Raw genomic sequence first — 67700 nt, forward strand, 5'->3', positions numbered from 1 at the left:
TGTAATTTTCAGAGGCCCTCTGGGTCTCTCGGACCCCCGGACTCCCCCCGGAGCCTCGGGGTCGGGGCTTCTCTGACCCCACGAGTCGGACAAACCTCCCCGGAGCCTCGGGGTCGGGGCTTCTCAGACCCCAACCCCCGAGTCGGACAATCAGACCCCAACCCCCGAGTCGGACAAACCGCCCCGGAGCCTCGGGGTCGGGTCGGGGCTTCTCTGACCCCAACCCCCCCCCCCCCCCCCAAGAGAGAGAGAGAGAGAGAGAGAGATAGAGAGAGAGAGAGAGAGAGAGACACACACACACACACACACACACAGAGGAAGAAAGAAAGAAAGAAAGAAACAGCGGCGACCCCTGGACACGGGTGATAGAGGGTGCCCCAACTCCAAAAAAAATTCACAAAAGGGACACAGGCGCTCTCGCGATCAAGGCCTTCGCCTGATCTCTGCCTTGGGCCTATGCACGCAGCCCGGTGGAGATATAAAAACACCCCCCCCCCCGTGGACCGAGTATGCAAAAGGGTATCACAAGGGTTAAAAACAGCATCCTAACTCAACTTTGACATACACCAGTCTTTGATGATCTATTAACTTACGTGACTCTGTTTGTAAACTTTAGTCAGAATAATTAATTATTTTATTTATTTTTACTCAAAAACAAGGTAAAAGTTAATGTTAATGAGGTCTTATTCGCCCTAAATTCCAAATGGAATAAGGAAATTGTGTTAACGTGTTTATATGAAGTTGGAATTATAAGCGCAACACAGGATTGGGTGAAGTTTCCACTTCACCCAAGTTTCCAAACCAGACGGGGTCATTTTTGACCCCAGAGGACAAAGGGTGTATGGCTATCGGGAGGACATTACGAGGGTTAAATACGTCAAGTTTTGACACATTATCACAGTTTTCAACCCTTTTGTGTCAAAACCAGCGTTTTCTCATTGAAACACGTCAGTTTTGATACGGTATCAGATGGTTCAACTCATTTTGGCACCAAACAGCTGTTTTGTCATTGAAATACGTCAGTTTTGATACAGTATCATAGGTTTGAACATGTGTCAAAATCAGCATTTTCTCTTTGAAATACGTCAGTTTTGACACAGTACCACAGCTTTGAACTTATTGTGTAAAAACCAGCGTTTTTTCATTGAAATACGTTGGTTTTGACATCATAGTTTTTAACCTATTGTGTCAAAACAAGCGTTTTCTCACTGAAATACGTCAGTTTTGATACAGTATCAGATGGTTCAAATCATTTTGGCACCAAACAGCTGTTTTCTCATTGAAATACGTCAGTCTTGACACAGCATCATAGTTTTTAACCTATTGTGTCAAAACCAGCGTATTCTCATTGAAATACGTCAGTTTTACACAGTATCACAGCTTTGAACTTATTGTGTAAAAAACAGCATTTTCTCATTGAAATACATCCGTTTTGACACAGTATCAGATGGTTTAACTAATTTTTATGCACCAAACAGCTGTTTTGTCATTGAAATACGTCAGTTTTGACACAGTATTATAGTTTTGAAAGTATTGTGTCAAAATCAGCATTTTCTCATTGAAATACGTCAGTTTTGACACAGTATCAGATGGTTCAACTCATTTTGGCACCAAACAGCTGTTTTCTCATTGAAATACATAAGTTTTGATACAGTATCATAGGTTTGAACCTATTTTGTCAAAACCATCGTTTTCTCATAGAAATACGTTAGTTTTGACACAGTATCATAATTTTGAAAGTATTGTGTAAAAATCTGCATTTTCTCATTGAAATACGTCAGTTTTGACACAGTATCAGATGGTTCAACTCATTTTGGCACCAAACAGCTGTTTTCTCATTGAAATACGTCAGTTTTGACACAGTATCACAGCTTTGAACTTATTGTGTATTTGTCATCGAAATACGCAAGTTTTGACACAGTATCCCTTGTGCTACCCTTTTGCATACTCGGTCCACCAGGGGGGGTGTTTTTAAATCGCCACCGGGCTGCGCGCATAGGCCCAAGGCAGAGATCAGGCGAAGGCCTTGATCGCGAGAGCGCCCGCCTGTGTCCTTTTTGTGAATTTTTTTTGGAGTTGGGGCACCCTCTATCACCCGTGTCCAGGGGTCACCGCTGTTTCTTTCTTTCTTTCTTTCTCTGTGTGTGTGTTTGTGTGTGTGTGTGTGTGTGTCTCTCTCTCTCTCTCTCTCTCTCTCTCTCTCTCTCTCTCTCTTGGGGGAGGGGGGGAGTTGGGGTCAGAGAAGCCCCGACCTGACCCCGAGGCTCCGGGGCGGTTTGTCCGAATCATGGGGTCAGCGTTTTCTCATAGAGATACGTCAGTTTTGACACAGTATCGTAGTTCTTAACCGATTGTATCAAAACCAGCGTTTTCCCATAGAAATACGTCAGTTTTGACAGTATCAAAGTTTTGAACCTGAACCTGTGTGTGTGTGTGTGTGTGTCTCTCTCTCTCTCTCTATCTCTCTCTCTCTCTCTCTCTTGGGGGGGGGGAGTTGGGGTCAGAGAAGCCCCGACCCGACCCCGAGGCTCCGGGGCGGTTTGTCCGACTCGGGGGTTGGGGTCTGATTGTCCGACTCGGGGGATGGGGTCTGAGAAGCCCCGACCCGGAGGCTTCGGGGCGGTTTGTCCAACTCGTGGGGTCAGAGAAGCCCGGACCCCGAGGCTCCGGGGGGAGTTCGGGGGTCCGAGAGACCCAGAGGGCCTCTGAAAATTACACGCTTGGCAAGCGGGAGGGCTAAATGAGTTATACTGATATTCTTTCAAAACGGACGTATTTCGTTGAGAAAACGCTGGTTTGATCAAAAAAAATTAAAATTATGAGACTGTGTCAAAGCTAATGTATTTTGATGAGAGAGCAGCTGTTTTGTCCCTAAATGAGTTGAACACGCTGATATTGTGTCGAAATGGACGTATTTCGTTGAGAAAACGCAGGTTTTAAAAAAAAATTTAAAAAAATTATGATACTGTGTCAAAACTAATGTATTTTGATGAGAGAGCAGCTGTTTTGTCCCTAAATGAGTTGAACACGCTGATATTGTGTCAAAATGGACGTATTTCATTGAGAAAACGCTGGTTTTGACACAATTCGTTAAAAAGTCTGATATACCTTTTTTAAGCTGACATATTTTAACATTGACAACTTCACTGACCAAATTTAAGGTGGATCTGTTGAACATGCAAGGCAGAAGACGTTAAAGAACAAAACTTTGAACTATGTAATTTTGTTAACGAGCAACTTCCTGTTTCATGGCGAATTATCAAAATTCACCACACTGTCACAGCCACGCCCTCTGAAGAAAAGTCAGGATTTTGATAACTTTTCATGTCATAGGTGTTTAGATGACACAAACCAAATTTGAAGTTGCTCATGTGAAATCTGTAGGAGGAGTTTGTTAAATTATGAGACGTGTGAAATGACAAAGGGACTCAGGGCCCTAATTAAAACGGCATGCAGCGTTGGACGGGCCTGAGTACCTATGCACATTGGCGGGTTGTGTGGTCGGAGCAGCGCAAATTTATTTTTTAAAAAGCACAACATTTTTCACACAAAATTCATAATGGCTGACTCCATAGTTAGAGAGGACCATCCAAATTTGCGGTGAGGCCACACCCATGCCGTTCCAGTGAATACAATTATTTTGATAACTTGTCATTATAAAGGTCTGTAGATGACACTGACCAAATATGGAGTCAATGTGATTAATCTTCCAGGAGGAGTTTGTTAAAGAATGATTTCAGAAAATGCGTCAAAAAGCACCAAATTTGCACACTTAATTCAAAATGGCCGACCTCCTGTTGGTCAGAGGTCATGGTCCCCCTGGGCTTTTTGTAGGTCCTGACAGGATACACGTGCCTGATTTTGAATTTCTTTTAGGGGATGCTCTGGAGCCATTTTGACAGTATTAGACTTAAGACCTATTGCACGTTGAAGAATTTGCTACTGTTGATATGGCAGCCAAGTTTCGTTAGATTCAAAGCATCCCAAGTCCCTCAAACACACGTTTTTATGTAAATGTCAGTAAATCATTGTCATGGCGACCGTGTTTCTGAAAAGTTAAAATTTTGCAAACTATATTCAAATTTGCCATCTTCCTGTTGGTCATGGCTTTTTTGTAGGTCCGGACATGATACTCACCAAATGTCGTTTATGTATGTCAAAGTTAAAGGTGGGGGCATTGACTTTGAATAGTTTGAGGGGGGGGGGGGGGGGGGGGGGGGGGGGGGTGCTATGGAGCCATTTTGACACAATTAGATGATTATAGCATTGCCACGGAAACACCGTTTAATACATGCGTGTCTCCTGTCGTGCCTCTGGGTTATGAGGACGAGCGAACCGCATTCTTGATCTCTCTCGCGTCCATGTATGCTACGCGATGCTACGCTACATACTATGCTAGCGGACTTCACGGATGTTTACTCAGACTTCTACGGGACTCGCCTTGGACGTGAAACTAAGGATGTATGCAGATGGCAACAGCGACCGACAACGAAGTTCATGTGAAAAGTAAGTTTTTATAAAATCTCTGAAATCGTTGATTTCATTGTTAATCCGTGTTAAATATTAACCAGTGAAAATGAGTCATTTGATTCTCCACAACAAACCACAACCTGGTAAGAAGAGTTCATTCTGTCTCTGTCATTTTTATTGAGACACTGATGCTGTGTGTGTGTGAGTGCCTGTGTGCGTGTCTGGAAAAGTTATTAATGGGGCTTTATGAATAAGTTATTTACCTGTTTATATTGAACAATGTATTTGTATGACAAGTATGGTGTTAATGCTGATATGTTTCGTGCTTCTCCACAGCTGCCTGCTGCAGTCAGGGCTGAGCTGAGTTCATGAGCTGAGTTCATTCACAATGTACTTATTTATACTTTATATATGATGAAGCATATCAGATGCAATATGTTTATTTGAACCAGTGATACACTGATAAGTCTTTTCAGAGCCATACCACTCTGATCCTCCTCAGGTTTTTGATTTTACATATATTCATGAATATCTTTATTTTCTAGTCACTATCAACCCCAAACTTGTCACATCACATGCATGTTCAATGTGGACTGAAGTACAGCAAATATGATGTTTATAATGGATTCAAAATAAATTAAATCTTTTATCACATGAGATTCATTTGTGTTTTGTAAGTGAAATTCAACTTTATTAATGGTGATAATAATTTGTATTTTGGATGTTTATAGTTAATTTGATATCACAACATCACCAGATATGTAGATGAATTGGAAGCTGCATGGTGACTCTGTTATGAAACAGTTCCACGTTTAGAATATTTCCACATCACTGCAGAACCAGGTGTTTTCATGAAATACATTTATGCCAAACATATTTAATTTGAGACAACCATCCGACCAACATGTATTACAACTTCGTTCCGCCTGACATCAGTCTTCAGTACCAGACTGACTCCACTTACATGAACTACGTTCACCGTAACCGAGCAACAATCCTTGTTCCGGGGACTCGGCGTGACCGCGCCTACCCAGCTCGCATCGCGGCGGTGACGTCACTGACAGAAATAGGACTTTTTGGGCTTTTCTGAAATTTGGAAAAGTTTAACAAAGATTAAAACACCATGATTTAAAAAAAAATTAAAATACAAAAAGTAATAAAGGACCATGTTCACAGCTGGGGGTGTCCTGTTATCAGTTTGAGAGGCGAATCTTTTACCATTGCGGTCTATGGGAAAAATCCTTTTGGGTCCACAGGAGATTTCTTTCGCTGTACTACCACGAGTGGCCAGCATGTCGTTTTTGCTTCAAGGCTGAGCGGGGCAGCCGGGGCTTGAGATACTTGGCGGCTGCAAATAGACCCTTCTCGCGGTCGCTGGTGAAGTGTGACGTAAATCTCCTGCGACTCGAGCGTGCTGGCTGTGGTCTATGAGCGGTGCCGTGTAGTGAGTCGCACGGAAACATTGTGGAGAGTGGGAGATACATGGGAGCTCAGAGGGGGTAAAACGCAGCATTTGACACAGCCAACGCGGACTGAAAATGACGGTTTGCAGCTTTTTTCTTCAGGGCCGTTGTCGTTATGGTGACAAATGTTGGAATGAGCACCCGAGAGGAGGAAGCAGAGGTGGTAGTGGAGGAGGAGGAGGATACAACAACTACAGCCGCTCCTCTGGTCAGCAGCAATCCAGAGGAGGTGGAGGTAACGCTGACACTAAAACTTTTCTAAACGTTATCTTCTCGCAGTGAAGTCTTTCTGTAAGCAGGTCTGTTGTGTGGGAACAGTTACCAGGTCGAAGTTAACTTTGTTACTGGTTCATTATGTGTCGCTGGTTTGTTAACTTTCTTTTCTGCGCCATTGTGGTGTTTTTTTTCGTAACGTTAGTGATTTGGTCGACTCAAGTATTTACCTCACCAAATAACAATACGGTGCTACAGAATATTAGAAACACTTCTCACCTCCTGCACAAGCAACTGAAGGTTTAAACAGTGTTAACAGACAAAACAAACACAACAGCCATGAGTTAAAGTTGGGATTTTTCTACCAAGTAGTTTTACTAGACAACTAGATATGACTTTTTAAAATATATTGAAAATTTGTGAAACGATTATTATATTATTATTACAAGCACTTGGTATGTAAGAAGTGCATACAAAACATAAATCTAACAAGTTAAATGCACACAACTGTAGCTAGCAGAACACTGTATAATAACACAGAAATACTATTGCAGTCAGCTTTGAAAAAACAGAACATAAACACTACCAGAGTGTGCATAGAGGCATGGACTTTTTTACAACATGATTGTATTGTTCTTATAGTAGAAATATTAAAGAAATAAGGAAGTGGTCTCGGGAGAATAGAGGGTCGTCCACCAGAAGGTCAGAGTCTATCCCTTGCTCCTCCAGTCATCTGTCGTTAGGCAAGACACTTAAACCCAAATCGCCCATGATGGCTGTTTATCAGTGTGTGAATGATATGTGATAGAAAAAGCACTGAGTATAGAGGCTCAGGCATTTGTAACTTAAATAAAGTTTATTAAAACAAAAAACAAAAATACTGGATATGCCCCTTAATCCGAATCCGCACCTAAATTTAATCAGATTTTCCCAGGCCCCATCCCTCCATCAAACTCACAGAGTGCAAACATAACCAGGCTGCTAAATGCAGTGATAACAAAGAAATTATAAAACATTGTTTAATATGTAACAGTGTTTGCTGTTAATCTACTGACAAATATAATGTAGCTCAAGTTAATTTTATTTCTGTATGCCAAAATCACCAACATAACTGGGGGGGGGGGGGGGGGCTTACAGTTACTACAACATATGGCATTCTCAATCCTTTGACTTTCAATCCTCTTCAATGGGCTACTTGCATAACCATTTCCGGGTTCTACTTATTACTGCTCAACTGTTTCCAGTCCGGTTCAACAATGGCGCTGTTTTGTTAGCTGACCGGTTACGAAGTGTCTGCTGCAGACCTTCGTGTGAGAGGTGACAGCGAAATGATCCCGAATTATGTTTACCAGCCATCGTTTTCTCAGGTCAGGATGGAAACCCATGAAAACTTGCTACACAATTAAACTTAAATGACGCCAAAAGAGCAGTGCACCCAGTACTTCTTCATCTGTTTTGAAAATGTCCCATTTTCGACATTTTCCTTTGTACACTCGTGACAAAACTCCGAATGAAGTAGTGAGTAAACACAGTAACGGACAGACCGGAAAAAGACAAGCAGCATTATTCTGAAACGGAAGTACGTCAAGAAGCCTAGTGCATGTAGTCCATTCAGAACGTGCTGTTAAAAAGAAGAAACAGTAGGAATTCCTTGAATAAGGTGGACAGCCATGTTAGCATTATCATACTCTACATACAGAGACGATAGAAGAAACTCCCACCCTCGTGGATAACTATGACCTGGATGAATGAGCATCTCCACAGACATGACTGCAATGTTAAAACTGTTTTCCCCCAAAATTGGCTGATCTGGGTTTGCATGTGTTTCAGGGTTTGGAAACAGAGTTTGGGTGAATCCTGACCACCAAAAAGGAAGCTACATCCAACCTTTATCCTTATCATCTCATGGAAGTGATGATTGGGGCCGAGGAGGACGCGGAGGAACTGACTGGGGAAGAGAAGGTGGGGGGGTAGGGGGGGATGACTGGGGCCGTGGAGGAGGAGGGAATGACTGGGGCAGTGGAGTTGGAGGCAGAAGAGATAATGTGAAGAGCTCCGAATTCAGCTTCTCTGCTCAAAACAGATTTTCAGCGCTTGATACTCCCAGCTTCTTTGACAGGGGAGGAAGAGGAGGAGGAGGAACAGCTGGTGATGAGGATGATGTCAAGAAATTGTGAGTCTGCATGTGTATAGAAAATAATTCATCTTAATGTTCATCTGTCATGAGAAGTAAAGTCATGTGACGTGTGTTTCACCCAGGGAGATCATTCAGATGGACATGGAGATTTGGGAGAGTTCACAGCAGTGGTGCCTCTCGTGTTATTCTAGCACCAAGACCCCTTTATCTGGTCTGTATGAAATAGATATGTAATTATATGGGAGATGTTCCGATACCATTTTTCTCTTCCGGATTCTGATTACTTTGTATTGGTGTGTCTGCCATAGCGAGTACTGATCTGATACCAGTGCATTTAGAAAAATAAAGGGTATTTGGACCAATCAAGGCATTTTTAACTGATAGTGATCTGCTTTAATGACCACATACGTAGGCCCGATCCTAAGTTTCACGTCAGCTGCAAGATGGTCTGGTTGTAGACCGCTGCAGCCGTTGAGCTTCACAGGTGAGAATTTCTGCTCCGCGTGCACATGGCTAACTTCCGTTGATAGGTTGAATTGTGATGAGAGCCTTAAAAATATTTTTTGGATTTTCTTTCTTGGTAAAGAACAAACACAAATTAAATATATATATATAATACATGCTAATACAGCTTGGATGCAGATTTTTTTTTCTAAATGCATTGCTGGGCTATATAACTGTGAAGCATATACATTGGATTAATTTCAAAACTTTAGTGTGCACTGTGCAACTGTATTACTTAGGAAAATACAAGTATCGTATCGGGACTCGGTATGGCAGATACTCGATATTAAATGGTCGAATCGGGGGCAAAAAAAACTTGATCGGGATCCCTAGAAAAATAACATCACGATGGATAGTCCCACAAGTAAAACAGCGATGTGTTTTGTACTGTACTGTTACTGTGAAAGAAAAAGACTAAACCCAAAAATAAAAACACTTTATTGGCAAATTGCTGACATTTTCCCTTGCTCTGGCTAATGTACACACCTGGAAACCCCTTCTTCGTTGCTCCAAAGCAGCACTTGCTATGTGCTGATCACAGCAAGTACTGTTTATAGAGTGGCGAAGAAGTGACTTCTGGTAGTGTAGCGTTAGCCAAAGCTAGTGAAAATGTTAGCAATTTCCATTTTATGTGGGTGGAACTACTTTAAAGATGTGGTATCGTATCGGTATATTGATTCGCGCATTCATCGATGCCCGATCCAGCGTTTTTCGCAGTATCGGGGCAATTTTCGATACTGGTATCGCGATCGGAACATCTCTAATTTATATGATATCTGTTGTCATTTGAAGCCACAACTCAAGTTGTAAATGACAAGTTTATTAAATCAATTACCCCCCAAAAATGTTTTGGTTTTCTTCAGGTTTCACCGATCTCTCTCCAGAAGAGCTCAGGCTGGAGTATTACTCAACAAGAGCCTCGGGGGATCTACAGGGCTATGTAAGTAAAGTGTTGCTCTTTTTGAAGTTTCTCCATTAACACCCAATGGTTTGCAATAAATGTCGCAGGCAGATTATGAGCTTTTTTGTGTCATTCTCTGACATTTTCAATGCTTCCACACTGCTGACATGTTGTTCCACCACATTCCACATTGGCAGCTTTTCGATCGTGTTCAAATCGGTAAAAATTATTCAGTCTTTTCACTTTTCACTTTTTTTGCTATTTTCAGCCGAACATTCGGTGCATCCCTAATGGCAAGGATGATAGTGGACCAATATAAGCATGGATGGTGTCGGTTTTCTATCGCCATTACACAGTGCAATCAGTTTTAACATCATAATGACAAGTTAAACAGAAACGTTTCTATTTCCTCAGATATTCTAAGATGTTTTGAGTCTAAGAAATACACATTTCATGTGTTTAGGTGAATGGTGTTAATCAGTTGCTCAACCAGTGGAAAACCAGAGTGCAGGACCTGAAGATTATGAATCCAGCCACCCGCACAGCTTTGGTGAGACACACACACACAGACACACACAGTGAACATGTTTTGATATTTAGTATATCTACTTTCCTTGCAGCTCGCAGAGTTAAACAACCCAGCACCTCAGGCGTCTTCAACTGGCTTTGGTTCAATGACAACGACTGGATTTGGATCCTCTACATCTGAAGTTGGAAACAAAGGTAAAGAATTGCCTTATTATAGGACATACTCTAATTTGATTTCTTGCAAAGTATCAAATAAAAAGGCCGCTCGCCCAGTTGAAGCCCCTTGTAAAACTACAAATTAAAAAAAATGAATAATATATATTATTTATTACTTTAGGGGTGCTGGTATGTGGGTTGTCTTACCTTTCACCCCAGTTTCCAGTCTTTTTTGCTATGCTTAGATAGCCAGGTGCTGGCTGTAGCTATTCAACAGACACATGAGAGTGTTATCATCTTAACTCCCTGGAAGAAAGAACTACTGCTTTAAATTAGCCGTCACCTCTCATGAAACGTTGTATAGTGTTTTGAGTCTTGTCAAGTGGCTGATTTGTGTGAAGCCAAGCACATTAATGCATCTGTATTTGAAATGTACATTTGTTGAATAAAATGCATTTAAGTGGGTAATTATTTTCCTATCCTATCCTGAATATGCTGATCAGGTAATCAAATGTTTATTAACCTCTGCTCTTGTGTTATTTGAAGGCATTGGAGCCCCAGCTCCAGTGCAGAGCAGCGGTTTCAGCTTTTCTGCTGCAAGTGGTGGATTTGGTTCCTCGGCTGCACCATCATCTTCAGCAGGTTTCGGTAATGCCATAGCAGCTCCGACACAACCTCCCTCTGGATTTGGTTCCTCCTCTGCTCCCTCAGCTTCATCCTTCTCCTTCGCTGTGCCGACCACCAACAAACCAGCTGCCAATTCGGGATTTGGGTCTGCCTCTGGGTTCAGCTTCTCGTCTACGGCGAACACCGCAGGAGGATTTGGAAGTGGTTTTGGTGTTGAAGCACCTTCTGCACCAGGAAGCGGCAGCGTTTTTAGAAAGATGACTGGAGGATTTGGGACAACTGCTGCTCCACATGCAGGTGGAGCCGGGTCTGCCGGCGGCTCGTCGGACAGTCTGTTTTCACCTGAGAGCAATCTGACTCCAGAGGAACTGAATCAGTTCAAGGCAAAAAGGTTCATTCTTGGTCAGATTCCTTTAAAACCTCCTCCAGCTGACATGCTGGTAGTATAATGTGTGGAAAGTTTTCAAAAAAATTTAAATCAAAAGATACAGTATAATTTATAAAAAAAAATTTGCATAGAGCTTTTGTTCAACCTAATTCATACGATGTTTTTTTTAAAACGGCAGGTGTTAAAATACTTACAACTTTTAAACATGTTTAGGTTCCATTTAAGATTTTTGTGTATGTCCAAAGTATACATCGTGTACAACTGCACAGTAGACCATATATGGATTTTTGGATTGTGTTTCGTTATAAAGGACTTCTGGGTTATGGAATGTCTTGAAATATGTAGTTTGAATGCTGTGAAGCAATTTTGGCTTTTACCATCTGTTGAGATGAAAAGTTGATGAGGAAGAATTCTGAGTGTGAGTAAAGGTATACTGAACTCAAGCTCAACAAAACTTGCATTGAACTGGGTTGGAAACTTTAATTTGCACAATACTAACCTCAGACATAATGCCCATGAGAAAATATCAGTAATTTTTACTGACATTCATCAGGGGAGTTGCTTTTGTAAAGCTTGTAATTGCACATCTCCGCCAGGCGAGCGTGTCGAAATACAAGCCCCAAAACACCTCAACATTTTTTAACAGTTAAGCGATTCACAAAGAGATACTAGACAAGTGTAAATAACTACTTAAGGGCTAATTTGAAAAGGAAAGGAAGTATGTTTTCTGCCTCTGTTTATGTTTTTACTCAGATTGTAATGTGACAAACTATTGAAATAACTGATCCAACGCTTATGAGTCCAGAACCATTAAATCACAATAGCTTATAGGTCGTCATCCAGTAAAAGAGAGGAATTTGTGGTGGTTTCCAGATCATAATGAACGAATAAGCTATCCAATGCATATATTCATTAGGTGTTCACAAGGAGAGGAATACAGCGACAAAGAGATACCAATAAGCTTTTCTGCTGCCTTAGAGGCCACAGCCCTGCTGACTGGGGCATATTTTCAAATGAAAGGGAGTTTGTGATATCAGCAAGAGATGCAATTGAGCTGTGTGTGTTTTCGTGAGTCAAATCTCAAGTTCATATTTCATGTCCTGGTTAAAAGCACAGTGCACATTACTAATAAAATGTTGTACAAACCTATAATTGGTAACAACATTGACTGCCATCCTCGGTGTGCATGTAAATTTCTCTCCCAGTCCTTGTGCAGTTACCTACCAGCTTACTAGCAGATATACATAAATAATGCTTTACATTAATAAACAATTAAAATAGAGACAATCTAAACATTAAGGGCTGAATCAATCGATTATTTTCGTTATAAAGTATTCTACCGATGATTCCATTGATTAATCGAGTAATCGGATAAGAAATAAATTAGCTTTATTGAGGGGAGTGTTGATATTTTATCCTGCCCTCATCCGGACCGTAGTCGGGGAGGAGGGAGATATATTTTCTCAAGGGCCAAAGCTGTCTGCTCCGGTGTGATACCAAAAAGTGATCGTCTGCCAGAAACTGATTTTCCTAAATCTTCACTGCATGTGTCCACAGCAGAAGCCCGTTGTGCGATGGTAATAATCATCCGGGTAGAAACAGTGAGAGTTACAACGTTAGTAACATTGATTAAACATTGATTAAGCATTTATTATTTTTAGTAGTCAAATTACTCAAGGAATCGTTTCAGCCCTTCTAAACAAAAGTGAAACTTATTATAATTGCTATGTTGTAACTCTTGTACATATCTGAGAATATGGACATTTGTGAATTATATCCACAACCGTGAATAAGCAGATCTAATCACTGACTGCTGGGGCATCAACTTGCCAGACCCCCTGTGTTTATGCAACGTGTGCTTGAGCTGTACTGATCAGAACAATATGAGGGACAAGTCTTTGGAGACTTGCATGCACACACTCAGCCAAACACAAAATATTTGACTCACTCCCGAGTACATTAAGACCTCCGGTTGTGCAATTAAATTAGATTACGGAAATAATTAAATTTTACTGATCTGTCCTGTTTTGCTAAATATTGAGAATTATACTTTGTGAATGCAGTCATTTCCTCCCGATTTGGAGACATGATATATGCACACACACACCTGTCATACTGTACACACTCCTCCTTTAATCCCCAATCAGCCCCACCTTCCTGTGAAATCATAACTTACACAAACCCAGTCACAATACCACAGAATATACTATAATTCAATTGACTGACATGACTCCTGCTACACTGACCAGACATATTGTATATGGGGCTCTAATACATTAAACACACTTTTCCAAAGGGGAAATGGGGTCTGGCTGTCTTGTTGATTCCCTATTTAGACCATGTACTGTATGTTGAGCTCTGAACGGATCAATCCTTTGAATTATAACTTCAGCCTGCATGCAGCTATTGAAATTTCCTCCTCCCTTGCAGGCTTCTCCAGATCAGCATTTTTTTTAATGACAAGGCGTGGAAACATGCACATTGTGTTCATTGCTATAACACAGCCATTGTGTTCACTACATCAGCTGATGACAGCAACTGATGCTTCTTTCACCGCTTCAATCCCCTTGCTCCACAGACTGCCAATGAGCTGATTCGGATTCAGTGCTGATATAAATGTTTGATGGGGGCTGATTCCAGTCGACCCTCCTTACTGTGGAAACAGAGAACGAAGCTTAGTAATTGGAAAAATGAATCCTGAGGTAGAATTGATTGTGTTGCGCCACAGCGGTTCGCCTATGGGAAACGGCATTGAACCAAGGCATCTGATTTGTGCCTATTTGAGTGGCTGGCTGCATGGGTGACTGAGTGCCACATATTTCACCTGCAAGGGTAAGGACCTGGGTTTCAGTGTTGTGTGTTTATGGCATAAAGTCAGTGGGGGTCCTGGGTATTGCCATTGGACACTGGGGACCCGACCTGTCCCCTAGCTGGACTTTTTGTCCGCTTTGTGGAACTTGTCATATTATGTGTCCACTTGATGGAACTTTTGTCCATTTTATGGAAATGATCATATTTTACAGTAAATATGTCTATTTGAAGGAATTTTGGTCCATTCCGGGTAATTTGCTTTTTTTGCCCAAAATTCACAGGCCGACACCGCCGACCGCTGGAGGCTTCGGGGAGGGTCCCAGGGGCCCCCGGGCCCCCGGGCCCGACACGTCCACTTGATGGACTTTTTGTCCACTTCATTCACTTTGTCATTTTTGTTTGTCCATTTCGTGAAACTTGGACAAACACCGCCGAGGGCTTCTGTCCACTTGGTGGGCTGGGCGGATGAGCCACTTCCACCAAATGGACACGAGCTGCCCAGTCAGCACAGACGTCCTGAGGGGGGAAACACGTCCACTGCCAATGACTTGTGACTGACCAGTCCTGAACTTTGACCAAGTGTTGGCACCCAGTATCCAATGGCAATATCCGAGGTCTTGGAAAGGGGGGTAAACGGCTGCAACCTTGCAGACTTTGCCACGGTGTCCAATGGACAAAAGTCGTTCACTTCAAATACCTTTGCATTGGAGCTGGGGTATCCCAAGTGGACAGTGCGTCCAATGGCAATACCTATGCTTGTGTCCAATGGCAATACCTTGTGGACCAGGGTTACATTAGTAACCACGGCGTCCAATGGCAATACCTTCGACCGCCAGTCGGGCCCGGGGCCCTCTGCGCGGACACCAAGTTTCAGTCCGATCGGACGTCTGCAACTCGAACCGGCTCCAGTGACCCCCCGAAGCCCCCCGCCATCATCGGTGTCACCCCGGTGATTGCATTTTGGGCCAAAAAAGGCCCAAAGTGGACAAACATTCCTTCAAATGGACATATTTAGTGTAATTGGGGACAAGTTCCATGATATGGACAAAGGTTCAGTGAAATGGACACACAAAATGGCAAAGCGCATTGGACCCGGGGCTTCCCGAGCGGAAAGCGCGTCCAATGGCAATACCTTCAATGGGGGGGCCCCAGGGCCGTCCCGCGGCAATGACGCTCCATGGGGGGGTCCGATGGCAACACCCCCACTGGGAGGGAGCCTCCCTGTGGACCGGCGCGCAGCTGCGGCGAACCGCAGGAGGGCGCGCCATCGATACCAGGTTTTTTTTAAATGGGGGTGAAAGCGGCAGTTTTAAAGGCAGAGGGGACAGTTCCATGGGACAGTGAGGAGTTGAAGAGGTTAGTGAGGTAGGGGCAGAGGACAGGGAGGCTGTCCAGGAGTGAAGCCCTTGGGATCAGCCAGCCGATGCCCAGAGGTTGAGACAGCCGGTGTACGAGGGCAGCAGGAGCAGGTGACAAGGCAGCAGCAGACGGAGAAGCAGCGAACAGACAGCGTTTGTCTTCAAGCAGCGAAGACAAACTGACACTCTTATGTGACTCTATCATGTGTCACGGGGTGGCTTGAAACCCCCGGCCTCTGCATGGGAGACAGGCACTCTACCAAGGGAGCTAAATTTCACAAGTACTAGCACTATGCGCTAGTACTTGTGAGGTGTATGCATACTGCACTGCACGCACACGACTGGCTGGGCCACCGTTACATGTGAACAACAAAACAAAACATGCAAGGATTAAATACCCCTTCCAAGTATTTGTACTTGGTGACTTTCTGGAAAGCAGTGCACAGTGATCAAGACTGATGGAACCAGGATCATTTGGTATATCATCTATTGTCTCAAACACGAGCGCTGACAGTGGGTGGTTCATTTTGATTTTACCATTCTATCGCACTATAGACAGATGTTCACGTTACAGCACTTTACTTAGTTTAAACATTTCTATTATCACTTTGAGGAGGCGATACATTTTGACCGATTGTCGAGTGTTGGTGGACTCATTATTCATGCTAAATAAAGCTAATTACCTCAGCTAAGCTAATAAGCTTTTGTTATTTAGTTCTCAGCTAATTAGCTTTGAGCTTTAAAGGATAACAATGTGAGTCATATCAAATGGCTATAAGACTTTTGGAAAGGAAGGCTTTCGGTTCGGTAAACGTTGCCAACCGAATGATTCGTTGTAATCCTAAATAAAGCTTAAATTGTGTGAAATATAATGTTCTCAGAGCCACTGTGCTCAACCAAACAGTCCACATGACGAAACATGCAGCGTCAGCGGGCTGTCTCCTCCTCCCCTCCCCAAAGCAAAACACTGTAACAACAACATAATTGCATCTATAAGTGTGATTACTATTTTTGTAATTATATTTATCAGTCTGGTAGAGATTAAAGTGGCGGTTGTACAGCTTTTTCTCTCTCTCTCTCTCCTCTCCCACCCTTTCTGCCCACCTCCCCCCTCTCCCCCATTTTCTCCTCACCCCAACCGGTCGAGACAGATGGCCGCCCACAACTGAGTCCAGTTCTGCCAGAGATCTCTTCCTGGTAAAAGTGCATGCTCATTGTGGGATTTGTTTTTTGGGTTTTCTCTGTAATATTGTAATATTGACCTTACTATGTGAAGTACCTTGAGACAATGTATGTTGTGATTTGGCACTATACAAATAAAATTTTATTGAATTGCACTCTGGAGCCGGGAGGCACGCTAAGCTAAGCTAGCTCGTGGTAATATGGCTAGTAATGCTATTAAAACAACGGTAAGTCGCATCTGCTACACGAGAGGTTACATCAGCAGGACTACTTCAGACATGTCAACTCATTTACGCCGACATCAACCAGCGTGTCAACAGGTGGAACTAGAAAGAAATACGGAGCAACACGCTACAAACTATCCCCATAGATGGGAACCTTTAACTGATGCGGATTCCTGCTTTGTAAGTTAAAATAAAAGTCCAAACAGAACCAACTGTCTGAAGCACCGTGCACACCAAGGGCTACACAAAGCTACAGAGCTAATGGCACAGTACCTCATTGCACAGCGTTACTTGGCTGTGAAAGCCTGTCCCTAGCACATTGTCTCATCACCCAGATCTGTAAAAATCAAGGACATTTCTCTGGCATTTCTACTTTATTGCTGTATTGTAAACGTACCGAGCTGTGACACCACTGTATTGTATTGAACTGAACTGTGCTTTTTGTGAACCATTACACCCCTGTTATTTACTGTGGGTCCTAATTACAGCGGTGACATTACAGACCTTCGGGCAGGTCATGTTCTTTTGCTGTTTGGTCTTTTTCTACCAAGAGTCAAAACCGGAGTCGGGAATCGGGAAGCAGGGGAGAGGTTTTCTTTCTCCAGCACGGAAGTGATCTCTCACTCGGGACCAACCCCTTACGTTCCCCAACAGCGTGGCGAAAGACACACCGATACTTCTCGTTCAACTTGGATGTGGATTTATGCTTGACGCATCGGTCCGCACGGCAGCGGTTACGTCATTTAGAGGTCACTTCCTGTTGTGCGCAGTGCAGATCTAGATCATTTTGCGAGGTCGTGAAATCTGCCCCCGACGTGTCTGTCGTCGTTCAAAGGATGAACAGACCACCTTCTTCTTTTACGTTGCTTTTCTGAAACCAGGTTTAAAAGCACAATTTCTTCTTCATCTACACAGTAAAATTGTCAGAGTAAATTTTACTGAAATTGAATAAAATTTGACTCTAAAAAATATAACATTTGGTGCCAGTCTAAATAGAGTAAAATTTACTCTTGTTGCTATTATTACTCTATTCAGTGTTTATATTTAAACTCACTCTACATGATGATAATTTACTCTATGTTGAATAAAGTGAAAAGAAAAGATCTCCATCGCACCAGTCATTAAGAAGATTTCCCTTGAACTGAAATCAGTCCGCATAATCTCTTTTATATTAGGGTGTTTGTAAATAAACTGTAATGTTTTCACAATTGGGATGTAAACAAATTTATCAGTAACAACAACCTGATCATAGGCTCCAGTAGTCCGATTGCACAGGGTATCAAATCTTGTACCAAGAACGTATTCAACTGGGTCTACCCTTCCCCACTTCCCTGTAAAATACTGCCTTCTCTTTGTTTCAGAATTTAATACACCAAAAGGATTTTCCATTTTTTCAAAACACTGATCAATTTTAAACTCAATGTCACTTTGGATAGGCTCCTGTAAAGACAGACACTTCTTCGCAGATTCTTTTCTTGATTATGGATATCATTAACAATCTCTTCCATGGAAATCACAAAAGAGTTAATGGTTGTTTCACCTACACCTGCCACTTTAAGTTTGGCTACTGTTGCAGCGCTGCTGTCTACAAGACTCTTATTGAGAAGGACCTAGTCAGAAGGGGAACTTCTTGATGGCAAGTCATCAAAATTATTTTCTGCTAAATCTTCAGTTGTAGAAGGGCCTTCACCAGGATCAGAACATGGTTCATGTGGTTTATAGAGATGCTTTCTAAACCCAGAAAAGGTGCCATAAACTTGTGAACAACCAAACTGATCACATTTGTGATCACAAGTCACAAGTGACTTTTCTGAACAAAGTCCGTGAACCAACTTTAAGTGCGTTGTCAGGGAATTAACATTTGCCTGGTGGCTTTTGCAAATAAAATACAACATCTCGGTATCAACTCACTGCAGCATCATAGCCCTCAAAATACAACATTTCAGTATCAACTCAATGCAGCATCCGAGCCCTCAACTCTGCAACCCTAGGATTCACCTTAGTGGTATCAACATCTATTTCATAAATGGTGGTTTGCAAGAAGTTGTACACATTTGCCAGATCCTGGTTGTACGAGGTACCGAAGACAAAATGAGCTTTGAGAAGCTTATTAAAACAGGCAAGAGAGTCTGGTGACTTACAGGGTATTGCATGTTCGTCAATCACAATGAAGTACTTGTGAATCCCACTCCTCTGGGTCCCCACAGCAAGCAGATAGGGTTGAAGGCTTTCCGTGATGCTGTCCAGATGCCCCTGGACGCTGGTCCCAGTCTGTGACACAAGAACTACATTAGTCTGGTAATGAAATTAGTCACGGTTGGCAAACAGTTTGAGAAAAGGTCTTTAAATAACAGATAAACATTTGACCATAATTTTGAAAAAAGAAACAGGTTAATGGGATTAGGAATAAGTACAGAAGAGTTCTTCTAATTTTATTGAAGTGTAACCTCACCTTGTTGAACTTCACAAGATAGTCACTGGCTTGTTTGGCTGAGAGCTTTCCTGGTCTCTTGCGGCCATGAGGTTACGGTGGCAGAAGGTGGACAAGAATCAAAATGGATGACATGTCACTGCCCTATCCTGAAAACACAAGTTTTTTCATTCACTTCAGTCATTCCATTTTCGTTTCACAAACAATCCTCCGTTCCATTAGTATAATCCTTTAATTCCAACATACCATTTTTCACTTCTGTTGTGGAGTCAGCATTTTGAACCAGGTCTTGAACATCAGACTAAAATCCTGCTCAATCTGCAGACAAGATGGAATAATTCAAGACAAAACAGTAAACACTATGTGGTGTGGCACTATCGTCATGAGAGATATTACAGCCTTAACCAGGTTGTTGTAAAACAGGAAAAAATTGTCCTGACAGTTTCAAGGCAAAGCAAGGCAGTTGAAGAACCACATACCATTCCTTCTATGTCGAGGAATCTTGAAAATGCTGTGAATATTTCAGAGGACTTTACTGGGTCATGAACCATCTTTTGGCGGTAGGCGAAGGTCTGCTTCATCTTCTCCTTGAAAATTGCTTCATCAGCTGTATGCTTCATCAGTGCAATGGCCTCACAACACAGTCTTTCTGTGGTTAGCCAGTTTTCCTCTCTGAAGGGGGGTCTATCAGCCTTTGGACCACCTGTAACAGTGGTGGAATGTTTACCAGGTATGTCTGCTCTATACAAGTATGACATTATGTCCTATTGTATAAGAAACAAGGCTCAGAAACTCTACAAAGACGGCCATACATTTAGTTATGAGAGAATTACCTTTGCTTCAGTTGCACTATGAAAGTAGAGGGACTGTAGCATAAAAAACCAATTATACGGCATCTTCTAACATGCTGAATGATTTGCTATGGAGAGTTTAATCACGGGTCGGAACAGGTGCGGGTTTGCAAAACTGGACCCGTGCAGGACTCTGACTTAAAGTAGGGTTCCCACTGGGGCTGAACCGATTCCATGAGTCACTCGATTACTAAAATCATTGGTATTCTCTGCATCAAAGCTTTTTGTGTTTTGCATGGCTAATTATTACTGTCCCGCAAAACAACAAAGGTATTTCTCATCCGATTACGCGATGGAATAATCATTGGAGAATACTTAATACGGTAATTAATCAGAGTCAATTACTGTGACAATTCTGAGAATTTTTATAATGACAACTAGCAGGCTTAACAGAAGCTCACAGACAACAATTAAAGAGTGTGGTGGCCCCTGCCATTAGTGTATGAATGTGTGTGTGAAAGGGTGAATGTTGCCATGAATTGTAAAGCGTTTTGAGTTCTGTTGCTTCCTTTTGAACAAATACCAGTCTCCATGCCAGATACCCACTCCCATCTTCTGCATTGTATTAATGCACCTAAAGTAGAGAGTTAAAAGAGTGTTATTCAGTTTGAATGAGCAGGTTATAAGATTGTTTAATCAAGGCCAACAGAGATTGATGGCAGAGATTGTGGGCATACAAAAAAGTTAGCAGATCTTAAGTTGAACTGAAAACATCACCCAACAGAAAATCAATAATTAAGATATTTACATTCTTAGCTAAAACATTAAGGTTTAAGAGTCCCAGAGAAGTGAAGAGTAAAAAGGCCAGACTTAGTTTTAATGTACTTACATAGCCAAACTTGCTCCTAGGATCGGCCAGGTTTGGAAACAAGGAAGGTGATGCCCTTTGCATAGTCCTCTTTAACATGCCTTGAAGGACTGGTCCTACACACACAGACACACATACACACAGAGAGTTTACTGTATTGTGTAAATGACACCTTATGCAAAAAGAGGGGTGTTTTACTGCAGTCAAGCCAAAATTAAATTGTATCAGATGTGTATATATACACAATGATTATATGACAACATACCCATGTTCACTTGTCATATGTGCAACCAATATCTTGACCATATCACGTCTTCTGCTATCTGTTAAACTTTTTGTCCGAGCATTCTCATTCATGATCCTCTCTCCAGGTTTTTTCTCCAAGTGAGAATGAAAAAACGAGAACACTGAAATGTTTAAAACGGTACTACAATATCAAGTATTATAAAAACACACCATGGTCACCAACTTTCATTCATCTGTCATTTATCACTCAATCTTTAAGTTTGGCATTTGCTTAAAAAGACAAGGAAATATGCAGAGCTTACTTGACCTAGACGAGTATCCTCCACTCTCTTTATGTAGCAGGACTTTGCTGCAATAAAATGGTGTCTTCAGAGTCCCTCTCATGGTCTCCACTCAAGCTTGCAAAGGAGCTGCTTGCAGGGGAGCTCAACAAATCTAGCAATCATATTGAGATTTAACTGGTGTGATTAACACTGCAACCATAACACAATTTAACTGTAAACATGCATTACTAGAGGACTTTTGTTTAATGACAATGAGTAATGTTGTGAGGTCTTGACCTTACTATGTAAAGTGCCTTGAGACAATGAATGTTGTGATTTGGAGCTAAACACATAAAATTTCACATTCGATTTGATTAGGCCCACTACTGTTACAGAAGGGGTGGAACAGATGAGCAAAGAAAACAAAGATAACTTAAAAATGAGAAACAATTCAGCAGATATATCTGCTTGTCTTACATATTGAGAACATGTTAGGCTAGCCAGGACTGTATGGATGAATATGAGGCTCCAAGCTAAAAAGAATCTCATCATCAGGATTTGGGCTTTGGGGTTAACAAATCTCCAGCACACCAAGGTCTTGTTTCATTACAAGAAACTCAAACACATCCTCGTCAACTTCAGTCTGTGAATCATCATAAACTTTTAAGTCCAAGTATGGAATGTCAAATTTCTTGGCAACTGTGAAGAAAAAATAAGATTGCACAAGCTAATTGATGAATCTGTTGTGTATTTGTAGAGAAAATTTAGAACAAGACAGAAATCAGAGGTCATCTTTACTTGTACATCATAACCCCAAAACTGACTTGGTGCTGCTTTCCAGGTGCATTCTAATTATATACAGTCTACAGCCTGTCTACTTCTGCCATGTACTGAATTATTTTAACAGCAGTCTGAGTATTATAGCAATACACCACAGGTTTCTATCAACAAGGTGATTGTAGCAGCATACATACAATGCTTTCTTTAAAACCCAGAATGTAATAAGGCACTTAAATGCACTAGATGGGTTTTGTGATGACAGATTGAATGCAATTCAAGCAATAAAATTGCCATTCTTCTAAAAAGGGCAACTAATTAGTTGTTCTTTTTAAGAGACCAGTCTTTATTTTACTATCACTCTTTAATAAAGCAAAAATATTTCTTATTAGATTACTCGATGGAATAATTGGTACAATACTCAATTACTAAAATAATTGATATTGCAGCCTTCATTCTGACAGTCAATACAAGCTGTTGCTTGTATGGTACCTTAAAAACATTTTATTGGCTAATAGAGCTGAAGACATTGATATATCTATATGGACCTTACCCAAAAAAAGATAAATAGTATTACTGTACAGCTTCTGATCAACATGCATAAAGGGAAAAGCCTCTTTCAGTTGTGCAAAGAATAAACTGACATCCCAAGTATGTTGTTTATAGGTTATTGTGCGAAATTAACAATAATCCAAAAAGGATTTGAGGGCCAGTTGCCCCTCAAAACAAATGTACTTCTGACGATCTCTGAATTTCACCTGCATCCTTTATGAAAAGAAAAAAAAGTCAATTTAAATTGCATTATCACACATTTACATAGCAATTATAGTAATTAACAGTTACAAGTTAAGATATACAGTATAACAATTCCAATTAAATGTAGATTGCCATGGTAACTGCCAACATTAATAATACCATAGTATGCGAACATTAAACAGATATGTTATACCTGTACTGTTGTAAAACTATTTTGATTATAAAAATAAGGAACATTTCAAACACTTGCCCAAAAGGTGTTTAACAGGTCAAAATACCCTATCAAAAACTGCAAAGCATCAGTTATGCTATGAAATTGAAAATTATAATAGAACAAAAAAAAACAACTTGTGCATTAGGAGGACTGTTACAATTATTTATACTGTAGCTGTATGTCAATGTGAATATCGACTGTTTCTAGGGCTGGGCGATGTAGCCTCAAAACTATATCACAATATTTCAAGGAAATAGGAAGAAGAAAAAGCAAGTGTGGCAGATCAGCAGGCAGCAGACACACACACACACAGACCACAAGACATCAACCCGTATATTGCTCCCAATCAGTGTCGTGCTGCCTTGAATGTTTGTCCAGTTTCGAGGTGCGACCCAATATGCAATTAATAAACGACCCGTGACTGAAATTTGCCTTGTCATTGCTTTCTCTGTTAAAAGTTCAGCCACATTCTTTGACTGTTCATCGCGGTCTATGTTCCCCTCTGTGGCCATGACGTTAGCATGCATGCTAGTGGGTAGCTCGTATCAAGGGGGGGTTGTGGGGTGATTTGGTGCTGAGGTAGATCTGGGTGGCATAGCAGTGGAAGTCCAAGTTGAAGTGGCGGAGTATCTGACCGAGGGGGAGGATGTAGGAGATGAAGAGGAGGAGACTGAGTACGGAGCCTTGGGGAATGCCTATTCATCATTCAAGTAGTCGGTTTGTGTGGTTTTTATTTGTGTTCGGGCGGCGCATGCGCACTAGGGAGCGTAAACGCGCCTTGTGACATTGCGTTGCTATATCATTGATATCGCGAGATTAAACATTTTTCATCACGTAAAAATGTATATTTGTATTATCATGGACCGTATGATATGGCACAGCCCTAACCGCTTCAGTAATTGTTTTATCCCGTTCTGCTTTTGTGTCTTGAAAGCAGCGGATGCTAATTAGTTTTAGCAGTCAGCCCAGTGCAGTGCTCTGGTCAGTAAAACACACGTGTTGCATCAACCAAACTTTACCTCGCCTAACAGTAAACTAACGCTCTCTATTCAGAATAGAACACATGTTGCATCAACCAAACTTCACCAAAAAACCGTCCGCCTAACAGTAAACTATGGCTCTGTTCAGAGTAAAACACACGTGTTGCATTGCCCAAACTTCAAGGAAAAACTGTCCGACTAACATTAACAGTAAACTAAGACTCTCTGTTCAGAGTCAGAGAGTAAAGTTAACCAATTGAAGTTAGAGGTCGTCTGTGATTCCTCTGCAAATGTCCGCTCTTTCTAAGTACATGCACCTGTGAGTGTGATGGCGGCAGAATTGAAATTGAAGGGCCACTAGTGGGTGTGGTCATGTTGTATTACTCCAATAGAATCTGTATCTTTGCTCCCACTCTAGCGGTCGCAGGTAATGATTACACTCCAAAATTATGAAATAGGACTCCTTGTGTCACAACTGAACAGGAAGCAGGACCCAAATGCAAAGGTGATGAAAAGATATTTAATAATAAAAGAAAACCAACTAAAGGTGTCCACAAAATGCAGCAAACAAAGGCAATCCAAACACTGGAGCCAGGGGGAAAAATGCAGAAACAGACCGGGGGAAAAATGCAGAAACAGACAGGAACAGACCGGGCCAGACAACATGAAAAAAACAGACGATCCAACAACAGACAAAGGGAAGCACAGAGACTAAATACACACAAGGAGGGCAGGGCAATTAGAACACAGGTGAGACACATTAGGAACAGGTGCAGACAATCAAAGGGGCAGGAGACACAGGAAAAAACAAGACACCAGAAACTAGACACAGGACAGGAAGTGAAACAACACAATGAACTAATTCAAAATAAAACAGGAAATGAGAACACAAGATCATGACACCTTGAGAGGAAAATAATATTTACTCTGGAAAAAACACTCTCCAGTTTTTCCTGTGTACCGACCAAACACCAGCTCTGTCACCGTTGCCATGGTGTGTCCCAGGGGTGTAGATTGTGTTTTGTCAGCAGCAACACCTTTTGTCAGACTGCACTTCAGACGTGCCTGAAGCGCGAGTATAAACAAACTGTGAACCTCTGTGACGTCACATCCGCCGTGCGCACAGACCGATGCGTCGAGCACAAATCCAGCTTCAGACGCTGCATGCAGCAGAGCGCCTCACACACGCACAGTGGCCATGATGCAGGCAGTTTTACCTAGCGAAGGACAATAGAGAGCTCCTACGTCTTCTGACGGCGGAGATCAAGTGTATGGTGTGGGAGGAGGAAGTAGTACTTTTCTACTACTTTGTTGCCGTGTTATGACATATGCGGAGGGTCGGCGCGGGCCAGACACTTGGCTCTTGCTGGCCGGACCTGGCCCGCGGGCCGCCATTTGGGGTTCGCACGGCATTCACTCATTTTTGCTTCACATGGCCACAGGTTGTCGCTGTTTGTCACGCCGCTGATAACACCCCGGCCAACCAGTAATCGCATCTCTCCTCTCCTCTCCCCTTGCCCTCCCCGTTTTCTTCCTCTCCCGACAGTAGCACGCCTCAGATTAGATGCAGTGTGACCAGCAGCACCGAGCGCAGACACCGTCCAGCCACCCACCGTCCGCACACCAGCGCAGCAAAAATACAACCCAAACGATGACATTCATACAGAAACGACAGAAGCCATCAGTTATTTGACAACTTCCGACCCCTGCACACCTTGGCGTCGCCCCTTTGCTGTAAGTGGTGAGTGCACTGATTCCCTTTTCTTGATTGCAGGGCTCAGAGGGTTGCAGTAGCGTCAGTTGACGGATATTTTCTAAATAGTGCAATTAATAGTTCGGTATATGATCAATGGTAAAGAGGAGCGTGGTTCAAACTGGGTGCAGTTTGTCTTCATTCATTCATTCATTGTGACAACGCACCGGCCGATCTCAGAGGTGGTCAGATTAGATTACTACAACCAGCTTGGACTGAAATGGGTTCCTTATGTTATACTCATATTATTTGTAACATCATAAGCTTGCCAAGACCAAAAATGGCATGAAGCTTACAGGTTAATATCCTCACCCACTTCAGTCAATTTCGTTAACTGTTCATAGGGACTTATCTGGTTATATGAGATGATATGCACAAGATAATATGCATCAAGAGTTTATGATTATACTTTGACCCTATGTACTTCTAGATATAATTATTTCTTGTTTTTGTGTATTTTTCCAATTTGGACATTTAAATACATTCCATAGGGAATTTTACCAAAGCTTAGAAATAGATAACAAATTGTCCTATGATTTGGCCATGTGGTGCAAAAGTTCAGTAAAGGGAGGGAGGGACTGTGTGGGTAGAGAATAAGGATGTTTCGTAATGCCTCCTGCCAGCACTCAGGTCAGGCCAAGTGCATGCTGAGGTGTGAGATTGTATCATATGGCTGCATGCACATGTATGCACACAGACACAAGCACAACAATGTTGTCTCTGCTCAGAACTGTTTATGTTGGGCAGAAACCAGTGACAGAGCTTCTGTATGTTAGGGCTCCTTTGGACTGTGGTTTAGGAAATCTGACAATCTAAAAGCTGTTTGATATTTCTGACATGCATGTCATTTTTTGTGTACAGGGTGGGAAGTAGAGTGAGCATTAACCGGCACTGAAGGAGTGGACCCTCTTTGGCCCTTTTTTAAGAAGAGAGGGAATAATTATCAATGTGCTCAACTCTTAAAATCATGGTCTGACTCACACTTGATCCTCTAAATAATCAGAATTGAGACAGTAAAAGCTGGAAATAGACAAAACACTGTGGTTCGGAAAGCCATGTTTCTACATCTCTATTTACACAAAACTCCAGAAGCCATTTTCGATGAATTGCACCGAAGTTCAGAAAGCAGACAGATTCCTGCTTTTCGGAAATATTAATCTGGTGGAAATATGTATTTGTGTGTGAGTGTGAGTGTGTGTGTATGTATGTATGTATGTGTTTGGGTCTGAGTAGTAGAGAGAGATGCGTCAGATTATATCATATGAACTGGCTACTCCAAAGGCCAGACCGTTATTCCCTATATCATGTTCCATCAAAGAGCAACAACTCACACGCACATACGTGCACACACTCACAAACACTACACAAAATTGGTAGCCGTAAAGGGCAAAGGCGAAGTCCAGTGCAACACGCACGCACGCACGCACGCACGCACGCACACTAATGCATCTAACCACATTCAGAGCTGTAGCTGGTCCTGGTTCTTCTTTGAAATGAAAAATTAAATGAAAACAACCAAGGTGCAGAGCAGACAATTATCATAGTTAAGAGCAGGCTTCAGGCTGTGTGTGGGTGCATCTTTATACAGTATAAATGTGTACTTGCGGACAACCATTTATAACGCACAATTCACTGGACAGCTGGTATGTGATTGGTTTTCAATGAATGGCAGGTATGGATTGCGCCTCACTTCCCACTTGAAAATGGACTTGCTAATAAGACACAAAGGTTTTTTGCACACACACACAGACACTCAGAGAGTATTGCCTCATAAGGTTGTGAACCTATATTTTTGAAGTTGGTATTTTTTAGTCAGCTGATCAACCAGTGAAATCTCAGTGGTGTACTTTTTCCAAGAAATACTGATCTCTGCAACCACAGTCCTAAAAAATAAATTCCATCCACACCTGATACGTGTGTGAGGCTGCTGCAGGAGCAAAGGTGACCTGTGTTATATGCTTTTTGGAGGCCACTTTTTTTCCACCAAGCGGTTGCTTCCCATAGGTTTTTATGTAAAAAGGTGGATAGTGTGTACACACTTTGACCCTCAATGCCTTCTAAATAAGCAAAGTTATGATATTTAAGTAGCACCCCACACATCTCTGCTGTTCTGTAATGTCTCCGCGAGCGCACGGACATCAGGTCCGCAAGCCCTCGGAACAGGTGGCTGAGGTGCGACGCTTGGAGTGGAGGGGAGGGGAAGTGAGGAGAGGGGAGGTGCGACACTGAGACGTTTAAAACTCACCAAGATAATTATTGAGATCTTGAAATAGCAATATGCAATGTGGTTCCAATATGGGAAGAAACTTGAGCAGTCAGTCAATCTGACTGCTCAAGTTTTAAACCAATCTTCGGGTTAACCAAACCCATTTACAAAAAACTGTTGGTTACATTATTGTCTGTTGTAAACATCCATCAGTTTAAACACAACATGTTGAACTTCAGTTTTCACATGTCATACTTGCTGTGTCTACGCCTGCACACAGTTTTCATGAGAAGTGGATAAGCACATTAGTAGCGGGCTCACTTTTGGTTTGACCTCCAAATAAAGTGGTTTAGATAAACCACCTCAAACTTAAATTAGCCTGTCTGTGGTTGTTTAAAGTGTAAAATTGCTTAGATGAACCACTTTATTAGATGAACAAGTTAATTATTCCTTTTTATACCTGCTAAAAACACAAAATTATGAAAATAAGACCCAAGTTCGAATAAAACATAATTATCCTTTTAATGACTAATGTGCTAGAATGATAACAATTGTACCTTAAAGGTCCTCTATTTAAGGATGTGCAGTTGTTGACTTACAGTACCATTGTAGAAAAACCGTTGCACCTTTAGGGTCAAACTTCATTCTTTCAATATTAGGTCATGTTTTGCTTCTCTTACAATCATTTCTTTTCATTACGGTAAGACGTTTTGTCTTGCCCTCTGGGCGGCACTACTTTACCATTCTCTCTCGGCATGGCCGGTATGAGATTTTGATGGTAGGATAACCTTGGGGAAAAGTACTGCGGTTGCACGGTATCCCTGTAATGCGCATCTCTAAGATGTGCTATGTAAAATATGTAAAAATTGCGCATTTTTTTGCCATTGACCAAAATATATTTTCACTTTAAATAACATATAGAACCTTTGGAACATTAGTAAATGTTGTATGTTAACATATAGACCATAATTGAATTATTTTCTTTAAAAAAACATCCAGATAAAATAAATGCAATCTCTTAAGTGTTGTTGATGGTGATCTTTGTTGTTCCTCTGCACATTACACGACCTGTGAGATTCCACTGCTGGTTTTGGTTCCTTAGCCTTAATTAGGATATCTGTAAACATTTGTGGAGGTGAGTATGGTTCTGGCACTCAGTTTGTATTTTACATATAATGCCAAACAGAAATCATTAAAGGTCCCTTTCCCTATACACCCTATTCCTCATTCCTGCGGGCTCCTGTATAAATGATTGTTGATGAAGACCCCCTCCAGTCACGTTTTAAAGTATATAAAAATAATCTGTTATACCTAATATTTTGTTTAACATTGTTTACCCCAAAAAAGTTAAAAAAAAACCAACCCTCTGCAATGGGGCTGGAAACCATTCAATCTCTCTCATTCAGCCATAAAATTTTCACGAACTGCTAATGCTAACGCTAACTATATGCTGACACCTGCCGTCCTCTCATGGATGCGCTGCATCTGCTGGACTGTTAGTTTCCAGTTTCATTTTCTACATTTGCATATTTGACAGCATATTGTGCACAGAAATCTCCTTCATCTGGAGAGGAATGTGAAAATACCTCTATAGTGACAAAATTTGCTCAGATACAAGTCCCTATAGTCAATGTCAGACATTTTAGAGGACAGAAACAGAAGAGAAACACATTTTTGAGTGGAGGGGGACTTTAACGTGATTTGTGAAACCCAACCCCCAAAAAATGTCGGCAAGATATGACAGGTAATATTAGTGGTTCCGGTACCGTGACTTTTCATACTGTGGAATACCTTGAAACCGGAAACTGATACACGCCTAATTCTCTCATATAGGACTGAGGACAGACCGGATGCTACAGTGAGGTTCAAAATGGTTTTACTCAATGGGCTAGCTGGTTAGTATGCTAAAATTCAGCACAGTATCGGTCTACGCTATACCAGAAATGTTACAAAAGATGAGACGCACCACTCAAAGAATTCTGAATAATAGTCTCTAATGCCAAGCTGCAGAAAACATAATTTTTTTGTCATTGACAGTTTTTCTGTCTCAGTCTGTTTTCTCTGTTTAGTCTGTTTATATGGTTTGATACCATATTTCATTTTATACTACCTTGTTGAAAATGATTCAGTAGCAGTGTGCATAACACAGTGTAACTGATCAGATTTATGTCTGCTGTCACAGGATGATGTAGAAGGAGTGACTCGATGACTCACCTCATTAAAGATTTTATTGGATAAAAAGGTGATTGGAGCTGATGGGAGAGACAAAGTGAAAGCTCCTCACTCTGCTTTTCTGTCCATTTCACAGCTGTTAGCATTTGATTCAGATTTGTGTGCGCGTTCGCCAGGCGTATTATTGCTTTGCAAAGTGTGGAATAGGAAATTTGTGAATATTTAAAACTGTGACTGTATTTGGTCAGATTGTTTCTGATGCACTTTCTGTCACTGAGTGTTTTTACAGAAGATTTGGATGCTGATTCAAGGCCTTCAGCCAAGACAAATGTCAGTGCCCTCTGTCATTCAATATTTTGTCTCTTCTTCCTGCCGCACTCTTGCACAAACATTTAGTACAGCATCTGCGAGTTTGCACTATAGTGGGTTTTATTGTGGGGATTTTCTGTGAGTGATGCATTTGGCTCTCAGTCATCCCACAACCTGGCACTTATACTGTCCTGTTTGTGTTTGTGTGTGTGTGTGTGCGTGTGTGTGTGCGGTGGCAAACCCAACCTTCTGTTTTCTCGTTTTCAGAGGCCCTTTATGATCTGAGGGGTACATCAGAGACACACACACACATACAACACCAGGCCAAACACAATGGAAGCAGGCGCAAACACACAGTCACACACAGTATCATAACCTGAGAATTTTACATGGTAGCCTGAGCAGGAAGTACATTGCAGCTCCAGTCTGTCCATGCATACTGCAAGTGATTGCTCATCAGGAATTTCTCCAATATGGAATGTAAAAACTAAATCTCTTATTAAAATATGTTGTTTCATTAATGTTGTAGATGGATGTAAACGTATTTTGATACCCTCACCAACCATCCATCCATTATCTATACCGCTTTATCCAGTAAGGGTCGCGGGGGGCTGGAGCCAATCCCAGCTGACATTGGGCGAAAAGGCATACCACCATACGCGCAAAACATGCAAGAATTAAAACGTCCTTCCAAATACCAGCCGAGCCGACTGTTGTGAAATCGACAGACAGAAGGAAAGCCTGTCATCTCCAAGTGGCTTCATACTGTCTGAAGCATATATTTTGAAACGATACACACTGTGGTCTCTCTATCACCCAAGAAACAATTCCTTGAGTATTTGAATAATTCGATTAGTAAAAATCATTGATGCAAAATCATTTGCCTCAAAGCTTTGTGTAATCAATGTAACTAACCTTTTACCACTCATTGTGTTCGCACAGATGATAATTACCGTCTCACAATGGGCTTCTGCTGACTAATGCTCTGACTATTCCCCGTGTATGCCGTAGTCAATACGGCATACACGGGGAGAACATGCAAACTCCACGCCTAACCCTAAGGCCCTGATTGGTTCAAACCAGAATGTGAACCCAGTTTAATCTTTATAAAGATTTTTTTGAAGAGGCAGAAAAGAGGTTACAGCTCGCTCGCTCACTCATTGGTTAGGACTTCATGATCGGGACAGAAGTCTTGTGTGTTCTTTTAGTAAGTTCTATCTAACGCGTGTATACTCACTCAATTTTACAATTTTGGGATTTTAGAGGAGTTTGAGGCAACGCGCACCCACGCTGTCGGTATTATCACGGTATTGTTGAAATACGATGAACATTTTCCCAAAAAATACATAAACCTTTCAAGAGAACACTCATCGTTCCTTTTTTCTTTAAAAAACAAAACATGAGGAAGAGACTACTACTGCTGCATTGCAAACACAGAAATCATATCTTAAGCAGAGATGTGCCTGTGTTTAATTTTGCTTTAAAACATAACCACGCTGTGTCACTGTGTATTGGAGCTGTGTGTCGGAGCTTGTTGTGCAGCGTGTTAGAGCTGTTCACATCTTTAAAAAAAAAACCTCAAAACATTCTGACTTTGCGACGTTGAAGGCCCAGTGCCAGACCCCACGGTTCGCTACTGTAACTAGAGAGCAACTTCAAAGAGACCATTAATGGATTGCTTAGCCATTATCTAAAGACAGCGTTGTGGTATATGTGATATGGTAGAGACTGAAAGGAGAAAAATTATAAAATCAAATTCATTCAGATACTATACTGAAAACCGCACACACATTCTCTGGATGTCAAACTCACAACTATAATGAAACTTAATATAACTGCTGTTATGAAACCAGTACACTTATCAATGTCACTTAAAACATATATCCACTATACTATATACATTGCCATTCAGTTTACTCTGCTTCACACACACACACACACACACACACACACACACACACACACACACACACACACACACACAGGACAGTATGAGTGCTAGATTATGGGATGACGGAGCCAAATGGATCACTCACACAAAATCCCACACAGTGAAACCCACCGTAGTGCAAACACACATATGCTGTACTAAATGTAAGAGATAGGGGATTTTATCATTAAGAGGAGAAGTGGAATGGTTGCATGTATCAGTGTTATATTCACACACAGATCATGCCCAAGCTTCCTGCAGTGTTTTTCCGTGTCCATTATGAATCATCCTCTCCTCCCACGTTTCTCTCAATGACCTCCTTACTCACTCGTTTTTCTCTGTCCGCAAACAATTTATTCTGTTTATAGTAACAGAGAGCTGTGGAGGAGTGCACATGGGCTAGAATAGAAGAGAGGGAGAAGCGAGAAAGGGGAAGAAAATAAAGACAATTTCCGGTTTCTAGCCCTAACATCCCCTCTCTCCTGATTTTTTAACCTCACTACCCCCTTTCCAGTCATTAAAAATGTCACTGCAGAACCTCTGCACAAAGTAAGCCCCCCCCCCCCCCCCCCCCCCCGCTCCTTGGCAATTATCACAACTGTCATTTCAAAATGCCAAAATTCCTTTGCCTCATCAATTCATAGTTCCTCAGAAGCACTTTGGTTATTGTAGTAGTACTAAATGCATTGCTGTATAAACTGCTGGTCAGGAAAGGTTTTTCTGCAGTATACACATAAAAATGGTTGTGTTGTGTGACAAAGCAGGGCACGGATGTGATGTACTAAGTATTTGAAGCATAGTACATTTACATTTGAGTCTTCAAAGATATATTAAGGGCAACTTTACTGTTCTTCTATTATTTATGATTTCCAGCTATGACAGTGAGTGTTTTAGTAGCATAAAGAATTTGTGCACCATTCCATGTGATATCTGGCTAAAATGCAGTATGTACTGTTTTATCAAAGCCGTATCTACAGTATATGTACAGCTCACAGAGTCTGGAGCATGGCTGTAGACTTTTAGTCCAGTTAAATGATCATGCACATGATGTGGTCATGGCAGGGCCGGAGTGTAGTTTTTATTTATAGTATGTTCGAACAAATGTATTCAATTCAGTTCAATTCAGTTTAATTTGTATAGCGCCAAATCACAACATACATTGTCTCAAGGCAGAGAGAAATGCAGAGAACCCTTTGTACTGTCCCTGTATATTTGCTGCACCTTCAGTGGAGTTGCCCACACGTGCCAATGTCAATGCTGAGTTTGTCTAATGTGTGTTTCAGCAGCTCTGTGAAATACTTGCCTGTGGACCTGCTCATGATTTAGCGACATTTGTTTGCCAGCCAGCAGGCTTTTTACATCTGCCCTTTTAGCCAGCATAAAGTAAGCATCAGCACTATCTCTACGGATCTTACTTTTCTCATGCTCCTCTATCCGCTGATGAACATGTTTCCATGTTTTCATACCTCCCTTTATGAAAGGACTATTACTTGCTGCAGGTACAAATGCCAAACACACAGAAAAATTAAGTGATTATGTTTTTTCACTGTGTCAGCCACTTGCAGTTGGTGCCATGCTGGCTGTGAAAAACTTATGCTAGCAGGGGGTGTTTTGTGGGTTGCTGAGGATGGTAATGGAAAAACAGGTCTAAATCCTGTGGTTGAGGATGAGCAAAATAATCAAAATGATCGGTCTGCTCGTCTACACTAGCATTTGTCTGTACCTCTGGGATCTTCTGTTGGGCTGCTGTTGTCTCACTGGATACTGTCTCTTTATCTCCTCTCTCAGCATCTGACTCCCATATATTGCATGGCATTAAAAACGCAGAAGGGCATAGACACTGTGATGTACTGACCGCAGATAGGAACCTTTGATTAAACAGCTTTAACCTATTATTTATTCAATAATTTTATATTAATGCATTTATGCGGGCACAATGAATTCTGTCTAGCGTAACTCTAAATCTATAGCCTAATGTTAACACCATTCTGAATATCTCGATATTATATATAATATATCACCACTCCTGCTCTATTTGTATGTTATCTAATCTTACATGAAATAACTTTAATTTATATTGTGTACTCTGTTATCGTCTCTACCTGTCCCTTCTGCAGTCATTGCCTCTTGCTCCTCTTCCTCATTTTCAGCAGGGGACTGGCTTATCTGTTGCTCAGAGGCTACAAGAAAAACCATTAAGAGGTCATTTTACTGTATACAAAGTTTGTTTTTTTATCAATATTTGCATAATATTGGAAAATTCTGTGATTCACTATAGACGTATCGTTAATAGGCTAATATTTAAGCCTAAAATGTTAACTGAATAATTACACTGCTAATCATTAGGCCTATATCTCTCTTTACCAGCTGCCACTTGGGTCTGTCCTCTCGAAAACATTTCTGTGAGTTTAGCACATTTGGCAGAGCCCTCCTCCAATGCCCTTTTTCTCTTGAACCTGGCCTTTTCAGCCCCTCCTGGCCTCTTTCTACCATCCATCCTCGCTGACGCTCGTCGAGACGGTGAAGCTGTCGGTACCTGAGAAAGCTATATGGATCGAACCAACTCTATCTGAACTCCCTCAGATGGTACAACCCATCTGCTCCAATGTCATGCAGAGGCTGCTGCGCTTTCAGGCAGAGGCTGCGCTCTGAACTTTAAGAGGAGTGAACTAACGGGACAATTGTCGGTTGTTTTTTTCCGACGGCCCAAAAGTTAAGTGAAAGCGAAGCGACCCACTGGGATTCCGACCGAATCTCCCGATTACCTGGGTCAGGGTGATGATGGGGTGATGATGATTGTGATGGGTGATGATGACTGTGTAGCACATGGGTAGGACTTATAGGACAGACACCTATAAAGTGGGTTCTTAAGCAGAGGTGGTGAGTCCTAAACACTGATTATGAGTCATAATAAGTCATAATGCAGTCTTTACCAAATAAAGTCCAATAGTAACGGTATGTGAAATTAACCAAATCATTACCACTTTTTTAAAAATTTGTATGTCTTTGTTAAAACCAATTTGTTGGTGTTTGCTTCTTTATCCATTGATTTAATAATTTGAATGTATTTTTAATAATGTATTTGTATGTATAATTGCAAATTGCTTATAAAGTGTTTTGCAAAAGATCCTTCCTCCATTCTTTCATTGTCTGCAGTCCTACATTAATCAATTTCATGACTCAAAACAACTCTAAACTCAGGGGAGATGTTTGCCTATCTGCCGATCATCTCAATTACAGTTTGGTTTGAAATGCCATACCATCTCATAGTTTAATTGTGGAACCTGCACAATTTAAGAAAGCTGTTTTCATCTTTGCAATGTCTCCTTATTGATTGCCTTTTTAATCTGTACTAATAAACATTCATCCTATTTTGATTTATATATTTTATGTACTTGTATGTCTGTATGTCAGTGTGTAGACTAGCTTTTTTTGATATAATGGTTTAGCTAGCAGTTGCTTTGAAGAGTGCCAAGATCAAGTCCCCTCTGAGTTTTTATTTTTCAGCTTTCCATCACATTCATATACACATTTTACGTGTTTAGAATGGTGTATGTCATGTGTATGTGTAAATCCATAAAATCCAATATCTTAATATGTTCAACTCAGTTCCACATATCCACACCAAACCTCTTTGTACTAAAAAAACTGATAAAAAAGATGGAAAAAAAGATAACGGGATGTAATGACAAACCATGTGAGAAAGCAGGTGAAAAGAAAAGTTAAATAGAAGAGTGGTGAAGAAAGACAAATATTAAAAAGGAGCATGGAAGCACGATGTTGGCTGCAGTTTCAAACCTGTAAAAAGTCATTGTCATTGCTTTTCTCTCTAGGTCTGCTGTGAGAAAGACCCTTAGTAACAGTAGCAGTGCTGTGTGTATCTGTTTGATTTTACAGAGTTCATAAAGTTTATCAAAGTTGAGTGTGCACACACACACACGCTGGTATTCTACAATGATTCAGCCAACCCACTCATGATTTCAGCTTTAGAGTTTCTCATCTGTCAATGGTTAAGGTCAGACAGAAAAAGTTCCTAAAGTGTGTGTGTGTGTGTGTGTGTGTGTGTGTGTGTGTGTGTGTGTGTGTGTGTGTGTGTGTGTGTGTGTGTGTGTGTGTGTGTGTGTGTGTGTGTGTGTGTGTGTGTGTGTGTGTGTGTGTGTGTGTGTGTGTGTGTGTGTGTGTGTGTGTGTGTCTGTGTGTGTGTGTGTGTGTGTGTGTGTGTGTGTGTGTGTGTGTGTGTGTGTGTGTGTGTGTGTCTGTCTGTCTGTCTGTCTGTCTGTCTGTCTGTCTGTCTGTCTGTCTGTCTGTCTGTCTGTCTGTCTGTCTGTCTGTCTGTCTGTCTGTCTGTCTGTCTGTCTGTCTGTCTGTCTGTCTGTCTGTCTTAACTCACTTAAACACTCTTCTGCCATCTGGACTGTCCTCCCTTGCTGACCTTTATGCTCTTTGTTTTCTCAGATTGCAAAACTATTGGGGATCTGAATGACTCCTAACTTCCTTTTATGAGAACTGTTCAACTCCTCTCAACTTCAACCTCCAGTCTGTCACCACCCTCACCTCAAGGTCTTTTCTTGTCCTCTCTCATCCTCTTTCCCCAGCCCTGGTCCAACTGTCCGGCCTTCCAGTCCAGCAGGACCATGATGCTCAGCAGCTCTTTGGAGGTACCCAGCCCGGGCGGGATGAGCGGCCTCAGTGGGTTTACCGCTGCAGCCCGGAATGTGGTGCGCTCCTCCAGCATCTCGGGGACCATGTACAGCCTGGAGAAGAGTCCCGGCAGCGTAGGCCTGGACTCCGCATCTTTGAGTGGCAACAAGAAGCGGCGCTCCAGTCTCGGCGCAAAGATGGTGGCCATTGTGGGGTTGTCACAGTGGAGCAAGAGCACGCAGCAGCTCAACCAGCAAGGTTCTATATGCCATATTCTTATATTACAATCTCTCCAGTCCCTCTCAATGTCCCCCATTATCACCATTCAGCTTGGTCAATTAGACTTCAAACTTCATTTGTTTACTTTATCCTTCCTTTTACCCCCGTGTACCATTCATCTCATTCTCAGCTTCAGAAGTTTTTCTCAAGAGACTGACTCAAAAGACGTCGTTGTATTTATACAACTGCATTATACAGCAGCAGTTGTAAAATGTTCTTCAGTACATTTGTCATGTTCAACTTCTGACAGAAAATAAATAATATTTAAACTTAGTTTTTAATATTATGATATCCTCACAGCTCACAACCTTTAAACTTGACAGAAATAGTGATTTGATTCATATCGTGATATATATCTATATTGATCAATATGAAAAAATTATTGTGATAAGATTATTTTCTAGAACACCTGGGCCTAGGATTAAATTTCATTTTATCTCCAAATGAAGATTGAATTTTGAACAGGTAAGGAATTACCCTCCTTGGTTTTAACATTACAAAATATTCCCTGTGCCTTTTAAAACTATTAAATACTCAAACTGCAGTTAAATTGTTAAAATAATACTAAAACTGGTGTAACAGAAGAGTGATTGTTTTAGTGTATGAACAATAACATTTGCATAATCCACTCCAAAGGGTTTTTGATAGTGTGCTGTCTCAGTTATAATATCTATAATATATATTATTCAACAAACTCTCAGTGGCTTTACCTTGTAATAGGGCTGGGCGATAAAACGATAACGATAATTATTGTGAAATAACTTTTCCTTGATAAAAATATAAGACACGGTAGATAGAACTTCGATAGAACTAATTTCATCCATGTTGCCAGACAACACGAACAGCCAATGATAGTGAGAATAGAGCCGTGCCGAACCAATCATGTGGCTGGAATAGAGTAACAGCCACGTCAAGTTAGGTTGACGCACACATCACGGAGCGTAGGAGAAGCAGACGGCAGCAGCTCACATGTTAATGTGTAGGCAACTGCGGTCGTGCACATCAGAAACCGTTAACTCGAGCGACAGCGTTACGGAAGAAGCCGTCCTGACGGACACAGACCAAGGCTCAAAGGACGAGGACATTTTTTAAAGATTTTTTGGCTTTTTAAAGTCCGACAAGAAACAAAGTAGTAGCAACACATGCACTGCAAACTGTCCCGAAAGCATTGTAGTAGTTGCACTAGTTTTGTTTATACAACTGCATTATAGAGCAGCAGTTGTATAATGCTCTACAGTACATTTGTCATGTTTAACTTCTTTTTTTTTTATCGTGATAAGATTTTTTTCCATATCGCCCAGGCCTACATTGTAATGAGAATTTGTTAAACTGTTGCAACACTGTTTTGAGCATCATTGTGTGTTGAACTCTGCAGGGGGATGCTGCAGCAGAAGCTAGTTTGCATGGTGGATATATGGCAATGATTGTGGCACTGTGTTCCAATGTCTACTGCGCAGCTGTAACAAAGTGTTAGTCCCTTTGCACCTCAGTGGCAAACACAAACCAAACCACCCCAATTCTAGTGGGAAAAAAAATGCCACACACTGAGGCTTTGGCAAAAGGCTGAGAGGCAGGGGCAGGAGGGGAAGGGGCAGCAACTCAATTCGATGTAGTTAGATATCTTCTGCATTATTCTTTTTATTGATTACAAACTTGGCGTTCATGTCTCCACATACTTTTAGCACATTCTGTTTCCCCTTCCAGTACATTGGACTGTAACTTAAGTGACTTGGCAACATTATCCTTTATCAAACAAACCAGCACAATAAATATATGTATCATTGTCAAAACACTCACTTTAATATTGAATATTTAAAAGTTGATGTCCCCCAAAAATTATAAAGGAAAAACACATTCAAAATAATTATTGTAAATTAGCACACAAGCCATATTTTTTTAACCTTTTATTTAATAAAAAATAAGCAAAAAATAATGCATCATCATTTAATGGTGTCTTATAAAAATCTGCAGCAAAAGAACTATGCCTGATTAAAAAAGTTTAGAAATGGGTAACCAAGTAACCAAGACTTAAAATCCAACAAATCATCCAACGCTAGCAATCAAGGTTTGACAGTTTCTTATGCTTGAAGCTATGGACATATAGTTTTTAACCCTCAAAAAATATTAAACAAACCCCAGAGCTAGTTCTGGGATGTTAAGATTTTCAGGTTGTTCATCCTCTCACTATCGTGTAGCAAATAGGCAGTGTACACAGTAACACGCATGGTCCTTCGCATGCAGCCACTCTCCTAAATCCAGAAATTTTATCCTGACCTGTATCATTACTTGTTTTTGGCATCCATCAGATTGAGATAGCCTTTGCTCCAGTACTTGCCGCGCACACACTATCACACACAAAGAGAGAGAGAGAGAGTGAGTGAAAGTGCTCAGTGCACTCAGGCACAGCTGACACTTGTCTGACGCTAGCTGAGCTCCCGATATTTTCACCACAGGGCTTTCATGTCTCTGTGTTTGTGGTGATGAGGAGAGCACAATAGAGGGGAAAGTGTGGACGAGGAGGCTCGGTGGTGCTGAGGATGAAGAGTAGAAGAAGGGGAGACGTAGGGTGTGTCTAAATTTAGACATTCACAGCTGTCAAAGGAACACCGTGCCTGGAACAAAATTGCAGTATGCACCACTCCTCCCATTTACACTGCATCTCTCCTTACTATAGCAGTTTCATCTTTATGTCCTCCTGCAGGATTGTTTCACAACGCAATTTGTGATGCAAACCTACCTTTGATGAACTTGAGCTTGAAAATTAAATATAGTTGAAATGCTCTGTATCAACATCGTCCCTGATACTGACTTTGTCAACCAGTTGTGACCAATAAAGTTTATTAAATCTGCTCTGTAGGGTAGTCCTGATCAAGTTTTTTTTACCCCCGATCAGAGTCATTTAATATTGAGTATCTGCTGATACAGAGTCCTGATCTGATACCTGAGATCTGAAGCCTCCCACTGTCCCATCACGTGTTTAATTCCCCAGCACTTTCTCTGGGAGATCAAATAGTGATAATGGTAATAATGGCATGTAGCCCAGTCGGAAGCCTTGTCTCATCTCATCTCATCTTCAACCGCTTATCCGTGGTCGGGTCGCGGGGGCAGCAGCTTCAGTAGGGGGCCCCAAACTTCCCTTTCCCGGGCCACATTAACCAGGTCTGACTGGGGGATCCCGAGGCGTTCCCAGGCCAGTGTGGAGATATAATCTCTCCACCTAGTCCTGGGTCTACCCCGAGGTCTCTTCCCAGCTGGACGTGCCTGGAACACCTCCCAGGGGAGGCCCCCAGGGGGCATCCTTACCAGATGCCCGAACCACCTCAACTGGCTCCTTTCTACGCAAAGGAGCAGCGGCTCTACTCCGAGCTCCTCACGGATGACTGAGCTTCTCACCCTATCTCTAAGGGAGACACCAGCCACCTTTCTAAGGAAACCCATTTCGGCCGCTTGTACTCACGATCTCGTTTTTTCGGTCACGACCCATCCTTCATGACCATAGGTGAGGGTAGGAACAAAGATTGACCGGTAGATCGAGAGCTTTGCCTTCCGGCTCAGCTCCCTTTTTGTCACAACGGTGCGGCAAAGCGAGTGCAATACCGCCCCCGCTGCTCCAATTCTACGGCCAATCTCACGCTCCATTGTCCCCTCACTCGCAAACAAGACCCCGAGGTACTTAAACTCCTTCACTTGAGGTAAGGGCTCATTCCCTACCCGGAGTAGACAATCCACCGGTTTCCTGCTGAGAACCATGGCCTCAGATTTTGAGGTGCTGATTCTCATCCCAACCGCTCCACACTCGGCTGCGAACTGATCCAGTGAGTGCTGAAGATCACAGACCGATGGTGCAATCAGGACCACATCATCTGCAAAAAGCAGTGATAAGATCCCCAGGCCACCGAGCTGCAACCCCACCCCACCATGACTACCCCTCGATATCCTGTCCATGAATATCAGAAACAGGATTGGTGACAAAGTGCACCCCTGGCGGAGACCAACCCCCACCGGGAACGAATCCGACTTACTGCCGAGAACCCGGACACAGCTATTGCTTTGAGTATACAGGGATTTGATGGCCCCAAGAAGTGACCCCCTCACCCCATACTCCCTCAGCACCTCCCACAGTATCTCCCGGGGGACCCGGTCATACGCCTTCTCCAAATCCACAAAGCACATGTAGACTGGATGGGCATACTCCCAGGCCCCCTCCAGGATCCTTGCAAGGGTAAAGAGCTGGTCCGTTGTTCCACGTCCAGGACGGAATCCACATTGTTCCTGAGGTTTGACTATTGGCCGAACCCTCCTTTCTAGCACCTTGGAGTAGACTTTACCCGGGAGGCTGAGAAGTGTAATACCCCTGTAATTGGCACACACTCTCTGGTCCCCCTTTTTGAACAGGGGAACCACCACCCCGGTCTGCCACTCGTTTGGCACTGTACCCGACCTCCACGCAATGTTGCAGAGACGTGTCAACCGAGACAGCCCCTCCACACCCAAAGCTTTCAACATTTCTGGGCGGATCTCATCAACCCCCGGGGCTTTGCCACTGTGAAGTTGATTGACTACCACAGTGACCTCCGCCAGGGAAATTGACGATGATCCTCCATCAGCCTCCAGCTCTTCCTCTACCATAGAGGGCGTGTTAGTCGGATTCAGGAGTTCCTCAAAATGCTCCTTCCACCGCCCGATTACCTCCTCAGTTGAGGTCAACAGTGTCCCATCCTTACTGTACACAGCGTGGATGGTTCCCCGTTTCCCCCTCCTGAGATGTCGAATGGTTTTCCAGAAGCATCTTGGTGCCGACCTAAAGTCCTTCTCCATGACTTCTCCGAACTTCTCCCACATCCGCTGTTTTGCCTCTGACACGGCAGAGGCTGCAGCCCTTCCGGCCCGTCGGTACCTTGCTACTGCTTCCGGAGTCCTCTGGGATAACATATCCCTAAAGGACTCCTTCTTCAGTTGGACAGCTTCCCTGACCACCGGTGTCCACCACGGAGTTCGAGGGTTACCGCCCCTTGAGGCCTTGTAGTTATTATTATTATTATTAGCGCCCAAGCTGACAAAGTCAGAGCGAGGACCTATTGCAATTGAGTGAATTATTATTATCTTTCCCCCAAATGAATAGCTAATTTGAGGCACTTAACGTGCTCTGACCTGCCCAGGCATGGGCGTGTCAAAATAACTCACTAAAGCCCCTTACCACATCCCCCCTTGCTTTACAGTTGATGTAGATAAATGAAAATTGGTAGGCACATCAATCACATCAAGACCTACAAAAAAATAAGAGGTCACCATTACCTCCGACCAACAGGAAGTCGACCATTTTGATTTTAGTGTGCAAATTTGGACATTTTCCCATGTAATACTCTAACAAACTCCTCTGACAGACTTCACACTAGAAACTTCAAATTTGGTGTGTGTCATCTCAAGACATAAGGGATCAATTGATACTCTTGTTATTATTATTATTATTATTATTATTAAATTTGATGTGTGAGGTTACTGCTGCAAAGCATGGACGAAGCAATGTTGCATTTCATTACATATCTAACAGTTTAAAAAAAGGCTAATAAAAAAAAGTCTGAAAGACTGGTACTTTCTGGTACTATTATTGGCAGATACAGTCATGACAGTCATTAAAGGCCCAATCTGGCCAGCCATCAGGGCTCCATGTTCAGAGTGACACATGCATTGATTGGCTGATGGGGCACTCAGTTGGTCCCCTAATTCATCACAGGTTGAGTTGGTCCCCAGAGAAGAGGGAAAGTGAGAGGGAAGTCATTTGAATGCAGGAATGGGGAAAAGGGAATGGAAGTCATTTTTTCAAAAACACGGCAAACTGATCATCTACTGGTTGACAGTGATTGAAAGCTTGTCAGTAGCTGTCGGTAGGATTTGCAAAAATTACTTTTTTTCATATTTGCTGAAACTGTCACTATATCCTGGTGTGAGACAGATCCTCTGTGACAGACTCTAGGTCATTTAGGTCCCCCTACTGCTTTTAATGCCATTTGCCAGAATCCATTGCGCCCGAAGAAAAATCTCCAATGACAGCCAGGGGGCGTCTCTCCGCTCTGTCAATCATCCAGGTACGAGCTGGGCAACGCTGCAGAACCTGTGCACTCACTCACTCGCTCGGTCACAACCAAGCTCACATCTTCGCAACGAGGAGCTAGCAGCAGAAGCGGAGTTAGTTTGAAAACACAGTGGCAGAGAAACGCTAAGCATCGAAAAAACTGCCCACCTCCTTTGCCAGAAACTGCATATAAGACAAAGACCACAAGCAAAAACAAGCTAAAAAGAAGGAAGCAGATTGAGCAGAGATAAACATCGGAGCGACTCCACAGAAGCAGTGAGAGCTAACGGAATCACAAACGATGCGATCTGCTTGACCGGTAATTATCCCAGTTTCATTTATCTTTTATTTTCCATGTTTTTGTCGCACTCTATGACCGTATGCTCCTGTGCTGTTGTAATGAGACTGCTAGTTGCTAGGTTCACAGTGCTATGGCTAGTGGTTAGCAGTGTTTATAGCATAATGGCTGAAAATATGTTTGTGTCCATTGAGTCTAATCTGTTTTGAGAGTTTTCCAGACTAGTGTCTGTCGTTGCCTGTGCTCTTGCGCCTAAATGCGCCCCCATCACTGTCGTACTGTTTAGTTAGCATCACTATTAATCACCAAACGTAGCATCCCATCCTATGCTAAATGCTAAGTATGTGTCGATATTCCCAGCTGTGGCTACTCTAGACGCATTTGTAAATTCACGTACTGAATTTGCAAATGCACTCATCATTTACGTAGTTATTTATCATTGTAGAGCAGACTGTCAAATTATTTATTTTTAGTGTAATCTGTGTCTGTCAATAACGCAGTAGCATCTCAAGACAAAAGTAAAATGCACATCGCCCCTGCGTTTAATCCAAGCAGTAAAACAGCTTCATTACACATTTCTTCCGACAATGATAATCATGACTACAGATTATGTACTGAAATGATTTATTCCCCTCATAGTATTTCGACTTCGACTGAATTTGTAAGGAGGAATAATTTTTCCTGGATCATAGTTTCACATACTCATGTTGCTTTTCTCGACAGATGATGACTTTGTTTGGGGAACAGCTGAGGAAGGAATATTCAACACACCTACTTTATTTTATTTAATTTGTTATGCTTTTCTTTGAGATATTGCATCGGAAGTACGGAACCAGTGAATCTGATTACCCCAACTTAACATATTTGTAATGCCTTGAATTGATTCAAAAAATATATTGATAAAAAAATTAAGTAATCTTCACAATGTTGTTTATTTATGCAATGAGAAACCAATCACTAAAATACACTAAATTGCAATGTAAAAAAATGAGGTTGCATATATATTGAAATATAACTTTGAAATAAATAAATTAAATGAACAGCACACTATTTACATCTAGCAAAGGCAACTGAAACTACACCCTCCTTGGGATGAAACCAGTGCAAGCAGCAGGAACCAACTGGCTCATCACATGAAGACCAGCTGTGTCTTCGGCTCCCAGGTCTTCGGGTGTTGGGCAGACACGCCGACCTCTGCCCCGCCTCCCACGGCCGCTGCCCGGTGCGGCTCGTAGGTGACTCCCTCTTTTCCTCGCTCGACTGCTTGTCGAAGCAGACGTGTTTACTTCCTCATCAGAGTCCAGTGTACCCGTCTCAAATTTCTAATAATGTTATAAAAAATGGATAACAAAGCGTCAGTCATCCTGCAAAGCAGCAAATGATGTTTGTGAAAATAAAGCTGTTCATTTACAGGCCTACCATGTAACACTCTTTAGTAGCTAACGTGCTAGCTAATGCTAGGTACATAAACAAGCCTATATAAACTGATTTATTGTAGCCTAGTCCGTGTTAGCTTCAGTTTGGCTTCAGTTACCATGGTAGCGTGCGCGGGCACGGCGGGCTGGGAGGAGCTGTGGAGGAGGAACTGAGGTGCAGCGGAGGGAGCAGGAGTCGTTGGATTATGAATTTCTCTCAGTCCTACCTACAGCAGCTTTAACGTAGACTTCTAGTTAGTAAAGAGTTTCTACAGGTTTCTTTTTTTCTCTCTAAATAATACAATTTATGGGCAAGGACAAAACCCAAAAATTGGAGGGTAATAGAGAAGTGAATGAGCACTAAGTTGGTTGATAGAGACACAGATTTAAAAAAGATAGTGAGTTGGGACAGTGAAAAATATGTCTCCATCCCATCTTTAAAGTGCTGTTAGGAACTAATTTGGATACGTTGTTGTTATTGTGTCGAGTTTCTGCAGGGTATGTTCTAGCCATGCCCCATTTTGTGAATTGGATCTAGTCAATTTACAGCTATCAACAGAATTGGTTTCGGTGGGCTCTTTTGCAAGTGAGGTTTTTGTTTTTGTTTTGTAGACATATCAAAGCACACAAATAAAAGCATTTCTCATCTAAGACTCTTGGTGGGCTCACAACTTCGGAGAACTTCAGCTTCACTTTTACAGTAATCATCATCATTGGGGGTCTAACAACACAATGAGCTCACAGTTTGGTACGATGAACTTCACAAGGTTCAGGGTTGGATACCATGTTTGTAACAAAGATAGAAACAAAGTTTTGCTTAATTAATCATCTCTGTGCCTTTTGAAATAAAAGATACAAGGAGATCCCTCCCATTCCTTGGAAATTAGTTGACTTTCTCAAGTTAAGTTCATTTCAGCTAGCTCATTCATCACAGTTCTGCTCCAGGTCATCTCTGGTCTTCCAGGTTTTCTTTTGCCTGGAAGAGTCTATCTCCAATAGGGCTGCAGCTATCGATTATTTTTAGGATTCTAGTATTGTACCGTTTATTCAATCGATTAATCGAGTAATCTGATAAGAAATACTTTTGCTTTATTGAGAGGAGCAATCGTAAATATACAAGACAGTGGTTTCCTTTTCAGAAAAGCAGCATTATTATTGCTTAAAATGCATAAAATAATATCTGTGAAAAAACCAAACATTCTTAGTGCATTTAGGTGACATATAGTGTAGATAGATAGATAGATAGTTTTAGATAAATTTTTCTGAAATGCAAAACAACCATGTCCTCTCCTCCAGGCCTGCTCCGAGTGCAACGATGGACCTGACGGCGGGGATGTGCTCGCAGGGGTGAGCTGTATTGGACTGGCCTGGCCCTGTCCTCTCTGGAACAATTAACCCAGCGTGGTTACGGTTCAGCCTAGACCCCTCTCTGCGCACCTGCTGCGTACCCAACTACGACGGCGTATTAGGGCCATTGTAGGAAAAAAAATACGGAGCCGGGGGAGGGGGTAATATTTTGAGAAAAAAACACATTGTTTATACAACTTAACTGCAATCTATAAAATGGAAGTCATTGCATAATAATCAGACGTGGATTTATCTTCGATAGAGACAGACTTGGCCAAATTCCAAGATTTGTGGCACACAGAGTTGCATACAAACAGCTTTCGTTTAGCTATTTGCAGAGTAGCACACTGTGTTTGTGTATGAAAGTGGAGGTGAATGAGAGAATGCATGTAGACAGAGCAGATTGAAATATCACTTTAATACAAAAAAAGCGATGTAGTTCCTTGATAAACAAAACACAATTTTTCCGAGTTATTTCTTGTAGATTAGCAACTTTAAATCTCATAGATTTGTGAGTTTGTACTTGGGAAATTTACGACTTTGATCGTTTCTTTCTGTTTTTTTCACTCAAAATATTACTATATTATTGATTTTTAGTAATCGTAATAGTAATCGAATTACTTGAGTAATCGTTTCAGCCCTAATTTCCAAGTAACATCTGGGATGCAGTCTTAATCTATTTCAAGAACATGGCAGAGCCATTGCTATCTTTTCTGATCATTGTTTCACCCATTGGTTCCAATTCCAGGATGGTCTTGGTCGCTAGGATTGGTCATCAAGTCACTTGAAAATTCTCCAGCATGGCAAGGAATAATGGCAGCTCTTGGTATTTTCTGAAATAGTATATATTAGAATAGAATAAAATTACTGCTCTAACACACAAGCTTCTCCACCATGACAATGTAACAGTACAAGAATGAAAATATATAGTAAAGTATGGAAGTATAGAAAATAAAGTAAATGTCTGAATGCAGTGACCACTTCTATGTCTAAAATAGGACAACGTCATTTAAAGACTGAAGACTTATTAAAATTTCAGACAGCAGCTGAGACCTTTGGCAGTGTTAATGGATGCCACTTTATAGTGCCCTCTGGTCTCAAGACTAAAGTTTGTGACTTAAGGGTGTCATAACTCATTATTGTTTAACATTAACAATCTATTTTACAGTTCATCTTTGGCCCTGATTAATATTCAGCTGACCTGTCTCTGCACTCACAGCATCTGCAAAAGATACCCATGTGATAAAGGCATCAATGTAAGAGACGTAGATTAAAGCAAAAGAAAAAAATATATACATATGTGTGTGTTGTTATATAAGGTGTTCTTCCATGTTTAGACTCTAGATGCATTCCTATAGACATAATGTATGTTTTTCTTCCATAACGCATCTCACTTTTCCTCATGTTCTTCCATTCATAGCCCTGACTCCCACTGTCATTGTCTCATTATTCTAGGTTTCATAACAGGCTAGTGTTGGGGATGGCATTTTGGCTCTGTCTGTGTTCTATTTATTACCTGCTATTATTAGTACCGGTGAGGGGAAAACTCACACACACACACACACAAGCAATTTCCCAGGTTTAATGGGTGAGTCACTCCTCTGCTGAACACGGTTTTCTATCTCCTGAGCAGGTGACAGTGTAAACAGAGCTAGCAGTGCAGCTCCCTGTACACTGTCAGTTTGCTCACAGGGATGTGACTTGTATAGAAACAAGCACCACTGATGAGATGCAGTGCATGGATTAAAGAAAACCGAATCAACACAAATGAAGTATTTAAATTCAAATACAATTGTTTAATAGCATCTTTTTAACTTTGAGCACAGACAATAAAACCATCAAGGCCAAAGTGGCTCACCGAGGCCTCGCCGACGTGTCCAGATATCTATCAGCTAAACATCTGGACAAGTTGGGGAACCATCTCCTGTGTGAGCTGTGATGTGACAGGCAGTGAGTGGGTCAACCTGGAAACCACAATAACACCTTTCACCCATATTCTCTGCCTTTTCCATGTTTCTGAAAAAAATCATCGCGCAAACTATATGCGGGGCATTTTTCTGTCATGTTGAGCGTTTTCACTGCAACAGATGACGAGCGTAACCTCAAGCTGACTTTAATGCGGAACCACATATTAACGCTTCAAGTTATTTCTTTCCCTCCACATAACACAGAGAGCGCCCTCTCAATCTCAAAGAGTATTTTGCGACATATTGATCGCTTTACTTCTTGACATCCCTCGTGAAAGTGACAAACAATTCCTGTTTTGCACGTGTATCGCAATATTTCCCCATGTCACGTTTCGTGTGTGTTTTCGTGACAAAACGTACTTTTAACTTCTTCCGTGTCCGTAGCCATCTTTAGACAGGATGACTAATAGCTAACGATTATGCGGCACACGTCTTCAGTGGCCACAGGAAGTAAACAAAATGCGTCAATGGCGTTACATTTTTTTAACGCATTAAATAGTTCACAATTAACCCAAAGATGAATGCGTTATGATCACAGCACAAATATATATATACTGTGTGTGTTTGACCTGAACTCAATCACCTCTTTTCTGCTCCATTTAACACTCTAAACCCACTCAACACCCCTCCTCATCATTTATCAACTTCGCTGTTCATTTCCTTGAAATACTCTTTGTTTAAATCATCTTACAGTTTGTTTATTTCTGTGGTGCTGTAGTTCTGTGTAGAAACTGCTGGAAGTGCACCAGAGACACAGAAAAGAAACAGAGATGGAAAAGGAAAAAATATCTGACACAAGATGACCATCCTTGTTAGTTTGCTTATTAAATTGATTCCAGCTTTGTTCTGAGACCAATAGCTACGAAGTTTCTGTGGTTTACTTTAGTCAAACAAATTACTTTTAATTGGCTGAGAGTAACTCTAGTTCCTGCCTGGGAGTAAAGATACATGGAGGGGCTCTAACCATTGTGAGTAATGTTAAGAAAACTATTTTCCGTACTTCTGACTCAGTTTGTCTTTCAATAAAATCAACCAGGTTTTACGGTTTCATTTGACTTGCTAAGCTATGAAAACTGTGATTATGTGGCACAAACTAGAGTACTGTGCCATGAATTGTGTGTTGTTATGCCAAGATGAGCAATAATTTGTATTACTTTTTTCTCTGTGAATCACAAATTTACTGAACCTATGTGGCTTTTACAAATACATAGCCTCAAACTAGGGCTTTTACAAATTTTAAAATGAAGATTTTATTTATTTTTTTCCAAAAATATCCATTGCATATTTTTTTTTAAATCCTGGGTGCGATCTTTGCATTTGCACTTTTTTTCACTAAACATGTATATCTGTGATTTAGTTTATATACCGTGTTTTTTTGTTGGAAGTGGTTCAGTTATAACTGCATGATGTGTAGTGTCAACTTGTGAAAGCTAGCAGTAAGTTAGAAGTTAGCATGCGAGAAAAAGTCAAAAACGAATGTACATGATAGCTGCTATAATAGCAACATTGATTCATAGCAGTCTTGTAATTTGATACATAACTACTCAAAGTTTATGGGGCTGTGCAGGTAACCTGACTTTCTTAGAGCAAATCAAGAAATTGTGGCTATCCACACTACTATGTCATAAAGGTAGGGTAGGCAATTTTTTTCGGAAGCACTTCACTTTAAACTCTTGTGACATACCGATAGCAATGAATACATTGAATGATCTGACACAGCTAACAGACTAGTTGAACACTGAACTAAAGAGGAAAAGAGTTGCAGAACGTCAGAGAAAGTGCCTACAACAGCTACCGGTCCCAACAGAAACACAGCATCTGAGACGGCTACGGACAAAAAGAGGTTGGATACTACAAGGAGTAAACAGAGTAAACATCAACTCAGGGAGGAGAAGAGGGTGAAAGGTAATTATCTGCTTTGTTTTGGGTGAAAGTGGTTAATTTTCTTGAACTGTGTAACCAACATAACATAGCTGGTGTGTGTATAAGCCAGCGCCAAGTTAGCTTCGCTGTAGGACACTAGGTAAGTTAGCTAATGGAGCGGGGGTAGTGAGAATGGCGGTGTGCGTGGCTAGAGGCTTGTAGTAGCAGTTGATGTGCATGTTGTAGTCTGTGTGCAATAATAAATGCCGCAACGCCTCATGTTCCATCAAGAGGTCTCCGTGTGGTTTTCATAACGCTGTCGGATAAGTCCCGAGGGGTAGGTCCCGGAGCGATGCAGAGCTTCGGCCCTAGAGAAACTGTCTCCCTGCTCCCCATCTACAGTCCGGACGACGGGGCAGGAAATGAAATGTAATGTACTGTTCAATGTAAGGTAATATGAACATTTCACCAAGGTGACATCCTGTCTCTTATACCAGGTACGGCAACTTGTACATGAAGAAGTCCAGGACCTGGAGGTTATACACACTTAAGGGTGTCTGCCAAGGAACAGAGCACTGAGACCAGACGATCCCTGTCAACATGGGGTTCTGTCAGGTGACCCAGGAGCTAGAGAAGCAAGTCAGCAGAGGACTAGGTTAGTCGGCTTATGAAATGTAGGTTGAGCATGAAGTGGTCACATACTTATGTACAAAAGCTACTTTAAAATCCATATGGAAATGTTGTAAAAAAAATCCAAAGTGTAAAAATTTATGCCAGGTGGGGGTTTTTTTAATAATTGTTTTTACAAAGTCATAACACATCCATATGAAAGTGTGGCTGGTCCACCAACAAATCACTAAAACAATTATACTTGGCACCCATAAAAGGAGATACAGGAGACTGTTTGTCACTGCAGACAATGCTCCTGTAGTGTTGTCAGTCTTTGACAGTAATGTTAATATATTGTGATATTCGTTCTACAGGACCACTGCCTAACAGTTGACGACGGCACAGCCTGACCCGTCAGCCGAAAGACCTGCTTTGACACTAAAGAGCTAGGCTACCCTGTGCAGACACCGTTTCTTCCTTTTTTGTACATATGTTGTTTATGTTAATATTATAATGTATATTTGTTATATTGTATGATGTTCCAAAAAATAAACAGGTGTCATGAGACATTGCGTTCTCATTATTTGTGCTGCTTATAAAGAGGTAAATGTAAAGTTTGAATTGTTTATGCTGTGAGTATAAGGAAAAGGCCTTGAACATTTTAAAGATTTTATTCAAACAATTTAGAGCAGGTTGATATTGCACAAAATACTGTATGTGCAAAATGTAAACCTCCATATGTGGCAGCCTGGACACAGAAATCATGAAGTTGCCTACAGCACTCTCTTCCCATGTCTGTGGGCAGTTCTGACAGACGGACGGCCCGGTGGAGAAGCATCTGCTGATGTCAGGTGTTGTAAAACAGCAGGCTTGTGTCACGTCACTGCCCCAAACTTAGTCCTTGAATTCTGCCCTGTACAGTAACACATGATTAGATTATATAGATGATAAATGATTAGATCTTTGATTAGATATATTGAACAGAGTCTGGATTTAACTCATAGTCTGAGCCAACAACACTCATCGTGGAAGCTCTGACATGCTAAACAACATGTTATGACTCCCATACAAAATTCACCTTCATTTTGGCATACATACTAACAGAAAAAAAGGGCAGGAAGCTACAAATGTGCTGCACCGGTTTGGTCGTCACACAATATGGCTGAAATGCGCTGAAGTTTATAGATAGGAACTCAAAACAATCGTTGGCTGTGTAGTACTGCTAACCTTGTTTATGTTTTAGCTTTGCGTGCAGCAGCCTGTTGCTAAATAGCCAGCAACAACTTACTGCATCAGAACTCTATTTTAAATGAGATTTCCTAACACTGACATGTTAGCTTGACAAATGTGCCCACCAACAATAGCCATGTTCATTGTTTATGATTATTATGATAATGTGAGGTGTTTTCTAACTTGTGAATTAGCCACGAAAAGTCATTTAGCGATGTTGTGCTCCGCTCGTGGCTTCCTCCCCCGATGCAGTCAGGCAGCAGTGTGCGTTCATGTGTTGTGGGGGGAGTGACTTTGGACAGAGTTCGAGGGAAGCGGTTGGGACTTTGCGAGTGATTTTCAAAATCGCCTACCCTGCCTTTAATTTTAATATGCATCGCTACTGCTACATTTACACCTGCCATCCACTACAGGTTTTAAGTCCCTAAAATGAATAAGTTTAGAAATGCTGCTGCCTGTTTTAGATTGGAAATTGCTTGGCTGTGATTTAGTTTTGGTCTTGCAGTCACCCACATTCACCCCTCTCTGTGTCTTATCTCTTCCCTTGACACACTTCCTCATAGCCATCTTTGTGTTCCTCCCACCTCACTGACATCTTCATTTTCCCTCTCTATCTCTCCTCCCTTAATCTCCATTTCTTTTACTTTCATTTTCACTCAGAGTATCATCATGTTTTTTCAATCTCATCCACCAACTTCTGCTCTATTCTTAGCCAGGCAGATTGGTAACCCATTCAGTTGTAAATCTGTCTTTTTTGTGTGCCTGTACTCTGGATGTACGTATGTGTGTGAGTGTAGCTTTTGCATGTAAAACAATTCCTCAAACAGATGTAAACTAATCTGAGTTTTGAAGCTATGCTCCTACAATCTAATGTGACCTTTCCAAGACAATGTTGGAATTAGGTTTATTTGCTTTCTTGCCAAGAGTTAGACAAGAAGATGCCAGTCTTATGTCTGTACGGTAAAAAATAAGCTACAGCGAGTAACTTGTTAGTTTGGCTTAGCACAAAGACTGGAAGCAGAGGGAAACAGCTAGGCTGGACCTCTCGAAAGGTAACAAAATCCACCAGCACAAGTATTTCTTTTCTGACATGATTTTCTGTCTTGCTATCATAGTAAGGTTGCTTGTTAAGGCCTGGTCACATCAGCATTTGATTATTAATTGATTGATTATTTTTTTCCAACTTTGGTGAATTTATATTGCATAAGTGAGCCTCGTCAGTGCAGAGTGACCAGACAGCTGGAGTGTCAAAAATGGAGGAGGCTTGTAGCTAGTTAGCACCATTCACTTGCTAATGGTGCAAAAAACATCTTTTGACTTAATTTGAATTTGAACTTTTTTTTCCTGTTAGCGACTGAGCTAACAAGCAAAAATTCTAATTATTGTTATAATAATTTGAATACTGATAATAGTAATGATGATAATGTTAACAATTATTATTTTTATGACTAATGCCGATGGCGTGGTATAAATTATCTCATCTTAATTTAAGATGGAAAGTGAATTAATGTATTTCCCAGATTGTAAAACATTTCAATGTATAACCATTGTTGATGAAAAATAGTGGAATTCCTATTTTTCCCTATACAGTTTCAGAAATTACTCATTACACATTTTGTTGTGTTGTTGATTTTATTGTTAATTGATCAAATCTTAATTTTTGCCCATCAGTCTTCACTAAATAACTCACAATGACAATGGGAAAACATTTGGAAAAGAAAGAATTTGAACCTGTATGTTGAAATTTTCACTCAGAAAAAAATGGTTAAATTTTTTTCTACAAGTTCTCACATTGTATTCTACAGGTTCACAAATCCAGTCTACAAGCGCTTGCATTTTGCAACATATTTACCTTCATATCAGAATGGGCAACCGCACATCCTCCACTCTGATCCTCAACACAGGAGCACCGCAGGGCTGCGTGTTCAGTCCAGCCCTCTTCACCCTCTTCACTCACAACTGCACACCCATCCACTCCTCTAACACTATAGTGAAGTTAGCAGACGACACCACTATAGTGGGACTGATCTCGGAGACCTGTTGCACATCTTGTTTATATATTTTAAAGGTGTAAAGCATTAATGTGTTCTTATTTTATGCATATATTTTTCTTTTAGTTTTGTATATATTCTGATTTCTCTTCCTTGTCTTGTTTTTTTTATATTACTGCTGGTGTCTCCAAGAGCTACCACTCTAAATTTCTTTGTTCACTAACAATGACAATAAAGCCTCTACTGTCTTATTTCTTATGTTTTGTGCAGATTTAGCCAGCTGTGAAGATACCACAGCAGATCTTTCATCTCCAACACCAATGCTTGGTTACTGTTGCTATGCATGGTGGATCGTTGCCGTCACCGGTGCAATAGGCATGTCGGCACAGCCAGGGTCTAAAAAAAGCATTCTGTATTACAGCATATAATGAGAATGGCTTCATCAGAGTTCCCTCCAAATGTCAGAGCAGCTTTAATGATCTACTGAGCACGCACACATGCACAGAAGCTATATTTCATGAGTGTGTGTACGTGCGTGCTGTCACAGTGTGGCACTTTTCTGCATTGTTGGTTTTTTTCAGTAATCCCACCTTTCTTTATTTCCCTCTGCTATTAATTTTCTCTGCTGAAGCTATTAATTCTTTCCATCCCCACCATTTCGCTCTCTCTCCCATCCTAATCGTCAACCCTGTGACTCGGATCTTGATTTATAATAATTATCAAAGATGTGGCTTGCATAAGTTTCTCTAGTGAATACCTTGGGGTTTTTTTACACACAAAAATAAAGTTTTGAGATTGCATCTGGGTACTGCACATTTTTCTGTGAGATTCAGTGCTGTCTTCGGGGACAAATTATTCCTAGTAAAGCCAACAGGAGACATTATAACAAGAACTCTCTCCTAACCCTCTCGTGAAGAACCACAGCTTATGTAATGTTGTTATTTTAGCTGCTTAAACTGCATATACAGTATGTCTAATTACTTCTTACAGGTTGTGTGTGTATGTGAGGTTAACACTTTGTAACGAAGTTAGTTCAGCAAGAGGGAGACGAAAAAATAGACTGAATAATTTAGATGGGAGGGACCAGGTAAAGAGAGAGCAGTGCTGTGATAAAGATGAACAGAGGACAAAGAACTAGAGAACTATCAGAGATGATACAATTAAAGTGAGGGTGACAGTGAGGTTTTGGTAAGGCAGACAGAGCAAACAAAAAAAAGGTAATCAGAGCATTAGGAGTGTATGTGTAGAAAGAAGGGAGGGGGGGGCAGGGATAAGAAAAAGATGGCAGGCAAACAAAGACCTGGAGATAGAGAGCAGCAATAAAAAAAGAGTTGGCTGATTAAGAAGTGAGACTCCTGGAGAGGACAACATGAGCGCAGAAAGACAGAGAGAGAGGGAAAAAGGCTTACGAACGGGGCTCTTGGTGCAATGCAGACGGCATTGCCATGGAAACGAATGAGGGAAAGTGCAGACAAGGAGGGGGGATTATATAAGAAGGAAGAGATCGCTGCTTCGCACCGTGGGGAGGGATGGGTGGGGACTGTTTTGATGAGATGGGAGGGGCAGCAAATGAGCAAGTTAAATTAATAGCTACTTGATAGTTGATACTAGAGATATCCCACTTGTGTGTATAAAATCATTTTTAAGGCTGTTTTGCCAGATTCACCATCATAATAAACACATTTGACCACTGCGGTATTTGCATTATGCACACTTGTTTCCTATTTATATTTAAATAAGTGTATTTGTGAACAGCAGGCCCTTTCAGTTATAAGCTAGGACAAAGTTTGGGTTACTGTTGTAGTGGTATTAGTCTAGACATAATTCTGAAGTGCATGAGTTTCAGTGAAATGCTACCTCAATTTAAAAAAATAAAATTATGTGATGGAGGAAGAGCCTGTCGCCATGACACCAGTTGTCTCAGGTGCCATTGTCTGGGTCCAGATACGAGGTTATGGGTTGTCATGGCAGCAGTAGGGCTTGGACTTTGTCTGGGTGTGATGCAATGCATGAACATACTGTACACACACTCTCACACAAACAAACTGTTGGAAATATAATTGACTGCAGAATTATAAATAGAAAGCAGCAGAAGGCAGCACCCCACTCCTCATCTTTAGCGCCCATGGGACCCCATCATTCTCATCCTCCTCTACACTCATCCCTCCTTAACACTTACATCTACTTGTCCTCTCTTCAGTGACACTCTTCAAATGCCTCTGTTCCTTTGGTGAAATTTCCTCTTCTCAGTTTCTCCCAAGTCTCATCAAGTGGCTTTTATGCTATCTGTTTATCTCCAAAGATAGAAAGCTTGGAGTTACTCAGGCTAATGGAGTAGTATGTCTATACCTGTGTGTGCGCTCAACTAGCAACAATGAGCAACTGCTTGTTAAAAGTCTCTGGTGACATGAATGCACCATTCAACGTTTCAGGCTCTATCAAGGAGAGATATATCCTACAGCAACCACAACTGCAGTTGTAGCTGTGCAGATGCAGCACTAAAACAGAGGAGCTAGTTCCTCTTGTAATAGCTTTGTCAACTAGTGATTTATCGCAAAATTAACATTTAACGAAGGGGAAAACTTAAAGATGCCTTTAAAATGTTTAAGCATTTCTATACATATTGCAGGATAAAAAAAAAAAAATAGGCCTGCCCATAAAGTAGTCTTAGGGTTATCATGCTGGTGCTGATCATGTATAATACCTGACTCCCTTATCAGACAGCTATGAACCTTCCTCTTATGATTATGCTTAGTGGATTATTGCTAAATATGATGTGTTTTTCCAGGTGGCGGGACAAAGAAGCTTCGCAGCACCATCCGACGTAGCACTGAGACCGGCATCGCCATGGAGATGAAGAACCGAGTGACACGGCAGGGCAGCAAAGACTCAACCGACGGCAGCACCAACTCCAACAGCTCTGACGGAACGTGAGTGTCCATCAGCAGTTCGTCCATCCATACACAGTACCTATCCATCTAACGTTAACATCATTCTGCTCTAACTCTCTCAGGTTTGTCTTCCCCACCACACGCCTTGGGCCTGGGAGCCAGTTCAGTGACTTCCTGGATGGACTAGGCCCTGCTCAGATTGTAGGCAGGCAAACACTAGCTACACCCCCCATGGGTAAGGCAAGAGTCACGTAGACCAACAACTCTTTTCTTGTCATTCAATTTTATTTTGCTCTAGTAGTCTTCAGGGGTGATTCAAATCATGCAGGAGCAGCATTTAGGTGTGAAACATCTATTAAACGCTGAGAAAACATTATGTCAACCCACCATTTATTTCATTCATTAGCAATGAGGCAATCGCAAGTAAATGAATCTGTAATTATTTGTATTTATGGATTGAATGTTAAGAGTCTAATTTAAATAATTACATCCATATGCCAACATACAAACTGTGAAATGCACAGCAGTGTCTAAACATACTACACAATACTAGTGTATTCACACAGAAGGATGAAGTTATTTTTGCATGAGAAATAGATCTTTCATGCAAAGGGGAGAGCAATTTTGCTCCACCTTTCCTGTTTATAAAGACAGACTCACAGCTCTGTGTCCCCCTCTGCTGTTAGCCTGTCACAACTGCAATCTTGATGAACCCATGCTTGTTGCAAATGATGTTAGAGATGATGCATTTTTCCTTTACAGGGGATGTCCACGTAGGCATGGTAGACAGAGGAGGGCAGCTGGAGGTGGAGGTCAACCAGGCTAGAGGGTTGATCCCTAAACCTGGCTCCAAGAATATACCAGGTACTGTGAGCTGGCTTCATCTGTTGTGAAATCCCACTGAATTTGAAGCCCATGTAGGAGCTTGCTTCACTCTTCTTTTTTTGTTTGTATTGTGTCTGCAGCGACCTATGTAAAGGTGTATGTCCTGGAGAACGGAGTGTGCTTGGCTAAGAAGAAAACCAAAGTCATGAAGAAGACTCTGGACCCCACCTACCAGCAGCCTCTCTTGTTTGATGAGAGTCCTCAGGGAAAGGTCCTACAGGTAAGAGATTCCCTGCCTTCCTTCAATTTTTTTTTCTTTTCTATCTTTCATCATTTTTATTCATATTGAGTAATATTATTAGTTATTATTAGCCACAATGATACACAAGGACACATATCATGGTATCTTTAAGACCATGACTTGTATTATATGATGACTGCTGTTTTAACTCATCACTTCATCTTCTCTGTAGGTAATAGTGTGGGGGGATTACGGCCGTATGGACCACAAGTGCTTCATGGGAATGGCCCAGATCCTCCTGGAGGACTTGGACTTTTCTGCCACAGTCAGCGGCTGGTACAAGCTTTTCCCTACCTCCTCTCTGGCAGACCCCAGCATCGGACCCCTCACCAGACGCCTTTCCCAATCCTCCCTGGAGAGCGCCACCAGCCCCTCATGCACCTAGACACACCAGTTTACACCCACATGCACAGGCACAGGCACATGCAGCGCCATGCAAACACGGACACACGTACTGTATATACACAACTTCTGTATTTGAAGTACAAAACAGGTAGGCACACACACACACACACACACACACACACACATAACCACATCACCTTGTGGATCTACGCAGGAAGACACATGACATAATAACTGATCTCATTGACATAAATACACCCACTGACAGGTCACCTAATCCTGTGGTGGACATTTTTTCTCCACATTGTCACCCACTGATCGGTGTTTTTGGTTGATTAAGTTTAGATGTTTACAGCTGAGCAAATGAACATGTAGCATTTTTCACCCTCTCATTTCCTACCAAGACGCAACAGTCCATGTGGTGCCATGTTCTACACTCCCAGTTACCAGAACTCTGTGGCATGACATCATCCCAGGGCCACCCTGATGCCAGTTTCTAAACTCTCTATGCCAAACTAAGATTTTTATTTTTATTTTTTAAAACCAAAGCAATTGCTATTGTTGTTATTATTATTACTAAGTAGTAGGTTAACCAGTATACAATATAACATATGGATATGTAGCAGAGTCAATGTAGATGTAATACAAAAAAGAAGATACATTCTACAAACATGAGCTGAGAACAGTAGGCCAAACACATAAACATACCTAGGCAACAGACTTGGATGATCACATAATGGATATTATGTGAGGTAGCAACACTGCTATTCTATATTTGTCACAGGGCAGAGTTTATATATGTATATATATATATATATATATATATATATATATTAATAGATAGTTAAATACTTATTTGTGTGGTTACATATGTATTGGCTGCATTCTGCATGTTTGGTTGCAACCCTTATAGAGACATTTTAAAGTGCTTAAGTCTTTTTATTTAGCTTGCCATGACCAATGTAGTAGGAGTATAGTGCTACTTTACTTTGCAATCCATCCTGAAATAGAGCACTGCACTGAGTCAGTGAGAAAGACTCAGGGAGAGCGCCATCATCAACATCCGCAGAAGAAGAGAACAATTAGTCAGCCAGCAACACATTCGCTGAGGAGCAAATTTTTGATCCTGCCTTCATCTGGAGAGTGGATGACTGTTGTAATGCAAGGTGCTCAGCACAAAAGCTTTAGTATGGAGGTTCTTGTGCTCAACATCCAGGGGGTGCCACAGTCTCTCACTCGCTTCCTCTCTGTACACCAGCACCTAGACTTGTTTGAATTTTCCGGTTGATTTTCCCGTTTTGATGTCAAATTTTTTTCACATGCTTCTTGATTGACAAAAGAGGCAGGGGAGGTGGTGAGCATGCCTCTTTCTTTTTCCACGTCTGGTCAGATCACAGCCAGACATCCAACCACAGGCAAGGTACCAACTATATACCTTAATTTATGAAGGTAAATATGTTGCAAAATGTAAGCGCTTGTAGACTGGATTTGTGAAGTTGTAGAAAAAATTTGAACCTGTATGTTGAAATTTTCACTCAGAAAAAATTCACACCTGTGTTCTGAATTGGAAGTGACAAAAAAAATAATCACAAATGTGTAGATTGATATTTACATGAATACAATGGCAGCTGCAAACTTGTAATCTAACATTAACCGATTAATTTTTTTTAACAGCCACAACTCACTCATTACCACCTCTCGAATCTGCCACTGCAACTTCACAAGTGACGAATCTGCGCCTTGACTTTGCAACATTTCTTGCAGTCAGCGTGTTGCAAAACTGATCTGCACTTAGATGAGATGCGAGAGAGCACACCGGGGGGAGCGGGGGGTGGGGCTTTGGTATCATATCTACCGCGGCAAATATGGTTTTAAAAGTAAGCACTCATTCACAGCCACCTAGGAACAACTACATTTAAGAAAATATAATTCTTGTAAGATCGCATGGAGTTGGATTCGATCTCTCCACAGCAAAAGTCCTAAAACTGAAAGTCTCCACTTATCACCGTGAGCCACGCCCACTTAATGTGCAGGTGTCGGTAACATATTGATACATTATGTCATCATCCAGGTAACGTTCTGATCAACTAAGTCAATTCGTCACCGAACTAAGCGACTGAAAGTCAACAGTCAAGCATTTATTTAAGAAAAGACATGATACAAAAATAAAGTTTATTTATTATTTATAGTTTTTCTTCAATCATGACCACTTACATTTGATCTCTTCCTTTGGATCAGTGTTAGCAATTATTTCGTGTGTTTTGACAGTATTGTATTGAGTTAGATAGTGAGAAAACAATCTTCATTAATTCGGTTATTTCCTGAGGTGAGCTGAGGGTAACCGATTTACGTCAACCCAGATCAGAACGTTACCTGAATGATGACATCATGTATCAATATGTGACCAATACCCGCACGTTAAGTGGACGTTGCTCACGGTAATAAGCGGAGACTTTCAGTTTTAGGATTTTTGCTGTGGAGAGATCGAATCCAGCTCCATGCGATCTTACAAGAATTATATTTTCTTAAATGTATTTGTTCCTAGGTGGCTGTGAATAAGTGCTTACTTTTAAAACCATATTCGCCGCGGTAGATAGTGCAAGCCCCCCCCCGCTCTGTGAAGTTGCAGTTGTAGATTCGAGAGGTTGTAATGCGTGAGTTGTAGCTGTTAAAAAAAAATGTATCAGTTAATGTTAGATTACAAGTTTGCAGCTGCCATTGTATTCATGTAAATATCAATCTACACATTTGTGAAAATATTTTTTTGTGAATTCCAATTCAGAACACAGGTGTGAAAATTTCAACATACAGGTTCAAATTTTTTCTACAAGTTCTCACATTGTATTCTACAGGTTCACAAACCCAGTCTACAAGCCCTTGCATTTTGCAATTAATTTACCTTCATATTTATCCCTTCTCTTTGGTAATTCCTGTTCTGTTACACTGACTGTAACTAAACTATTTGTAAATGTGTAAACATGTATTTTAATCCAGATGTGTTTTTTTATATCGGTCAATTTACACCAGTGTTACCTTGCTGGGAGGTTAAAACCCGAAAAATGTCCGGGGTCAATTTGACCTAAACAGTACCAAAGGGTCCAAAAAGTGAACATAATACAAGAGTTAACCTGCCATACAAGGTAGTTTTACTTGTTTCAGGTACAATATATCAAATCCAACCAATCTATCAGCATTCTTATTTTATATTTCCAGTTAGACAGTGTGTCTGTTTTTAAGATGTCACTTTACTGTAAAAAGAAAAGGTCTAGTTTTAATTCTAAACCTGCTGTTTGAACACTTGTTAATTTCTTTCCTTTTTTTATTTGGTCACACTGCATTGATCATCTATGATCATCTCTTTCAAATGAATGCCGCATGGAGATGAAACTTGACTATATTATGAATTGCAGTGTAAGAGTCCATTAAAACAGCTGAAACAGACCTGTTTCATTGGATTTTCACTTTTTTATATCACTAAAATCTGAGCACTTAAAACAAGTTGCAAAGAAAATACTTACTTGGAGAAAAATCTATATTAATTTTAATCTAAGACGTAGGTTTTGAAAAAAATGGCAACACTGACCTGTTGTCCGTTTTAGATCAAATGGGCTATGGTTGAATTATCACTGACAGCAGAGTAGCAGGACAAACTGAGCTAGTGGAATTATCAGTTTTCTTAAAAATTTGGATATTTATATGTCAGTGTTTTGAATCTGTCTTGAGACCAACAACAAACCTTGTATATGGATAAAGAGACAAAGGTTTGGTGTATGTCAGTAGTGTTACAAGACCTTACAGTCTTAAACCATTGCCTTTTAAAAACTTGTGTTTTTTACGAGTTCACATTTGGTTTTATCACAACCGTATAGTCCATCGTCTGCTAAGAACTGTCCTTCCTCTTTTCATTGTTGTGCAAAAAAGGGAAAATCCAAAGCAGTTTTTTCTTCCCAGCACCTCAGACTAACAGCATTCACATTTCTACACTCTTTGAACTTTGGATAAAGGGATATCTCACACTCTTACATATTTTGATCCTCCCATCATGTATACAACCCTTTTTTCCTTTTTTGAAAGAACTGTCAAAGTCTAGGTTCCAATTTCCTTTCCATTTTGGAGCTATCCCCTGCTGGATCTGTACTTGTATGTTCCTGTATATGAAGAACTCTTACGTAGATTATTGATTTGTATTTGTTTTTTTGTGGACAGCTGGCATAATGTAAAAATAAGGACTTAAAATCTTGGTATTCACACACATTCTCTTCAGTGCGCACATTTTGTGATGGCAAAAAAAGCTTAGTTGACAGAGAAAGAAATAACATAAAGCTTTTAAAAAATCCAATTGAAACCTTAAAAGGAATTTCTAAACCTGTATAACATCCCTGATCGATGTTTTGTCCTTGGTAAACCAAAATGAAAATACTTTTAACCTTTTTCCATATGATCCCCAATGTTCTGAAGCTTGTATGAGACTGTCCGTGTCCCTTTTGCTGTATTGAGTAACACAAAACAGTCACGGTTCTGATAATAGAAAGTAGGAAAAGAGACAATTCAAAGCGATGTTTAATTATCCTATGTATTTATAGAGCAGATAGCATTTGCCAAATATATCCAGATCTTTTTATCCCTGGAACCAAAAGGAAAGGTTGAAATATTGCCTTTCTTCCAAGTGTAGTGTCGTTGTATCATTTAATAAGGTGCATTTATTGTACTGATGTGGCAATCCAGCATGTGAGTGAGAGAGATAGATATTTATTAAAAAGACATTTTTAAACTTGTGTTCACAGTGGCACTCTGGGAGGAGAATTTAAAGATCAGGGTTTTCAGATTTCAGCACCATTATTAGAAAAAATATTGTGTAGTATAACATGATTAATGTGCATATTCTCACCACATGATCGTGTTATTTGTTCGGACATGCTATTGTTTTGAGCGAGATGGATAAAATTGTCGTAAAACTGAAAACGAATGCTTGGTTTGAGGCTCTTCAAGCCTCAAACCTCTGCCCTGCTATAGTTACAGCAGGGCAGAGTTGGAGCAGTTCGTCGGAGAGTTTTTCATGGTTTTCTAGAGCTGAATGATGCACAGGTTTTTTTTAAGGTAGAAGCACGAAAGCAGGTTGATAAAGTGTGGAGTTATCTAAGTGTTAGGAGCAGTTTATTGGGATTACATAGAGCTTGTTAAACCACAGGTAAAGATGGTGTTAGCTTGAGTTTCGGAGTATTTCATTGTGGCTCTTGGGAGATTTGAATGTAAAAATCCGGATGATGCTTGGAATGTAAATACATAACACTTGCTTGTCTCATCTCATCATCCCCTCTTCAACCGCTTATCCGGGGTAGGTTCACTTGCTTGTTTCCTTGTAAAATCCACATTGAGCTTTTCCTTTCTATTCTGGGTGCAGAACTTTTATAACGCATCCACAATCAACCTGAATCATCTCCTGAGTGCTACACTGAAAATGTATTTTATTTTTCTAAGAAGAGATATTATTCAGAGAATGACGAAAATGAGTTGGGAGAGGCGCTGTGGGCAAACGCTGGCTTTAGATTTTAGCGAAAATGAGGGCTTGTTCAGTTAACAATGGCCTTACTTTGTGTAGCATTGCTTCACCATTGTAGCACACATCTGAAAGTTTTGACAAATGTATTTTGCTTGAAATATTGTACTGAAGTTATATATGTGTATATGTATAGTTTTATGAATGTATTTCTTAATCCTTACACTAGAACTGAGTAACTAAGGGACGTCGCCTGCATTATTTCAGGCAGCCCATACTATTACTTTACTGTATGTCTTATTCTCCATGTGGTTTATTGGTTCATTTAAAAGAAAAGCTCTGTGGTTGACTCAAGCATGAATTCTGTCTGGCAAAATGCTTTTTGTTATTTATTTAAATCGCAACCATGGGTTTCAAGCAAAATAATCCCCCCCTCCCACATTCTCCTGCACCAATGAACCTTTTGATTACTCTAACAAGTAGAAGGAATTGTTATGATTTTTGTACTTTGAACTCAAAAATGTTTGCTGCATGGTTACTCTGGTCATTTTCTTGTATTTTATCTTTCTGATGGTATGATAATGATGATAAAAATTATGATAACAATAAGTGATGATGTTGATGAAGTCAGTTTGACCCTGTACCCTGAAAAAAATATATCAAATATGCTGAATCTTTAAAGTAGCATGGACTTAGCGCTCTGAAATACAAATACTTCCTGCAATAACCATTGGCTGTAGCCTCTTTGTTATCAGTGATGTGGCGTCACTATCAGCTGAACTACCACAATGAAAAAATAAGATATGAAGTCAAATCACACTTCCAAGCACTTGAAGCAATTTAGACAAAACAGAGAATGCGATGCATAACTGCTATATACATGATAGCCCCCCTGAGCATCAATTGTTATTTTTATTTTGAATTTTTATTTTCCAATGAAGCATGTATTCCATATGTCTGTTTGCCAATGTAGCAGGTGTCAAAGAGAGCAAAACAGATATCACTACTGGGGTGTTTGAGTTTTTATCTGCTGAATATGCCGGTTTGTTTTATTCCACGTCTATAAATGTTGGTGATCACAGCAAGTTTCCAGAGTTGCCATTCGGTTCTGTTAGATGTCTCTCAGACTATGTAAAGGCCACTGTAGCTTCCCTCCCCACTGTCAAGACAACCTTTATCTTATCAAGCCCAGCAAAGAACAGAACTAATGACACCTAATGGCTTCATGTGGAAACCCAAAATGTGTAGCAGGCTGTCTGAGAAAAGGAATGCATGTAAAAGAAAAAAAAAGGGAGCTGTAATTTTATACCTGTGCTTTGTTAATGTTTTCTATGTGCAGTATTTGATAATGTAAAACTGGTATTTTTGTGGTTTGTATGCTGCAGAATTGATGACTTAAGGTGCACGTAGTTTTGTAAGAAAATGGAACCTAAATGAGGGGGAAAAAAACTATTTCAGAAGCCTGTATCTGCATGCCATTTGACATCTGGAAAAAATGTCAATAAAGTTTATTTGAATCGCAAAAATTGTGTTTCATTAATCTGATCTGGCAAAAACTGACTTTTTTGCCACTATAGGGGAAAGGGTGAACATTGATATATCATCAACTTTAAAATTAGTATGATAAACTTGTTAGCAAACCATGTCCTGTTCACACTTTGAGCATATTCAGGGTAACATCAACAACTCTGGACATCTACATATAAGTTTTATAGTCTTCTTCTTGCTCAGTTTTTGTATTCACCAGCTCCCCAAGTAAAAAAATTGTCTCTCAAATGGTCAACTGTGTTAGCTGGTCATGAACCATGTGTTGTCAATATCATCTGGGGTGGGTCAGGTAGAGTTCAGTGGATTTTTAGAGGTTTTTAGCTGAAAACAGCTGCTGCAGCCTGCTAGGGCCATGACTGAACCAGAACAGTAAAGTTCCGAGCTGTAAAACCTAAAATATTGGCTGAAGGACACTAGAATTCATTTTTTGGACCATTTAAACGGGTTTCCTAGATGTACGGAGTTTCAAACACGACATATCAACCCTACTCTGTGAGGCTTTGTTGTATTAAAACCAATTCATAAACAAATAAGTAAGTGTAACAAAGAAACTGTACTTTTTGTTGGATTAGTTTTTACTCAAACCATTTCAGTAAACTTTCTGATTTAATAGGGGTCACAAAAATATGATAGACAATTCAATTAATTAATTAACTATTTGCAGCCCTGATTTAGGGAAGTGGAAAATAAGATTGACGGGTGTGAAATTCAGAGAATCCTGCACAAGCCAGCAGAATGTCAGCATTGGGTGGGACTTACTCTATAGGGCTTAACGGGTACATTTGAGTAAGTGCATGAAAGTCGGCACAACATATACAATATAATCAAAACAATATTTATTTGTATGTTTTCACAGGGAAAAATATGTTATATATTCGCAATTTGAATTATCTTTTGTGTGAACATGAAACCAAAAGGGGAAATGTTTGTCAATCTTGTTTAAGAAAAATAATATACAGAGCTATTCTGATAAGGAATAAAGTACACAATATCTTGATTGGCAAGTACATAAAAAGATACATTCCTTATCCACTTTTATTTCACAGAAAATATACCAGACAAAAAAAAGAGAATTGATAACAAGCAACCTAAAGTTAATCACAAATTAGACTAGCTCAGGTGAAGCCTTATCGCTCACAGGTATGTTTTCTTTTTACTCCTTTTTCAAAAACTTTTCATTGCTCATCTACACAGGTGCTCTGGCAGCACAGAGCTGACACATTTCTCTTCTGTTAATATTGGTGTAAAGGCTGTTCTGCTTATTTATAGGCCAAAGTTAATGAAAATCTTATTTTGTCAGAGTATGATAGCTTGTTCTTGTCCCAGCAGCACATTCTAGATGTTAACAACACAACAACAAAGTTTTTTCTTTTTAAATGGAGACTGATATTATTTACAGTAATAGCTTCATGCATTATAAGGGTTAGTGTTAGTGGTTGTGTGTGTGTGATGGTTTGTGTGAGTTGCACAATGAAGTTTTCCCTTCAACACAAATTGTTAATGCCTCAGAACGACCCTGAAAATGTAACTTGGTAACTTGGTGGTGAGACAACTTTTTCTGAGTGTCACAATTGGCAAAAAGGACGCTATTGACCACCGATCATTCAAAAGACATAAGTGTGTAAGTCTTGGTCAGACAGTGATTGACATATACAGTAGAGAAAAACATCCAGAGACACATTCGGAAATCTTAATAAACATAGAGTACATACAATCAGAGCTAGATAAGCATTCCCCTCCTGCAATTCAGTGGAAGCATCTGAAATACGACTGATCTGTTCCTTTGAGTTTTTCTTGTCTCTGTTCCGACTTCTCTCTTCATTTCTCTCTTATTTACAGACATTCAACATTATTAGAGGTCTCTATTGTACAAGGTAGATTGTTAACTTGAGGTGCATGAGCGCTTACATGATAACATTGCA

General features: G+C 40.9%; 2 protein-coding genes across 5 annotated transcripts; both read left to right on the forward strand.

Moving 5' to 3' along the window:
* The first annotated feature begins 5864 nt into the window (after positions 1-5864).
* Positions 5865-12536, forward strand: nup42 (nucleoporin 42). Its single transcript, XM_035648416.2, has 7 exons — positions 5865-6168; positions 7977-8319; positions 8406-8494; positions 9651-9727; positions 10152-10238; positions 10309-10411; positions 10919-12536. Exons 1-7 carry the CDS (start codon positions 6009-6011, stop codon positions 11446-11448), a joined length of 1389 nt encoding a protein of 462 aa, XP_035504309.1. The 5' UTR covers positions 5865-6008; the 3' UTR covers positions 11449-12536.
* A 12898-nt stretch (positions 12537-25434) lies between these two features.
* On the forward strand, positions 25435-60299 carry rims3 (regulating synaptic membrane exocytosis 3). 4 transcript variants are annotated; one of them, XM_047330251.1, is made up of 8 exons: positions 25435-25688; positions 25835-26029; positions 37254-37557; positions 57160-57301; positions 57385-57497; positions 58025-58126; positions 58228-58367; positions 58561-60299. In XM_047330251.1, the coding sequence occupies exons 3-8, from the start codon at positions 37293-37295 to the stop codon at positions 58771-58773; spliced, it is 975 nt and encodes a 324-aa protein (XP_047186207.1). In that variant the 5' UTR covers positions 25435-25688; positions 25835-26029; positions 37254-37292; the 3' UTR covers positions 58774-60299. The 4 variants fall into 4 exon arrangements, with proteins under 4 accessions (XP_047186207.1, XP_047186209.1, XP_035476692.2 ...); XM_047330253.1 differs by having other exon boundaries at positions 25838-26029; XM_035620799.2 differs by having other exon boundaries at positions 25435-26029.
* The last annotated feature ends 7401 nt before the right edge of the window (positions 60300-67700 follow it).

The sequence above is a fragment of the Scophthalmus maximus genome, chromosome 22 (assembly GCF_022379125.1).
Source record: "Scophthalmus maximus strain ysfricsl-2021 chromosome 22, ASM2237912v1, whole genome shotgun sequence".
In the NCBI taxonomy this organism is placed as follows: domain Eukaryota; kingdom Metazoa; phylum Chordata; class Actinopteri; order Pleuronectiformes; family Scophthalmidae; genus Scophthalmus; species Scophthalmus maximus.

Bases quoted from the DNA above. Each gene is read 5' to 3' on its own strand.
- nup42 (XM_035648416.2), top strand. From the start codon at position 6,009: ATGACGGTTTGCAGCTTTTTTCTTCAGGGCCGTTGTCGTTATGGTGAC. The intron at 8,495-9,650 runs GTCTGTATGAAA...GGTTTTCTTCAG, and splicing joins CACCAAGACCCCTTTATCTG to GTTTCACCGATCTCTCTCCA. The intron at 10,412-10,918 runs GTAAAGAATTGC...TGTTATTTGAAG, and splicing joins ATCTGAAGTTGGAAACAAAG to GCATTGGAGCCCCAGCTCCA.
- rims3 (XM_035620799.2), top strand. From the start codon at position 37,293: ATGATGCTCAGCAGCTCTTTGGAGGTACCCAGCCCGGGCGGGATGAGC. The intron at 57,302-57,384 runs GTGAGTGTCCAT...TAACTCTCTCAG, and splicing joins TCCAACAGCTCTGACGGAAC to GTTTGTCTTCCCCACCACAC. The intron at 57,498-58,024 runs GTAAGGCAAGAG...TTTCCTTTACAG, and splicing joins ACTAGCTACACCCCCCATGG to GGGATGTCCACGTAGGCATG.